This window comes from Phascolarctos cinereus, unplaced genomic scaffold (genome assembly GCF_003287225.1).
Source record: "Phascolarctos cinereus isolate Bilbo 61053 unplaced genomic scaffold, phaCin_HiC Scaffold_4;HRSCAF=312, whole genome shotgun sequence".
NCBI classification, from domain to species: domain Eukaryota; kingdom Metazoa; phylum Chordata; class Mammalia; order Diprotodontia; family Phascolarctidae; genus Phascolarctos; species Phascolarctos cinereus.
The window spans coordinates 659,343,740-659,410,661 of record NW_027555847.1 but is presented as its reverse complement, the minus strand read 5'-3'; the positions used below and the strand labels follow the sequence as shown (position 1 = coordinate 659,410,661).

Here is a 66,922-nt window from a genome sequence, read left to right as displayed (position 1 = left end):
GATTACAGCAGGGTCTCAGTTCCAGCATCTAGCCCAGTTTGCCCAGGAATAACCAGGGCAGAAATCTCAGACCAAAGAGAAGCCTGTAGTTCTGTCACAGAACCAGAAGAACTTTCCACTGGCTGAGAGGGGCAGGGTCTAGCAGCATATAGTCTTGAGTCTACCAAACCTAAGACAGAAACTTGCCAAGATCAGACCAGAAGGTAGCAATTAGACTTTGCCCTGGATCACATCATTTTGAGAGCACTGAAAGCTTTCGGATCCCCAGCCTGTCCCGAGATCCTGGAATAACACAATACTCAACACCCCAAGAAATCAGTAACATGAGCAGCCCAGACCTGCCTTCCAGAAGTGCAGCAGAGCCTAGACCTAAGATCAAGTCCAAATTCAGGAAGTGGGTGGAAAGAAAGGCAAACAAAAAAAGAACTCCAGCATAATGAGCTATTATGGCAGCAGGGAGACTCAAATCACATACACAGATGAGAATGACTCTAAAACATCTACAAACAAAGTCTCAGAAAAATACATAGCTGAGGCACAAATTCAACTGCAATTCCTGGAAGAGATAAAGCACAAGTTTTAAAACGTTTTCATGAATTATAAATTTATAATTTATTTAAAATTCTAATTTTTTGCTAGGTAAATTTTTTTTATTAACCTTTTTTCCCAAGCTTTAACTTTAGCCTTGTTCAAGTTGGGCTGCAAAGAATGAATTGTGTGTAACAATAAATGAAAAGAGCTGCAATGTCTAAGTGGCTTCAAAATATTGGAGATCTAATTCTCCATATCTATAAACAAAAAAAAAATTCTTGTGCAAAAAACTGGAAAAGAAATGAGAGCTATGGAAGAAAGAACCGGAAAAGGAATTAGCAGTTTGGCACAAAAGACACAAAACCTTGCCCAATCAATAATTAGCAATGACAAGCCAATGGCTCCATGAAACAACAAGAAATACTAGAAACAAAATTGAAAAAAAAAATAGAACAAAATGCAAGAGATCTAATAGCAAAAACAAATGACCTGGAAAAGACTGAAGGAAAAAAATTAAGAACTATTGAACTATCTGAACTCTTGTGATAAGGAAAAAAAAGCATAGATATCATATATCAAGAAATCACAAAACAATACTGCCCAGATAGTGTAGAACTAGAGAGCAATGTAGAAATAGAAAGCAGCCACTAATCACTTCCTTAAAGAAACTCCAAAAATGGAAATTCCCAGTAACATAATAGCCAAAATCCAGAATTTCAGGTCAAAGTGAAAATACTGCAAGTAGCCAGAAAGAAAGGGTTCAAGTATGAAGTGGCCACAGTCAGGATTATAGATTTAGCAGCCTCTATTCTGAAGGTGCAGAGAACTTGGAACCTCCTTAAGGCAAAGGATATGGGCTTTTAGCCAAAAATAATCTACTCAGCAAAACTGAGTATAATGCTAAGGAAAGTGGGGTATTAGGGGGCAGGGGTATTCTGGTGTATGTGTATGGAATGGACCTTTAATGAGAGGACTTCCAAGCATTCCTGATGAAAAGAACAGAGTTTCATAAAAACTTTGAAGTTCAAACATAGGAGTTAGGAGAAATATTAAAAGAAAACCATGAAGGAATAATAAGAAGAAATTACTTACATTCAAATATGGAGATGATACCTCTGTCTCTTCTGAACCTTATTATCAGGAGTCATAGAAAGAGTCTGGACCAGGCCTAAGAGTAGAGGGTCCTAAGAGTAGAATGGAAAGAAAGAGGAATAGGGCTACAATGGGGAGGGGGAGAGTGGAGGAGGAAGAAGAGAAAGGAAGTTTAGGGAAAATTATCTCACATAATCAAGGTGTGAAAGAAGACATTAATACAAAGAGGAGAGTCAGAGCTGGAGCTAACATTTGAAACCTCACTCTCATCCAACCCGATATCTATCTCCTGATAGAGAGGTGAAGGACTCAAAGAGCAGAATGAGACTTTTTTTTTTTTGACACGGACAACGTGGAAATTTGTTTTGCTTGACTATACATATTTGTAATGGAGTTTTGTTTTTCTTTTGTTCTTTTTTTTTTTCCAGTCAAAGACAAGGTTTATTAGAACATCCATCATATTGGACAGACTCCTAAGGAATATAAGTATTTGTATCCTAATTGCATGTGGGCCAGATTTTAAGAATCTGAGCCCTTGGCTAGGTTACAAGAATTTGAGTACCTTAATGGAGACAAGATGGACCTTTTATACAGAAAACCTGTGGGAAAGATTTAGGGATCCAAGGGAGAATGGAGTCTGGATAGGCTGAAGGGTGGGAAGTGACCAGGGGCAAGCAGGATTTCCTTTTGTTCTTAAGCAGGGAGGGGCAGTTTGGGTTGGGAGGATAAGAAGGTAAATTTTTGCTGAATGAAAAAAAATACAATTTTTAAACAAGAAATTAACTGTGAATTCTGGATAAAAAACATTTTACCCAGTTGTTCTTTCCTACATTTGCTTTTTTCCTCAACAAAGTCCTTTTAGTGATTACAGATCTCTTTGAAGAGCCTCTTCAATTTTCCAGGGCTTGAGGCAATAAGTACAATGCCATCCACTGACAGGAACACCAGGAGGACATCCCAAAGTACAGGGCATCCCTTCAACTTGGACTGTGCACTACATCTCCATCACAATGGCCAAAACCTTTGTGAGCATCAGTATATCTCCTAGCTTTTTTCCTCCCCCAGTATTTGGGATCAGATCATTAACCAAGGTTATTTGGTTATTTCTCTTATTAGACCTTTCAAGGAATCTTGGGTGATTTTAATGTACAGATGAGAGATCCTTTGCTCTAAAGGGGGCTAACAAGGCTCATTTTCCTCTACCAAATAAATTAAATGTTTATAACCAGCAAACAATAAGGAAAAAGCACTGGGGCATCTTAGATTTCCTACCTCTGGCAGTCAATTGTGAAAAGGTAAACAAATGATCTGCTGTTGAATATTGCTTGAGAAAGCCTGCTTGTTCCCTACTAACACTCTCATTGAGGATGCCTTTGATTCATTATTTAGATGGCTCTCATAAAGATTTTGTATCAATGGGAGACCAGGGACCTGGGTCGGTAGTTATTGATTTTCTCAGATGAGTGTGTGTGAGAATAAGGTCTTAATTTTTTTCCATGTCCTTGCTATTTCCCCCTGCTTTAGATACCTTGAATATCCAATTCTCAATATCCTCATGATTGTGCCACCTCTAGATATTTGAAGACAACAGTGGAAGGGGACAACAAACAGAAGAAAAATGGAAAAGATTTGTAAAAAATATTCTAAGCTGTTTTCTCTAGCAAGGACAATGGAAGTAACATGCTTGGACTTTAATATACTGTGTACACACACAGACATATATAACTCGGGCATGTTGATTGTAGAAGGTCTGGAATACCTCCAAGATTAAGAGGGAGGGAGTCATGGAAATTTTAGAGCAAAATTGAGAAAATCAAGCTTTATTTTCATGCTTAAAAAAAAAAAGTAACAAGACATAAAATGGTAATGGTGACAAGAACTCTGAAATGAAAATCTGGATTCAAATCCCTAACTCTGCCATTAGTGAGCCTCCATGTACTAATAACACTCAATAGGTCACCACCATCTCCAACACTTACACTACTCCTTGCTCCCCATCACCACTTTCAGACCCTCTGTCTACCACCACCAATGACCTCACCTCCTTTGAAATTCACACTGTCCAAATTTATCACCTAATCTAGATCCAGGTGGCTGTTAGCCATAGACCCTCAAGGCAATCCTGTTCCTCCCTCAATGAGTTCACTGCCTTACTCACAGTCTCTCTCCACCCCAACTCCTGCCCTCATACTAGGGACTTCCAACATATATATTAATGCTCCCTCGAATAACCTAACTTCCCAATTCCTCATTCTACTATATTCACATGACCCACTCCACCTCAATTACACATAGAGATGGTCATACTCTTGATTTTGCAATTGCCCACAAGTATCCCACTTCCATGTTCATGAACTTACCTTATCTGATCATAATCCTTTATCATTCCATCTATGGTTTTTGATTTCTAACTCTGTTCTGCATCCTCACCATGACCACCATTCTCTTTACCATTTACTTCTTTCTCAAGCCATCATCTCTGCACTTTCTACTCTCCGGTCTACCCTATCTCAACCCCTTGGTGAGTCAATTTAACTCTACTCTATCATCCTGAATCTTTTATCTCCCTCCCCCTTTATCCCATAGCCAGTTATACTTTGCTAAACACCAACCTTGCATTACCCCTACCATCTGCCTCATTCAAATGTTGATATCCTACAGGAAATCACAAAAACCAGGCTGATTGGTTCCCCTCCAAATTTGTTATCTAATCCCAACTGGACCCTCACTACAGCAAGGCAATTATCTTATTCCTCTCTTATAGATTCACTACCTAACTTTCCAGAATGGCTGTTCTAAAATGTCTCCTCTCCTCAAGCCACCCATAGCACCCCATCTTCTGTGCTAATGACCTCAACTCATACTCTGTGGAAAAAATTGAAGCCATTTGCCAAGTCTCCTCTTCTCCCTTGCCTCCTCTTCTGATATCACTCAGATGTCTTCCCCCATTCACCCCACTCCAGTCTCAGATGATGAGATGGTCTTTCTCCTTGCCAAGGTCAACACCTCTACTAGAACCCTTGATCTCATTTTTCTAAAAGATTCCCCTCCCACTATGATCCCCACTCTCCCCCTACCTACTTGCTCCTTTCCTGCTCCTATCAACATATCCCTATTGCTTCCATCCTTAAAAAACTGTCATTTGATCTTACTCTCCCCAAAACTATTATGCCATATCTCTTTCCATTCTTAGTTAAACTTCTTGAGAAAGTCAGCTACACTAAGAGATTCTACTTGTTTTCCTCTCCTCTCTTCCAAACCTTCTGCAACCTGGCTTCCAACCTCATCATTCAACTGAAACTGCCCTCTCCAAAGTCACCAATGGTCCAACTGCCAAACCTATTGACCTTTTCTTATTCCTCATTCTTCCTGAGCCCTCTGAAAGCTTTTGACATTGCAGACCACCCTGCTCTCCTGGATATTTTCTCCTCTCTAGGTTTTTGAGACATCACTCTCTCTTAGTATTCTTCTTACCTGTCTGACTTCTCCTTTCCTCTGACCTCTCCTGTTACCTTTTCATTTTCGTCACACCCACTGTGGATGTTCCTCAAGGCTTTGTCCTGGGCCCTTTTCTCTTTTCCCTCTGTACTAACGCACTGATGATCTCATTAGCTTCCATGGGTTAAATTAATATCTTTATGTAGATGATTCCCATAGCTATGTACGCAGTCTGAGTCTCTGTCCTGAGCTACAGTACGAAATCAACTACTTTTTGGACATACGGAATGGAATGTGCCATAGATGTCTCAAAATTAACTGGTCTAATACAGAACTCATGATTCCCAATCCACTCCTCTTCCCAACTTTCCTCTTATAATTGAAGGTGCCACCAGTTGCCCTAGGCCAACAACCTCAGGCTAGTCCTCAACTTGCCACTCCTGCCCACCTCTCAAAACCAATCTATCACAAAGTCTTATTCTCCTTCCCTTTACAACATCTCTCACAGACTTGCAATTCTCCCCACTCATGCAGCCATCAGTCTAGTTCTGGACCTCATCACCTCTTATCTGGACATTACGATCACCTCCAGATGGGAGTTCCCTGCCTTCAGTCTCTGTCCACTTTGCTTTAATCTGTCCTTAAATCAATCAACAAATACTTAATGAGCACCTGCTTTGTACCAGATGATGTAGATAAAACTACAAAGAACAAACAAGTCCTACTCACAGGAAGCTTAAATTCTAAGTAGGGAAAATAAGTACATGTATAAATATACAAAGTACAAACATAAAGTGAATAAATATACATACATGCAAAGTATATAATCTATGCCAGGGTGAACCTGCAGCCTCAAGGCCACAAGTGGCCCTCTAGGTCCTCAAGTGTGGCCCTTTGACTGAATCCAAACTTAGAAGTTCAGGACCTTGAGGGCCTTGAGGCCAAAGGTTCCCACCCCTCATTTATGCAAACATATATATATATATATAGAGAGAGAGAGAGAGAGAGATAGATAGATAGATAGATAGATAGATAGATAAAGTCCAAAATGAATAAATATGCAAAGTAGCTAAATGCCAAACGGTTTGGGTGAGTGGGCACTAGTAATTGGGGGAGAAACAACAAAGGCTTTCTGTAGAAGCTAGTGCTTGAACTGTGTCAAAAGAAAGGAACTTTATGATGTGGGAGATAGGAGAGAGTGAATTCCAGAGACGTGGGAGAGCTGGGAGATGGAGCATTATAAGTGAAGAAGAGAAAAGGCCAATTTCCCTGGATTAATCAAAGAAAGACTGAGGTCTGGAGAGATCAGTTGTGGCCACGTTGTGTAGGGCATTTAAAGAGCTTAGATTTTATCCTAGAGACAACTAGAAGCCACTGGAATTGACTGAGTTGGGGAATCCCGTCATTATAGCTATGCTTAAGAAAAATTACCTTGGCAACAGGATACAGCATGGATTAGAGTAGTGCAAGGGCAGGGAACCTGCAGCCTCCAGGCCACATGTGACCTTCTAGGTCCTTGGGTGCAGGAATTTGTTCTGTGAAGTTTGGATTCTATCAAAGAGCTGAACTTGAGGACCTAGAGGGTTACATGCGGCCTTGAGGCCACAGGTTCTCCACCCCTGGAGTAGTGAGATTCCAGTTAGAAGGTGGGAGGTATTGAAGAAGTGGTGGCCATGAGTGGAAAGATCTTGGTGATTTTCCTAAAGCACCCCCTACTCGATAAACTCCAATGACACCCTGTTCCCCCAGATCAAATATGACATCCTCTGTGCAGCACTTCAGGTTCTCTATAACCTAAGCCATTCCTAGCTTTCCAGGCTTCTTACACTTAACCCTTTACTGTCCTCTACATGCTCTAGGATTCAGTGACACCAACTTACTTCCTGTTCCTTACACATGACACCCCATCTTCACATGCATGCCTCTGTGCTGCTGTCTCCCATGCCTGGAATACTCTCCAACAGATAGAGTACTGGAACTGGAGTCAGGAAGACCTGAGTTCAAATTCAGCATCAGATCACTCATTAGGGATAGCCTAGAAGGGCTGCCTAGAGTGGAGGCCCCATCAAGGTTCGAAGGGGCTATGATTTTGGGGGGCAGCTAGGTGGCACAGTGGATAAAGCACTGGCCCTGAAGTCAGGAGTACCTGAGTTCGAATCCGGCCTCAGACAAAACACTTGACACTTACTAGCTATGTGACCCTGGGCAAGTCACTTAACCCCAATTGCCTTAAAAAAAAAAAAAAAGAAGGGGCTATGATTTGTATAATATGTAGCCAGGCTCAAGCATCCTTCCCTACTCGCTCCATCCATCCACCCCCTGAATCCAGACAAAGACAGATACCTCACAGCTATTCCTGAGATTTTATTACAAATTAACAGGAAGGGGAGAAGAGAGAGATACAAAGCAACAGTCCTTCCCATCACTCCCCTTCATCAACTTCCTCAACAATTTCTACAGGTCAGCAACTGTCTCCAATCCCCTCTCGTGGAAGAACCGGTGAGATTGTCGTTCTGTGGGAGCTTGGGTACGGGCAAAGTAGGACAGAAGGGAGGGGGTGCCAGAACCCCTGCCAGCAGCTGGTGGGCCTCCCGCCTCTTCCTCTGAGTCCTCCCTGCATGGGGGAGGAATGTACCATAGTGAAGGCCGATGCACAAGCCAGAGTGATTCCCACCACTCCAGCCTTCTCCCCAACCCTCTACCAATCCCTGGCCCCAAATGGCCTCTAGCCACCTGCTCCAAGGCCAAAACCCCAGGACTGGGATTCTCCCTGGGAGTAGGTGAGTGCTAAGGTCAACATGCTGCCAGCTGGCCCCTTTATTCCTCCCCCAAGGGGGCTCAGGGTCACCCACCAGCGAACAGGCACAGCACGTCCATCCAGGATGAGCTGAGCAGTACTCCAGCTAAAGCGGACAAACTGGGGAAAGCCAAAAACGGGGTCCAAGCACTGGGACAGCCACAACTTGGTCTTGGGGTCTGAGAAGAAAGGAGGGTCACAAAAGAAGGGTCATGGTTGGGCAGGTCCAAACCAGGTGGAATAAATCTTGGGATCTGGAGGACCAGGATTCCGGGGTCCAGAGTCCTCCTACAAGCTTCAATCCCCTCATCTGTGATGGTCAACCACCCCGGCTCCTGCACATATTCCACCCCCTTAATTCTGCTCTTTCTGGGTTCCCTTTCCATCTGCCTAACTATTCCTCAGTCTCCTTTATTGGACAACCATCTGGTGTCTGCTCCCTAATCAATTAATCATTGAGTCTTTTTAAAAACACCTGCTATATGCTAGCCACAGTGATTACAGAGAGAAAAAAGAAAATGAACCCTGCCCTCAAGGAGCTTACATTCTAGCCAGGGAAAAGAGCACATACCTATACCGGTATACACAACACAAAGAGGAATGATGCTAGCATTCATGTAGCATTCTAAAGACCCCAAAGTGCTTTTCACGTCATCTCTTTTGAGCCCCAACAACAACCCTGTGAAGTGGGTGCACTTACTACCTATGCCCTTTTACAAATGGGGAAACTGAGGCTCAAAGAGGTGACTTATCAGAATTACACAGCAAATAAGTATCTAAATCAGCATTTGAACTCAGGCCTTTTTGACTCCAAGTCCAGGGTTCTATCTGAAGTGCCACCTATCTGCCTTTACAGGCATATCTGAGATAGTTACCTGTACATACAATGTGATTTTCAGGGGAAGTCCTGGGAGGACACCAAGAAAGGTCTCAGAATCTAAGTTGAGACTTGAACAAAACGAGGGGCTGGGATTCTGACAGATGAAGGCTGAGGAAGAAATGCATTACAGAAATGGGGGGCAGGAGCAGCTAGGTGGCTCAGTGGATAGAGCACCAGCCCTGAAGTCAGGAGAACCGCAGTTAAAATGCGGCCTCAGACCAAATACTTGACACTTACTAGCTGTGTGACCGTGGGCAAGTCACTTAATCCTAATTGTCTAAAAAAAAAAAAGTGGGGGGAGGCCAGTGAAAATGCAGGGAGGCCGAACATGGAGTGCTGGGCACAAGAAAGAGCAGGAAGGGTGGGTCTGCCTGCACCAAAGTGGATACAGAGAGGAGAGATTTGCAAAAAGAAAGGAAAGGACATGTGAGAACAGGACTGTAAAAGCCTCTGAATGTCGAGCAGAGGAGTTTATAGTGGATCCTGGAAGTAATAGGGAGCCACTGGAGTTTAATAGGTAGAAGAGTGACTTGGTCAGATTTGTACTTTAAGAAAATCAGTTTGACAGCCATGTAAAGGACGGACTGGAGAGTGGAGAGACGAGGCAGGCAATGAGAAGTCTACTGCAATTAATCTAACAGCTCAGATGAGAGCTGATAAGGGCCTGAACTAAGGTGGTTTGGGTGTGAGTGGAGACATGGAAGTAGAAAGAAGAGATTCTGTGGAGGAAGAAACAAGATGTGAAAACTAAGTGAAACATCACACCTATCAGATTGGCTAACATGACAAAACAGAACAATGACAAATGCTGGAGAAAATGTGGGAAAATTGGAACACTAATGCATTGTTGGTGGAGTTGTGAGCTGATACAACCATTCTGGAGAGCAATTTGGAACTATGCTCAAAGGGCTATAAAACTGTGCATACTATTTGCTCTCCTTTTTTTGCGTTGCTTTTTCTTTCTCATGGTTCTCCCATTGGTTCTAATCTTCTCTACAACACAACTAATGTGAAAATGTTTAATATGAATGTATATGTAGAGCCTATATCAGATTGGACACTGTCTTGGGGAGAGGAGGGAAGGACATAAAATTTAAAACTCAAAAGCTTATGGAGGTAAAATGTTGAAAACTAAAAAATAAATTAATTAATTAAAAGGAAAAAAAGAAAACTAAGTGACTAGGGGCAGCTAGGTGGCGCAGTGGATAGATCACTAGCCCTGGAGTCAGGAGGACCTGAGTTCAACCCAGTCTCAGACCAGACACTTGACACTTACTAGCTGTGTGACCCTGGGCAAGTCACTTAACCCCAATTCCCTCACAAAACACAAAGAAACAAACAACAACAACAAAAAAACTCCTGTTTCATATCACCAACTGCTCACTGGTAAATTCTACCACCACTGTCCCCACCGCACCCCCGCCTCCCACATCTCCTCTACCCCCATCTCTAAAACTCTGTTGTTGTTTTTTAATTTAATTTAATTAAAAAAACTTCACCATCCTTCCACTAGCTCAGATTTACAGCATCAGCCTTGCTTAGCTCTCTTCCCTCTCTCCCACCCCCCACATCTAATCATTTGTACAACGGTTGAGCTTGTCTCCACAATATCTCCTATACCTATCTGGCCTCTTCTCCAGTGACATGGCCACCACCCTCATTACATTTCATCTGAACTACTGGAACAGCTTCCTAAATGGTCCTTTGGTTTCCACTATCTACCTTCTCCAGCCCACCTTCCAAACAATTGCCAAAAAGACTTCAGTGGCTCTCTAGTGACTCTAGGGTAATATATAAAGCCTGCCATTTAGAGCCACTTCACAGTTTGGATTCAGTCAAAAGGCGGCACTTGAGGACCTAAAGGGACATATGTGGCCTCGAGGCCAAAGGTTCCCCACCTCTGTCTTAGACTCTCTAGCTTCCTTTGGGACTCCTACAGGAAATCTTCCCTGATCTCACGTTACACCCTCCCAATGTAAACTCGAGGGGAAAAAAAAGAAACATTTCATTTTTGTCTTTGTCTCTCTGGCACCTAGCATGGTACAGAGAACACAGTTGAACTGTTTGATAAATGCTGGCTGAGTTGAGCTGAGCACTGGTTTGAGAATCAGAGAATCTCTGGGTTCCAATCTCATTACCCTCATTTACTCTCTGAGTAATTTCGGAGAAGTCTCTTCATTTCTCTGGGACTTGGTTTTCTTATATATAAAATGATGGCATTGGACGGACAATGTGATCTTCACGTTTATTTCCATCTCAGACTTTGTCTCATGCCCCCTCGTGGCCATATTGCACGGTGGTCCCCTCTTTAACCCAGTCTTGACTTCACAGGGGAAGGGGGTGAGGGGGTGGGGAGGAAGGCCACTGGTTTGACTTCGTCACTCACCATTGGGATAGCCAGACCCATAATCCATTTTCAGGTCCCCGAGGTCTTCCAGAAACTTCCATTTCTTCACAACGTGGTCCCGAGCAACCTGGAGGGGTAGGCTAGGCAAAGGTGAGTATTAGGCCAAGGGCAGGTTGGTACAGCTCTCTTGTGGGTATGTAGTAGGCATTTATCTAGGTCTAGGGAGTCCAGACAACAGAGTGGGAGGGGGACTGACCTTGGCACAAATGCTGGCAGCGCTGACCACAGGGAAGAGGGAGTCAGCTTTGGGTCGAACAGTCACCTCCACCTCTGGAAACCTCTCCTGAAGTTTTTGCTGGTATTTGTCAGCCGGTCCTACTGTATCCACAAACACCTGCAGAAACCAGGGGATGAAGGTCAGAGTCTGGGAAACCCCAATTGGCCCAACCTCCAACCCATAGGTGCCACTGACCTGAGTGACCCTCACACCCTGATTCAGAGCCAGCTGCACCAAGGCCATGGCAGTGTCGTGAGAAAGGGAGTTCAGGTTATACTTGGCCCTATGAGGAAACACATGGACATGCTCAGCCCCTACAGGGCCCCAGCTCTTGTTAAAGGGCAATTAAGTATCTTTGTTAAGGATACTTAAGGATTCCCACCACCGGACTTGAGCCTGGAGCGACTTTACCTTTCCAAGGCAGGGTCTTGAAACCTCATAGACCTTACAGCTGGAAAGGACTTTAGACAGCAGCCAATTACCTCACTCATTTAACAGTGAGAGAAACTGAGGCCCAGAAAGCAGGAAGGAACTTGTTCAAAGTCACACAGCTGGTAAGTGGGGGGAAAGGGGAAGCAATGTCATGGAGTGAAGAGAGTACTGGAATTGGAAACAGGAAAAGCAGGACTCAAATTCTGCCTCTGACATTTACTAGCTAGATGGCCCTGAGCAAGAAGTTAAGAGTTTTCTGAGGGTCAGCTAGATGGCCCAGTGGATAGAGCTCTAGCCTTGGAGTCCGGAGGACCTGAGTTCAAATGTGACCTCAGACATTTGACACTAGCTGTGTGACCCTGGGCAAGTCACTTAATCCTGACTGCCTCACCAAAAAAAAAAAGAGTCCTCTGAGTCCCACTTCACTCATTTGTAAAATGAGGAGGCCTCTGAAGTCTCTTCCAGCTCTAAATCTGTGACCCTATGATTCAAACTCAGGTCTTTTGGAGACTTTACTGCATTTCAAAGGCTATAGAGGAAGAAGGACTAAATTCAATGACAGTGGGCCACTTTGGAGTGGAGAGAGGACCTGTCTTACAATCAGGAAGAACTGGGTTTAAATCCCACCTCAGAAACTTCATAGATTATGTTTGACATGACTTCACAGGAATAATCTATATCAAATTGCTTGCCTTTTCAAGGATCAGGGAGGAGAAGGAGGAAGGGAGAGAATTTTGAACTCAAAATTTTAAAAAATAAATGTTAAAATTTTTTTTACAGTAATTGAGAAATATTTAATGAAATAAAATTATATTGCAGAAACTTGATAGCTGTGTGACTATGGATACATGGGCATTTAACCTCTCTGTGCCTCAGTTTCCTCATCTGAGGGTAGCCAGGTAGCACAGGGAATAGAGCACCAACCCTGAAGAGGACCTGAGTTCAAATCTGGCCTAGCTGTCACAATAGCTGTGTAACTGTTGGGCAAGCCACTTAATCCCGTTGCCTCCACACACAAAATGTGTGTAAAATGAAGGAAGTTTATACTTTATGATCCTTTCCAGCTCTGAACCAATAATCTTTAATAGTGTAGAGGCCATGTTAGGGTCAATCTAAGGAAGTACTTTCTAACAGGGCTATACAAAAGGGAAATGGGCTTGCTCAGGCAGGCTTAAGTAGGTTTTACTCTACTTGAAGTTGACAAGCAAAGGATGGGTGACCACTCCATGGAGGGGATGTTGGGTGAGGTACGTGTTGGGCTAGAAGATGATGCCCAAGATCCCTTTCCAGCTCTGAGACCCTGTGCCCCGAAATCTAGTGTTCTTGACATTACCCAGGTTGAGCAGTACAAGGGTCAAGTTGCTGCCCACCCAGGAACAGCCCTCACCGCCTCTGCATGCTGGTGGAGATGAGGTTCGGGGACAGAATGTCCAAGGCCCAGCCTACAAAGCCTCGGGCCTGATCTAGCTTCCCAAACAGTTTCTCCCTCTCCGCTTCCGATAGGGTCTTTGAGTCTGTCAGGGTGGAAAAGAGAAGAAATGCAAAGAAGGAGGCTTAGTCAAAGGCGCACAATCCTGTCCCCCACCCCACCCCACCCCACAGCCGCTGGAAAAGCCATCATTGCAGGACTCACCTGCCACCTTCAGGGCCTCCAGGTCACTCAATTTGGACAAGGGGCAAAAGCAGATGCCGTAGACCATGGGGCCTGGCGAAAGGTGAGAGCTAGAGTCAGATGCCTCTGGTCCCCAGATCTTGGATCTTGACTCCCCCAGCCCAGAGCCTACTCTCCAACCACGGCTAACCCTATAACAATCCTTTAGCCCAACTGCTCTACAACCAGGGCACACCTCTAGGCAATTTGCCACCCTTCAGAAGTGCCCATTCTGGGGCAACCCCCAGCCCTCCTGCAAACCGCTCCCAGCCTAGAGCCCACCCGTCCTACAACAGATGCATCCCACAGCCCCGATGCAATATCCCCTAGCTCGAAGCCTACCCCAGGACAACCCTCCAGCCCGGATACAATCCCCCGCCCCAGCACGCAGGCTCCAGCCCAGGCCCCAATCCCACCCAGAACAGGCCCTCGGCCGGCCTCATCGATGCCCAGGCAGCAGTCCTCGGTGCGGCACAGCTCTGGCACTGGCGAACTCAGACGGCAGCTGCCTGTGTTGTCCCGCTCAAAGTCTCCCAGATCCATGCTAGCAGCAAACCAAGCAGTCTCGGACACTTGCTGAGAGATTCCGCAACGGGCACAGGTCTAGGCGGGCTTCCCGCCCCCGGAAACTTCCGAGCCAATCCTGAACTTGCTGTACGACCCTGTAGCTTTCTGGGAGTTGTAGTTTCATTAGCAAGAGCGCCACCTAGCCACGCATCCCCAGGTCAATCATAGATTTAGTAAACGTTGTAAAAGGACTTGGAAAGGAAGAAACCTAGAATTTCAGGAGCTGAGAGGGAGCTCAAAAACCATCCGATCCAATCTCTCCTCTTAAGCACAATCTTCCTTCAAACATCATCCACCTGTATCCATCTACAATGCTTTTTGACTGACTACTGACTAACTAAAGCTCTCCACTGCCAAGAAGTAACTTACCTGCTTAACAGAAACCAAGGCATTGCCCCTATGTAAAACGTCCCAGAGGCTCCCTTTTGCTTCTGTTACATAATACCAACTCCTTTGGAATTTAAAGCCCTTCACGACCTGACATCTACTTTTCCAAGCTTTTTACACTTTGTGGACAGCCAGCCAAACTGGCTTACTTTGTTCCATCCCTCACACATGACCTATCCTATCTCCCCTGACTATACAGCTCTGAAATGCAGTCTTTCCTCACTTTCACTGAGAATCTTTAGCTTCACAATTGAGCTCAAACACCATCTCATATGTGAGATGCTGCCAGATCCCCTAACTCTGCCAGTACTTTCTACCCCCTATTAATTTTATATTAACTTTTTTCCCCCTTTTTAGGCAATTGGGGTTAAGTGACTTGCCCAGGGTCACACAGCTAGTAAGTGTCAAGTGTTTGGTCCAAGACCGGATTTGAACTCAGGTCCTCCTGACTTCAGGGCCAGTGCTCTCTCCACTGTGCCACCTAGCTGCCCCTTATTAACTTTTTAATATATATACATGTTATATATGTATAATTATCTATTATACACACGTTTCCCCTCCCATAGACTGTAAGATTCTTGAGAACAGAGACTCACTGTTGTTTGTATTTTCAGCTTCTGCTTAATAAATGTTTATTGACTGAGTAATCATTCATTAGATTGATCTAGTCCAACCTCCTCATTTTACAGGTGGAGAAACTGAGAATCAGAGAGGCAAAAGGACTTGCCCAGTGTCACAGAGCCATTATATGCAGCCAGGATTCTAACCCAGTTCTTTTGGCTCAGTCTCAGAGGCAGCTAGGTGTCCAAGTGGAGTGGATAAAGTGCTGGGATAGAGTGGATAGAGTCAGGAAGACTCATCTTTGTGAGTTCAAATCTGGCCTCAGACACTTTCTAGCTGTGTGACCCTGGGCAAGTCATTTAACTCTGTTTGCCTCAGTTTCCTCATCTGTAAAATAAGCTGGAGAAGGAAAGGGGAAAACACCCTAGTATCTTTGCCAAGAAAACCCCAAATGGGGTCACAAAGAGTTGGACATGATTGAAATGGCCCAACAACAATAGGCTAGTGTTCTTTTCTTATCAAACTTCTCTGTTCATGCCTCCAAAACACTAACAGCAGTAGGAGCTACTATTTGGACGCCTTAGCAGGAACTAAGGAAAAATCTAATCCACTAGGATCAGGTCATCTCAGCAAACACTATCTTCTCCACTTCTGCTGCCTCAGAGCACTAGGGGCCTCTCCTAGTAGACGAGGCACTGCCTCCCCAGAACTGGGTTCTGCCTGCTGAGGCCCAAGCAGGTAGGCTCCCCTCAGGTCAAGTCTTCCCTGACCCAGCAGCTCTGGCATGCAGTGGGTGTGGCTACGGATCTTCCTGGACCTGCTGGAGTGGCTTTACAGCAAGGTTTAAAATTACTTTTAATAACAATAGTAATGATAGAGATGATCTCATACTGATCTTCAAAGCATTCAAGGTGGAGTAGGCCTCAGGGGAAAAACTGAACCCCACACGCAGCAGACAGACAAGAATGATATCAACCCAGAAGTCCCCAGCACTGATGTCCCTTCCCCCTCAGGATACCCCTTTCCTAAAAGCTCAGATCTTTCTCTCTTCCTTACCCAAAATCCAACTGGGATCGTGTAAGGTACACATGAAGGGCCTCCCTGAGTTTTCTATCTTCCTTTCTCCTTCTCTGGGTTTAGGCATTTGCTTTTGGCCATGCTCACTCTGTGTCCTCAGGCCCTCTAGTCACACTGGCCCAGAGAGCAGCTAGTACAGTTGTTGTGACTGCAGGGCTGTCGCTGCACAAGGCTGTCCCTGTCCACAAACACAGGCCCTGCAGATGCCCCTACCACATCCCGCCTTCGCTCTTGAACTCCCAGGAGACACTGGCAAGTCCACGATCCCCACGGGCCCAGTGGCAATTCTTCTGGCTCTGGGGGGAAGAAAAGACTGGTCAGCCAGGGAGCTTGAGCCTTGGCAGGGTTTCCTCTCCCACCCAAAACTTCCAGGATTAAAAGGGATACTTCCCAATATGCCAAGACTCTTAATGGTTGTTGTTGAATTGAGTAATAGGACCCGGGGAGGAATCTGGGCAGATTTCATTGTGGGGATGGTATGTGTATGTGTGTGTGTGTGGTGGGGGTAGGGGTTGTAAATCTTTGTTAAGTTGGGGGGGGTGCACTGTATAAGTGCCTCTGATCTTCTTTGGCTGTAAACCTGAGCTACACTTTGCATCGTCCCCGAGCCCGCTGCACCAACGGAAGACTCCTTCAGCTCACAGATGTATAACATCTGAGGTCAAATCTGGAGGCTCTGGGGGGGTCGAGGGAATCTCAACCCCTTACCCAGTTCTCTCTCCCAAGAATCTCCGGAGCCTTGCTCTCCGAAATAATGATAGTCTGGGCCTAGGCAGGTTGGGGGCCAGACCAGAAGGAAAAGCAGTAGCAACCTCAACTGCAGTCTAGCCATCCACGGCCACTGCCCCCTCTAATTCAGTAGCCCCCTTAACCGCTGTCAGTCCCCGGTCCAAACATTCTCCCGGAGCTCCGTTATCTGAGCTGCTAGTCAGGAGGGTCAGGCGAGGGGAGGGGACAAGGGGGAGGGAAGAGGTCAGTGGCCCCCGCCCCTTCAGCTTCGGAGTATTCTGGCTTCTCGCCCCCATCCCACACCCCCTACGACGCATCAGCAGGCCCGCCTTGGCGCGTCGCGTCCGCCCCCAGGCGCGCTCCCATACGTCCCACCCAACTCCTCCTCCTCTTCTTCCCCCCGCCCCCCCCCACGGTCTGGCTTTAGGTGGTACAGGCCGCGGATAAAAGGCGCGGGCGGAGGCCACTCGCACCCTACATTTGGTTTCCCGGCTGCCGCTGTTGCGGTCTGGGAGCACGCGCTGCCTGTCTTTGTAGGCTTGGAGCCCGCCCTCCTGCAGGTACAGTACGGTGCAGTGCGGCACGGTGCGGTAAGGTACAGTAGGATGCAGCTTAACCCAGGCAGGTCCAGATCTAGGCTAGGGAAGTGGGAAACAACGGAGGCAGCCTGCGACTCCCCTTTTCCAGGCAGATTGTGTTCTATCCTGGTCCACGGTTCTCCCGGCTCTTCCCTCTGCACGGAGCAAGAAACCCCGCCCCCCTCCTCCTGATCCCTGCCTTTGTTCGTTGTGAGCGATTAGGAACTGAGCCCAGGTGAATTCTCCTTCACCAGTTCTCCACTCAGCAGGGAAACTGATCCTTGAGAGGAATCTAGGCATCTCTTTGTTCCTGCTCTAGAGGCCTAACTCAGCTTGAATCTATGTTCAGGGAGGAGGTGGAAGAGCCTGCAACCTGTGCCCGGGTGCCCAGACCTGTTTCCCTGGTGGGGTGGGGGCAGCGCGGAGGAGGCAGGAGGGCTGGGTCTGAATTGCCCCTTTCCCTCTGGGGCTAATCTAGTCTGGCCCGTGTGCCCAAGTCTCTGCGTTCGACCCATGGTGGGAGGGATGGGGGCGGGGAAGGGGGGGCTGCATGTGACCATCTTTGTCTGACCCACGTGCCCAGCCTAGCCTAGGGAAGTGTGGGGGGAGGGGAGGTGGTGCTGGGTTGCACAGCCAGGGGAAATGCGGATCAGGTGCCCTGGTTGACCCTAAGGGGAAAATCCTTTCTTCCAGTCATGTCCTCTGGAAATGCTCACATTGGAAAACCGGCCCCTGACTTCCATGCCACTGCTGTGATCGATGGGGCCTTCAAGGAGGTGAAGCTGTCGGACTATAAAGGTGAGATAATAGCTTTAGAGGTCAGAGATACTGGGACCTTCCCCTTTTCTGGAGGATGGAAGTCAGGGTGTGAGGAGATGATCCTATCACCTGCAGAGTAGTGGGGGAAGGGGCCCTAGCACCTGTCCCTCACTCCTTTTTGTTATTATTGCTCTAGGGAAGTATCTGGTCATATTTTTCTATCCACTGGACTTCACCTTTGTATGCCCTACCGAGATCATCGCCTTCAGTGATCGGGTGTCTGATTTCCATCAGCTGGGCTGCGAAGTCCTTGGAGTGTCTGTGGATTCCCAGTTCACTCACTTGGCCTGGTATGATTCTGGCTAGGAGGAGGAGGGGAAGGAACCCTGCCCTCTCTGACTTTCGGCTTCTCCCACCATCCACAGAGCACTGGAAGGGTCACTGGCTGGTGCCTCCTTTTCTTTGCTGTGGAATATCTTGTAACTACTCTTGAATTGGGACAAAGGGGTTCCCAAAGCTGGGTTGCAGGGTCTCTTTGTGGTAATTAGAACCAGAAGGGACTTAGGAAGACATTTCATTTAGCCCCAATCAGAGAGGTTAAGAACAATGGCTACTGATTCACAAAGTAGGAGAGCTGGTATTTGAACTCAAGTCTTCAGACTCTTGGTATAGTTGTTGATTGTTTCCACCATACCAGCCAGTACTTTCTGTTCCATCTGCCTCAGAAATAGAGAACATCATCCTCCTCCTCTTGCCTTACCACTCCCTCCTGGGTGTGGTAGGTTTGGGCTTTGGAAGCCCTGCCTGCAACTCCTTTATCACCTACTCTGGCCTCTTTGAGCTGCCCTTATCATCTACTGGTCAGGCCCCGGGGGGGGGGGGGGGGGGAAGGGGGGAGGATTAGGATTAGGAGAGGAGGAACACCTGAGCAAAGTTAAGAGGGCTCCTTTTTTTGGAGACAGGGAAAGATGGCCTCTCATTGGGGGAGGGGCCTCTGTGGTGGTAAATAACTTGGAAACTTGTTTCTTGCCCTCCCTAAAAAGGATCAACACCCCTCGAAAAGAGGGTGGCCTGGGTCCTTTGAAAATCCCCCTACTGGCAGATGTAACCAGAAACCTAGCTCGAGATTATGGGGTGCTGAAGGAGGATGAAGGCATTGCCTACAGGTATGGCTGGGGGACTCTCTGTAAGCATGTCCTGTTCTGTCCCTAATCTTCAACAAGTTTGGAGTCACCGTTCTGACTTCATCTTAGTTTTTGCCACCCCCACTTTTATAGTCATGAACACAGACAGGTTTTGGACTGTGTAGAAGCAGCAGGTAGTTGGAAAATTTTAAAACTAGAAGAGACCTTGGAGGTTATATTGTCAAATCTCATTCTGCAGGAGCAAAAACTGAGGCTGAGGGATGAGTGGATAAAGTCACACAAGTTCTAAGTCCAGAGCCAGGTTTCAGACTTGGTGGGGGAGGGCATAGAATATTAGGAGCCAGATACTTCCCCAAAAGAAAGTAAGTCTCAACCCTTACAGATATGGCAGAAGAATGAGTTTGGAATTAAAATCCAGTCTTTTTTCTACTGAAAAAGGTGTTGACCAGGCCTGGGTAGGTTCCAGGGTCTTACGCTAGTCCCTCTCTATTTACCCAGGGGCCTCTTTATCATTGATGCTAAGGGCCTGGTCAGGCAGATCACTGTCAATGACCTGCCTGTGGGGCGCTCAGTGGATGAGGCTTTGCGACTAGTGCAAGCATTCCAGTACACAGATGAGCATGGAGAAGGTGAGCCTTTCTATTCCCCATCCTACTCCACTCCTCCACGCCTAGTTGTGTGTGTGTGTGTTTTATACTTCCTAGGTGGCTACCCTGTGGACTGAGGATTGAACTAGTCTCCTTCTGGCTTTGGATGAAGGGCTGGGATATCTGTCTCCTGCCCCATTTCCACTTCTGTTTCCTTTTTTCCCCTCTCCCAGTATGCCCAGCAGGCTGGAAGCCTGGAGGAGACACTATCAAGCCCAATGTGGAAGACAGCAAGGAGTATTTCTCTAAGAACAACTAGGCAAGCAATGCTGCTGCTTTCTGTGCTCCGGTGGCAAACCTTCATATGGTGAAGGAGGCTTCTGCCCCTCTTGGGTAGTGGCCCTTGCCCCATATCTCCTCTTAATCTTTTCCCCCTTATAGAGGGGGCATGTATGAGAGAGGAGGAAGGGGTCTGTGTCTAATAAACTTGGGAAAATCAAACATAGCATTTTGAGTCTCTCTTGCAGCTGGTCTCTGAATTCTCTGTTCCTTAGCTTATCACACAGTTGGAATCTACAAGCTCTGTTGCACTTCTGTGGGCCTGAAACCATGCCTAGGTGCTGGAGGAAAAGGTAGTTTACAACCTGGTATCCTCATCTGAGTACCCTCATCTTTTTCCATCCATTCTAATCCCTTGGGTAGCTAACCCACGTGACTAAAGAAGGGCAGGGCCTTTAGACACCTGATTTATGCAGCTCTTACATTTTGCCACCAGAGGGTGACCTTGCCTCAAGCTCCCACAGCTGAGGAGGGAGGTTGGGGAAAACTAGCTTTGGTACAGGAGCATCAGAGAATGGCAGAGCTTGGGGAGGGAGAGTTGAGAGATGAATGTTTGTGATCTTGTGAGCCTTGGGTTATAGACTTGCAGAGAAGAAGCCGAGGAGGGTGGGGTGGACAGGGAACTGCTTGACCTGGGCAGCATATATCTGAGACCATCAGTTTGGTCTCTTTTCTGGAGTGAAAGCTTGAATTTTAGGGGATGGTTTCTTCACCAGGAGAGGGAAGAGAGGAGAATTGCCTCCAGCATATTGTTTTCCCTGAGAAAATCATACATACACACACACACACACACACACACACACACACAGTGCCCTTCCTGTCTCTCACTGTTTCTGGTACATTTGAAGGGACGGGGAATCAAGGAGATGTTGTTGGCATGTAAAGTACATGCAACAAGGAACCAGTCCAAGTCTTCCTTCAGCTGAAGAGGTAATAGAGCTGTGATTTAAAAAGTCTTCCTTGAGATCTCTGATACCCCATCTCTGAGACTGCATTTCTGAATGGTAACCCTGCCCCACCACTTTCCTGAAGTGAAGGCAGGGATTTTGGGGGGGGGGATTCCCTGGGGAGAGCGTAACCTTCCCCTAAATCTCTCTGAAACCCTAGCAGTGTGCCTACCCTAGCTTCCTATGACTGGTACCTAGGTGTGAGGAGGTGGGGGGCAGACCAAGGGACCAGGCATCAAAGGCTTGGTGGAGTGAGGATACCAAGTAGCCTGACCAGGCCAATTGCTCACAGGGCCAAGGGGAAGAGATTGCCCCCAAACCCTTCCTGAACTGTGTGCTTCCTGACTGTCTGATCATGTCTTCCCCTCTCCATGGTATAAGAGCTAGACCCCTGTCTGAGTCCAAGGGTTGGGGTGGAAGGGGGAGGGTTGATACGGCCTTGGGCACAACTCCTGGGGAAGATGGGTAGCCGCCTGTATGTCTAGTCTATTTGGTTCCCTTTTCCCCCCTTCCCCCATCCCAGGTGCTGGGCCTGCCCTGCCTGAGCCCCAGGCTGGGGGAGTGGGCGAGGCTGCAGCGGCGCCTGTCGCTGGTGGGGCACAGAGGAGCCGACAGGGCATGACCAGACCTGGACGCCCTGGCATGGGAAGCTGGCACCACCCACCACCTGGGACTAAGGCGGGTGTGGGAAGGAGTGTAGACTGGAGGCAATCACCACCCTTCCTGGTCAGCCGGGCACTGGAGAGCCCTGCCTCCCCTCCCCCAGTCCCAGGCTGGCTTCAGGGTCCTGGCAGACGAGTTAAGGCGCCAGGCTGGGGGCGGGGGAGGAGGAGAAAGACTGGACAGCTTTGCCACAGAACGTAACAGGTTCCCTGGCGCTGTGGGTCCCGGGTTTGGTCCTTGGGACACCGCGTGTAACAGCACAGACTCTGGCTTCCCAGCTCTGCATCCCGCCCATTGCCACAGAGGAGGGGGGTTTCCTGGCCTGGGCCCTGGCCGAGACTGGGCCGCCGCCCCACTTCTTGGTCTGGGAAAATCCCGGCCCCTCTTCCCGGTGCTCAGGGTCAGCCGGGCAACGTGGGAGGGGATTCCCGGAATAGGCCTGACCGCCGGCGCGTCACTGAGCAGAAACGGCCCATATATGGGCATGGCTTCCTGTGCGTCACCGGGAAAAGCCCCCTGGCGCGAGGAACCGCGCTTGCGCAGCCAAAGGCCCACTCCATCTCCCCTGTAGGGTCTTTTCTCGGCAAAAGAAAGGTTTGGGTCTAGCCTCAAAGCGAGAAAAAGCCCCAGTGACGTCACAGCCAGTCCCTCCTGGCCAGGACGGCCCAGGGCCTAAGACTACAGAAACCGAGACACTTATAGAGATTAATATGAGAGCCTAAAAACAGAGACTGACTGGAGAGCCACACAAAGACACTAGAGACTGAGAGAAAGGGACATAGAGAAAAAGGAACTAGACCGAGGCAAGAAAGAGCCAGAGATTCCTAGAACATACGTCTATTAGAAACATAAAGATGGATAGATGGATAGATGGATAGATAGATAGATAGATAGATAGATAGATAGATAGATAGATAGATAGATAGATAGATAGATAGATAGATAGATAGGAAGGAATAGGGACAGAGACGCCCATAATAGGCAGGCTCAGGAAGCAGTCATCAAAAAGTTAGGTGCCGAACCAGGTTGAAGATTCAAATTAGCCCTCCCTCTCCATTCGCATTCCCTCCCCCATCTTTTAATTAAGACGCCAGGGAGTAATAAATAATAAACAGTCTTTTTTTACTTAAATAATTTCAATAAAAAGTCAGAACAACAAAAAACACACACAAAAATGATAAAATAAACTTTAAAACCCAAGTGCTTCGGGAGACACAACCCCATGGAACCCTCGGGGCAGGCAGGGGGGACAGGCCGAGAGTATCCCTTCCGAGGGGCTCCCTCCAATCCCTTCCTCGCCACCTCTGGGGCCGAGTGCGGGCAGCGGGGCCAGCTCCGCCGCGGGATAGAACTTCTTTCTTAAATACACAAATATATTATATTCAATATGAATCGTGTCTGTTTCCAGCAGAAAAAAAAAACGTACAAAACAGGGAGTACAGAGGGTCGCCCAGAGGTGTGGGGGCCCAGGCCAAGGTAGGGCTTGTAAACTTCGCGATTTGAACTAGTGGGTGAGTGGGGAAGGAAGAGGGCGAGCCGACAGGCGCGCTGGGCGGGGCCCCTCCGTCTAGTCCAGTGCCCTCCAGGTGGCCCTGCCCTCCTCCCGCGTCTCAGAGTCTGCGGCCCGCCCATACCCGGGCAGAATCACGCGCGGCGGGGGCGTGAGGGGGAGAGTCAGTCACGCAGCCGGGTCCGTGGGCGGGCCGCGAGTGGGCTCAGAAGTTCTGCATCTTGACGGCCAGCAGAAGCTGGCAGCCGCTGTTGACGTGGCTCAGCACCTTCTGCTTGAGCTGCGCCACCTGTTCACGGAGCAGACTAGCCGTGTTCGACAGCCCAGCGTTTTCGGACTTCAGTGTCTTCACCTTGTCCTCGAGTCGAGCGATGCGCTCCAGTTTCCGTTTGCGGCACTTGGTGGCCGCCAGCCGGTTCCGCAGTCGTTTCCTTTCCACCTTGATGCGCTCCTGGTCCTCCATGTTGATGGGTGACACGGGTGGTGTCCCGTCCCTGCTGCGCGCCTCGGGCACCGTCTGTGGTTCCTCCTTAAAGGCCGCCAGCGGCCCCGCGCCTCCCGCCGCCCGGGCACTCAGCCCCACTGCTGCCGGGTGGCCCCCGGGAAAGGGCGGTCCGTGGGGGAGGTAGCTGATGGTGGCAGTAGGGTAGCCGCCCGCGGCCCCTGCTCCCGCGCCCCCACTACCTCCACTGGCGCTGTAACTGGTGAGGTTGGTGTAGACAGGAGGTGGTTCAGGACCCAGAGCTGAGGGGCCGTAAACGCTACTAGGGGGAGCTGGGGGCCCTGCCGTCCCGGAGCTGCCACTGCTGCTGCTCAGTGACACGTTGGGGGGCGTCACGTGGTTCATCTTGTGCAGGTCGTCAAGCGCTTTGACGAAGCCATCTGCGAAACCCTCCTGCTCCTCCGTCACACTGCGCGAGTAGAAGTACTGGCCCGGCGGCGTGGGCGTTGTGGTGATGAGCCCGTTGCTGTTCTGCGCTATGAGGCGCTCCAGCTCCGGAGACGCGAGCTTTAACGAGCCCGCGGGCCCAGCTGGGGCCTCGTTCTGAGGGGGAGGTGGCGGTCCCGAAAAGTAGGCGCCACTTGCGTCCTCTGGCCCGGGTCCCCGACCATGCCCTGGCGCCTTGAGGCCGCGGTAGGGGTCAGCGGCAGCTGCAAGATTGAGCGCCAGGTTCTGTTTCAGCAGCTTGTAATCATGCAGTCCCAGTGCGGCGGCACCTCCCCGGCCATAAGCTGCCGCCGGGTAGGAATCATCGTGGTAGAAAGGTTGCTCCATCTTCGTGCACATCCAGGCCCCCGCGCGCCCAGCCCGCAGCTCCCGGCGCTCCCCGCTGCGGGGAGGAGAAGACCCCTGAGGCACTCGAGCTCGGATGCCTGAATACCCGCGGGGCACGCTTTGAGAGGTTCAGGTCAGACCAGACGATTCAGGCTTCCGGAACGCACCTGGTTGCTAAACCTGAGTTCCCCCTGCTGTACCCCACTCTTCCCGGCCTCAGTCTTCAGTGACCACCTCCACCCCTTCAAGTCCCCAGAAAACAGTGGCAAGGCTCTTGTGTTAGTGGGGCAGATCTGACAGCAGGAGCCCAAGTCCTGGCCTGGTTCAGCTCCTTTGCGCCGCGCCCTGCTTGCTAGCTGGCTCGGGCGATCAAGGCTCTATGGCTGCCTGTCGTTCTCAAGCTCCCGTTCCGATCCCACAGCCTTCGGACTCCCCGCTTCTTTGCCGGCCTCGCTGCGTACCCCAGAGCCTTTATACGGCAGTGGCTGCGTAAGCGATCGCTGATTGGTTGTGCGGGAGAACCAGGCCCCCGCCTCCTCCCGCACCCCACTCTCCCCCTCCCCGCCCAGTATGCCTGGGCTCGGCGTGGGGAAGGGAGGAGGAGGCTGGCGTCACTGCCAGGAAGCGCGTGTCCTTGTAAACAGCGGCGGCGGGACAGGGCCGGGCAAGGACAGGACTGGGCTGGGACTGTACTGGGATGGGCCAGGGAGACAGGGAAACTGGGGGCCGAAGTAGGGGGTTGGAGGGCGGGCGGCAGAGAGACAAGGCCTGGAAGATAGAGCAGGGAAGAGGGGGACCCGGTATACTCAGGTCTGAGATATGAGATAGGGGATTCTAAGACCAAGCCGGGGATCGGGGGCGATGAAGCCCTGAATCGAGAAGCTGCTATGACAAGTCCCCGCGGGAATTCACAGATCCCTCTACTAAGAAGACTCGGACACCTTGAGCCGCCCCACTGCCGACTACACTCTCCCCCCACCACACACATACACAGTGTCTGTAATCTACTCAGACCCAGTCTGACCCTCACAGTCCAAAGACCCTTCCATCCTCGTAGTGTATTAGAAGTGTACCTGAGGACCTAGAACTGGGAAGCAGGTGGGTGGGAAGGTGTGGCAAGGGTTATCGGTGAATCGGGACCTCCAGCGCCTCTTCACTCCTCCTAGCCCCCAACCCCAGTCTGTTTGCTCCCCTGGCAGGAGGTCTGACAGGGAAGGGCGGGACGCCTGGGTTCTTCTCCCAGTCTATGAGGAGCTGGCACACCCACGGAATCACAGATTAGCAGAGCTAAAAGGTATCTTAGAAATAATCATTGAGTTCAGCTCCCTTGTTCTACGGCAGGAGGAAACCAAGGAGGAAGGTCCAAAGGCAGTAAGAAGCAGAGACCGGTTTAGAGCCCAGGTTTTCCGACTCCAAGCCTAAGGCCCTTTTTCATCTCACTTCCTCCCCCTTGAGATCTGGGTTGGTATCCGGGACGACTCCCCAGGGTGGCTCCAACTCCTGACTCTCTTCCCGGGAAACCTGGTTAAGAAAGAGCTAACTGACGGAAATGTGGCAACGGGTCTAAAGGACTGGGACTCGACAGGAGCTAAGGGAGCAGGTATGCGTCCTGCCTCTGGAACTGCTCCCCCAAAACAGGGGCAGGGATAGAACCACCTTTTTTCCCCAACAGAAACAGGTCTTGGCCTGCCTCTGGAAGTCAGTGAGACCTTCCCAAAGTTGCACTCCTCTGGGTATTTCTAAGATGTCCAAGAGTCTGGTGGGGATGGAGGGATGCAGGAAGTCTGGACTTTGGGGGGGATGGAGTTTGCTACTTCGAGTTTTTGTCTTCATCCCTAGTCTCTTGTAAAATTGGCTGGCTTGAGGGAGAAGGGGGAGGCCAGAAGGGATGGTAGAGTTTAATTCACCTGGAAGACTGCTCACCTCCACCAAGCCTCAAGCAGGTCTCAGAAGCCAAGGATGGAAATGGTGCCAGAGGCGTGGGAAGACGGACCCTAAATGTCCTCTGTGGTCAGAGGATCCCTTTGAGGGGGTTTCCAATAGAGCCATGATTGGGGTGATATAATACCATAGAGAAGGAGATGGGGGCGGGGTGGTGGAGCTCTTGCCATCGTCTCTATGGTAACACAAGGGGGCTCTAGGATATTGTCTGCCCCTGGCTCCCAGGGAAGAGGAGGAAGGGGCACAGTCTGCTCTGCGAGCTGAATAGAGCCTGAGGTACTCCTGTCTCTCCAGATTCCTGACCTTCCTGCAGGCCTATAAACCTCTGCCCCATCAAGTACCCTTATTCTTCCTGTTCCTCCAGATCTCCTCTCCAGTCCCCTGAGACTTTTCCATCTTAGAACTCTTCAGCTTCTGAACCTTTGTCTCCCAAATACCCCACTGCAGCATCTTGAGCACCCGCTCCCAGGACCCCGACCTTGGAATCCCTGCCCCATAGTGCCCTGTAGATCTTTCCTCTGAGTCGCTTCCCTTCGGCCCCCTCTGCCCCTCGCTGGGTCAGATTCCATCCCCTCCCCACCTTTCCCCCAGTGTCCTAAATCCTTGCCCGCCAGATTCAAACTCCAATTCCCTGTACTTCAAGCTCCGGCTCTCAAACTCTGGACCTCAGCCCCGACGGTCCTCCAGAATCCTGTCCCCCTCCCCCCATTCAGACTCTCTGGCCCCGCCTTCCCAGTTTCAGCCCTAAATCCAAATAAGGTCACAGGAAGGGGCGGGGCCCGGAGCCTGGAGACCCGGTTCCTGCCAGGTCCTAAGGAGGGGCCAAGTCGGGCCCCTCTCCGGCTAGTTCCAACCAGCCCCGGCCACCGCCCCCGGACAGCACCCCCCCTCACCCGCCCCTAGGCCTCCAGGCTTGTCCTGCCCCACCCCGCCCAACCCAGCCTGGTCCTATCCCCTTGCCCCGGGGCAGGATCCCAGGAGAGCCCAGCCAGGCTTGGGCCAGACTTCACCCGATCCTGGGGCGGAGGCTGGGTGAGTGGGAAGGGAGCAAAGAAGCCAAGAGGACAAAGTCCGGGGCGCTGGCGTGGCGGAGGAGCCCAGGGCCCAAGGTGGGAAGGAGGGACAAAGAGTGACAGTTCCCATTTCACAGGACAGATGGGATTATTGGATAGGACTGGGATGGTGAGGCATCATGTCAGACCAGAGGTGGGACTTCCCAGCTGCCAGGGTGTGTGTCAGGAACAAAAAGAAAATCTCACTTCCCTTCCAGAGAGGCCCAGACCTGGAACCGGGAGATGGCTGAGGTGACTTTGGAGGGAGCTGTCCAGCCCCCACTGTTACCCAGGGAGTACTTCTGCAAGGAGAGAAGCCTTGAATCAGATTCAGGACATGGACATTTGCGTTTTAGCCCCATTTCTGCCACTTACTAGTGTAAGACTGACTCCTTCCTCTCTCAGGGTCTTGGTTCCCCCATCTATAAAGTAAAGGGTCTGGACAAGATGATCACTTTACAACCCTGACACTTTAAACAAAGATAAAGATATGACTTCTGCATCGAGCAAATGAATTTCCTTCTGTGGGTCTAAGTTTCCTCATTTGTAAAGAGCTGGGTTAGATAATCTATTTCTGATTACATACAAAAACAGAAAAGTGAGGAAAGTGAGGAGTAGAGAGAGACATAGAAAGCTAGAGAGAAAGAGACATGGAAAGTAAGAGACAGAGAGAGAGAGAGAGAGAGAGAGAGAGAGAGAGAGAGAGAGAGAGAGAGAGAGAGATGCACGGAGGGACAGGGATGGAGAAAGATGGAGCTAGATGGAGCACATAGAAACAGAAAGACAGATGGAAAGAGAAACAGTGAGAGGTAGAGATGCAGGCAGACAGAAGAACCAAAGGAAGAGGGTTGCTTATGTGTGAAGTAAGAAAATGAAAGAGGAGAAAGAGAAACTGAGACTAAGTGAGCCAGATAGCTATACATACAGAGTTGAAGACAGGGTTAAAAAAATTATAATGAAGAAGCTAGAAAAGATGACAGGGACCCTATCCTCAACTCTGCACCCACAACCTCTCTGTCTGGCTTAGGTATCTGCCTATCCTCAGGATTACCCCTACGTTTGCTTCTTTTTCCTCAACCTGGCCCCCAGCCCAATGCCTCAAGTTCCTGCCTCCTTTGCCTCCCCCCCCCAACTCTCCCCAACTTGGTCCCTTTCTCCATTCCCTCTCTCATCCTGGTCTCTATCTTCTGGGATATATCCCAGGCTGTGACTGGCCAGCCAGGAGGGATGGGGTGAGTATGAGGGTGGGGGGGGAGGGAGCTGGGCTCTGTCTGGCCGGCACTTTGCCAGTCTCCCTGTCTCCCGCCCATGCTAATGACTCCCTGACTGACACCTGGCAAGACCACTGGCCTGGGGGAGGCCAGGGCCTCTGCAGGGGCTTTCCCATGATAGAGAGAAGGGAGGAGATGGGGGTGGAGGGAAGCAACAGAGGATGGGTAAGATGACTGCTGGGGGAGGGGTACAGACTCTCATTCACTGCCTACCCCAGATCCCCCTTCTTCATGCAACATCCACCCACTGCTCCCAGGAGTTCACATCCCCCAAGCCAGGGCCAGGGGTGGGCAGGGACCCAGAGGCTTTGGTGACTCAGCTCCCATAGCAAGCCTTGGTCAGCTAAAAAGATAGATATCAGGTTGAAGGGATGGGAAACAGGGAAAAAGGACTTAAAGAGACTGAGATCTAAATACAGAAGTAGACATAGGCATTATAAAGATAGGAAGAGAGAGGGAGAGGGAGAGAGAAAGAAACAGACAGAGAGAAAGGGAGGGAGAAAAGGGAAAGGGAAGGAAGGAGGAGAGAGGGGGAGAGACAGAGACAGAGATTCTTGTTTTGGGGATAGAACTAGAGGTAGAGAGAGTTAGACAATAGTTGCAGAAATACAGATGCCAACAGAGACAGGAAAGGAACTGAGAAACAGCTTTGTAGCCACTCTGTTCTGCTCAAAAATTCAATGCAGCATATCAAAGAAATAGAAATATACAGAAACATAAAGACAGAAAAATATACAGAAAAAGAGAACTGGAGAGAGATGCAAATCCACAGATCTTTTCATGTCTAGAGATATTTATTTATAAAGAATTATCAAAAGTTTAAAAACATGGGAAATAGACTAATAGGCAGGTCAGGGCAAAGAGAGGTGGCAGAGAAAAAGGGATGAAATGATGCAGAAATGATTCTTGATGAAGAAGGAAGGGAATGGAGGAGGGTGGCTAACCATTGTATTGAAAAGAAATGGATTGGAATAGAGATGGGAGTATGTATATTGTTGTGGGGATGGGATAAAAGCCTATACATCTTGAAGACTAGAAGAATGGGAGGTCATCCCTGTTTCTCTGTCCCCACCCCCTAGTTCCTTGAGAGGGCTAGTCGGGCAGGTTCCAGGCTCAGGACAGCCTCCATGACAGCCTCACCCTTGTGGCCTATGTTTCTTGGGCACCACCTCCCCCCCAGCCGCCCTGCTGGCGCCAAAGTCTCCAGCAGCCAGGTAGGCGTGGACAAAAGATTCCCCCTAACTCCCCCCACCCCGTGCCTGGCACCATAAGCACTGCCCAAGTCCCAGGGAGGTGGGCACCATCTATAGGCATCTGGTTGGACTCTGGCCCTCTCAGAAAGAGGAAGTCCTTGAGGCTGGGGTGACTTCCCTCCAGGACAGTACTCTTTGGGGCTTTTGGACAGCGTGCCCTGCAACCTAACTTCTCCTTCTTATAAATAGCCTGGTAAACCTTTCCCCCATCTTGTCCCTCCAAAAATCTCTAGCTAATCAGCAGCCCCTTGTTCCCCCTGGGAAACTGAGGTCTGGGGAGGGGAGAGTCCCCCGTTCAGTCAACAAGCAAACCAGCTGGTGGTAGAACCCAGAGGTCAGGCTTCCTAGCTCCAGGAAGTAAGTGCTGGGGAGGGGGCAGGGCAGGAGAGGAAGTAGAGAAAGAGGAAGAGGTCAAATTCAATGGGGAGTTGGGGAGGGTTAGGCCCCTCCTTCCCTGCCTGCCCTGGAAGCTCGGAGTGGGATGAAAGTAGCTGGCTAGATTTGGAGCCAAATGTCTTGAGTTCAAGTGCTAGTTCTGTTATGCACTCTCCATGTGACTATGGGCAATGTAGTGAGCTGCAAGTTTCCTCATCTATCAATTTAGAGAGCGCAATTAGGAAGTATTTTTAGTCCCTCTGGCTCTAAACCCTGTGAAACCTATGAGAAAGCAAAAAGTAATATTGGCTGAGTTCAAGGGGGAGTTTGAGGAGACCTAACTATCTTCAGCCTTAACCCTGGCTTTTCTCACCCTCCAAATCCTCCTCTATGGGCTAAGAAAGGGATGGAGAGGGTGGTTAAAGAGGAAGGAGAAATTGAGAGGCAGTGTGATGTAGTGAAAACAACCCTGGATCTCAAATTAGGAGACCTGAGTCTTAATCTTGAATCTGCTACTACTAACTGGGTGACTTACCTTGGGTAAGTCCTTTTCCTTTTCTGGGCTTCAGTTTCTATTCAACAAAATGAAGGGGTTTAACTAGATAAATTCTGAGGTCCCTTCCAGCTTTAAATCAGATTAAGCTCATGAAGAAGAAAAGAGGAAGGGTTGAGATTGAGGAAAGAATTTGAAGGAATTCATCTACTTCCCAGCTCCCAAGTTCCCTGGAGTAGTTAAAGTCAGCCTCTAGCCAAACCTATTCTGTGTGCCTGGGGTTCAATGTAGGAAGCAAAGCCCAGAGCTTTTACTTGGGTGGGGCAGGCCAATCTCCTACCCCACTCCCCAATTCCAGGGCTCCCAATCTTTCCTGGAAGTAGGAAGTACTGGGCTTACCCTCTTCCCTCTGACTCATCACTATAGGAGATGTGAGGGAGGGGGCCAATGCCAGATGTGGAAGAACCATGATTCCCATAAAACCAATACCCATCCTCCCCTCAGTGGGATATACAGCAGTATTAAGGTCTAAGTAGTTAGTAGGGAATATGTTCTAGCAAGATCCTAGATGTGAAACCCCACAAAATGAGTGGAGACTCAGAGTCCTCCAGGGGAACAAGGACAGACAGACAGGTGGAAGGGCAAATAGACTGAGAAAGCTACTAACAGATCCCTTCTGTCCCCCCCCCCCCACTGCCTGAAATGCTTATGGAGAAGGAGGGAGGGAGCAGTTTCAATTGGTTTGAGACAGGAAACATCAGTGTTGCTGTCAGGATGGGGAGGGGGGTACCCGAGAAGCAGGAAGGTCAGAACTAGTCTAGTGGTTGTTTCTAGGTTGTATATTTGAGTATGTTCTGTGGTGTATGTATCATATCAGTGTCTGTGTCCTCCCTGGGTTGTATATGTGTTTAGTTGTGTACTGTTCTCCCAGGGTTCTGTACTGAGTTTTGTTCTCAGAAGGCATTTGAATATCTCAGTTGGGGTACAGTGTCTAGGGTAGGCATGTGTGTGTGTGTGTGTGTGTGTGTGTATGCATCCCTCACCTGTATGTGTTTATATTGCATGTTTGTGTATGTATGAGTGGGTTATGTTTGTGTCTTGGATAAGTATAGGTTTTGTGTGTGTCTGTGTGTCCCTCCAGCTGTGTGTCAGGGTTTTGGTGACCCTGTTTTCACTCTCTGATGACCCAAGCTGATGTCTCCCAGAGGGGGTGGGTTGGGATGAAGGGAGAGCCGGGAATCTCCAGTCCACAGGATGTTCCCGAGACACTAGACCAGACTTGGGCTTCATCCTTCAGTTCCTCCTCCTTTTACCCCTCCCCCAACAGCTCTGCTGGCTAGCCTGCAAGCCTCTCCACAGGGACCCAGGCATTCGGGGCCCTCAGCTCCTGGGGGCGGGGCTGTGTCAGGGCTGGGGAATGAGGGTGGCAGGGAGGAGGCCCCCAACGGGCCAGACGGGTTCCTCCTCATTCCTCCCACCGCCTCTCACTTCCTGGGTGCACAGCAGGAGGTGGGGATGGGGGAAGGGGAGGGGTGTGGTGGTAGGGTGTGGAGAACCAGGTCTCAGGGTCAGACCTGGGGGCGTTAGGACTAGACCTTGTGGCCTGGGGTAAAGAGGAATGGATCCTGGCCCTTTAGGGCCAGATCTTGAGGAGACCCACTCCTCAGGACCTTAGAATATGACCTGGAAGAGGGAATGTGGGGCCTCAGGACAGGAAATGGCCAAGGGTAGGGGCAGTTTTCTCTGACAAGGAGCAAAGAAAGTGGATCTTAAGGTCTCAAAGACAGACAAGTGAGGATGTAGAGCCATCAGGGGAAGCCCTTAGGACCAAATCTGAAGAATGGTAGCTACATGTTAAGCTCTTGGAGGGGAATCCTGAGCCTAGATTCCAGACCTGAGGGTTGAGGGGAAAGGAAGTGGGGAGATCAGGTCTAAGAACTTCCAGCAACTAGTCCTGTTCGGCTATCAAGAGCTCTCCAGGTCAGACCAGAGATCCACTGGACAGGGAATGGCATTCAGACTGAGAATGGTGGCTTAAGGAGAGGGGCAGGAGCACACTAGAAGAGGCTGAGCTAAGAGTTTGATGCCTGTGTCCTCTTGGGGTCTGAGGGGGGAGGGGGGAAGATGTTTTGAGTCAGAGCCTAGGCTGGGTGTGCAGCTGATAACTTTAGCTCTGAAGTTAGGACTGGAATGAATAGGACAACAGGTTTTTTTTTTTTAACTGTTTCTCTACCAGCTTTCTCTGCAAAAACTTCCTGTCTGATGGGGAGATGGGACCTAGCTCCTTTAGGCAGCCAGATTTGTTCCCCAATAGTTTTTGCATACATGACTTTGGCATGTATATCACATGATGCTGATCATGTAGGCTGTGATAGACTTGCCATACTGGGTGGCCCTTGGTCTTCTGTGTTGACTCTCAGACCCAGAGACATGTATGTGGGCACAGCAAAAGCATGTTTACTTGTGCTGGTGCTGAGCCCATGAATTGGGGCCACAGGGTGAGAGGCCAAGGCCTCCCCAGGCCTGAGTGAGTTACCTCCCTACACACACACACACACACACACACACACGAACCCATACTGGCCCTTCCCAGATTCTGTGGGAAGAGTGGGGCCAAAACAGCCACCTGGGTCCTGATTTCCAGTCCTCAGCTGGAAAGACGTGAGTTAAACATCTTAGCTTCCATCAATAGTTCTAGGCTGGGAATCAAAAGTCCCTTCTTCAGTCTGTGTTCCAGCTGCTTCCCACCCCACTCCACCCCCACCACCTACAGGATGGAGTGGTTGAACTGGAAAGCTTCCCACTGTCCTGCACTTTGGTGCTCATACTCCCTGGTCTCTCTTAGAATTGAGCTGTAGTGGTGGAGACTGAGACCCTTAGGGGATCCCCCCCCACACTATCAAGAGAGCTGCGAGGAGATGATTCATAGGGTGGAGCCCCCCGGTGCGCTGGGGACCCTAGGGTCTGAGTCACAGCCAGGGAGGGAAGGGCACTGAACCCTCTCACCCCAGGCCAGTCAGGGCGGGTCAGGAAAAGAGTCCCCCCGACCCACCCACTCCCCTCTCCAAGCCTGTGCAGGCATAGGAAGCTCTGGAAGGTGGGGGGGGAGTAAAAAAGGCCGGAAGTCGCGGTTCCCATGGAGATAGGGGTGCAGCTGGTGGCCCCGTTGTCCCAGCCTGGGGAAGCCCCAGCCTGGTTTCAGCCCGGCAGGAAGGGGTTAACAGCCACCCTTCTCTCCCGGTTTCACAAGTCTGAAAAGCCCCTCAGAGGGGGGAGGAGGGAAGGAGAAGAGGTGGCGGGGGCAGGTGTGGGATGGGGCTCGCACGCAGTTAGGGGATCAGGGAGGGGCAACCATGAGCCCTAATTTCCCAGATCCCCTTACCACTGCCCCTCCCGCAGCGCCCTGGGGACCCATACACACGTTTTCCCCAGACGCGCACAAGCACAGATGCACTCAGTCCCTTCCCATCCCCATCCACCGGATTCCCACTCCCCTAGAGAACGCATTCTTCGTCACGCACGCACGCACACAGATCCCTTCCCCACCCTCATCACGCACGCGGCCCCCTCCCATTTCCGTCACGCACACAGATTCCGCCCCTTTACCGTCACGCTGGCAGAGCCTTCCCCGTCACGCACTGAGAGCCCCTGCTCATCTGAGGCACTCAAATATCTCCTTTCCAGTGCTTAAACCCAGCTCATTCCCAGTCTTAGTTTTGCATACAAGTTCCTCTGCATCCTTCTTAAGTACACCGACCCCTCCCTGTCCACACCAAGTATACAGCCCCCCTTTGCCAGCCCTCACTGTCAGTCATCTCACACACAGGCCCCCCTAGCTTGTCAGCACCATCTTGATCCTCATTTGGTACATGGCCCTCTCCCCATCTCTTCACTAGCCAAAGCTCCTCCCTGGGTCAGTCCCCAACTGCCCCCCAAAATAGGAAGATGAAAAAGAGACTCAAAAAAGTACAGAGATTGAAAAAGACAGAGAAATGGAGACAAGCAGGCACAACACCCACTCTGATGGCATACTTCTTACCCCACTCCCTTTTTTTGGGGGGGGGGATGAACTGTGGGCCCTCACCTAGTGCCTTGGGCTCCCAGGTCCCTGACCACAGGTGTTCTTCCTGCCCTCTACTCAGTAGCCCCTCTCCTCCCTAATCCCCTCTGTATTTGTTCATAATAACATCATAAATTTCTCTAGTTTTAAGGTTTATAATGCACTTTCTTTACAAGTCTGTGAGGGGAAAATAACAGGGTAAGGATTTTTATCCCCCCTTTATGGATGCAGAAACTAAGGCTCAAATACAAATAAATGTATTACCTACCCCCTCCAAATCTTCAAAGTCTTCAATTTAGGTAGGGAATTTTAACCTTGAATCTGTGAACTTGCCCTCCCCCCAACACACACATATTGATAAAAATATTTCAATATAATTTTTTTTCAATCCTGTATATTTCATGCATCTAAAACAGAAGGGGCCCATAGGCTTCACCAAGACTTCCAAACGGCTCCATAACACACAAAAAATGTTGAGAACCCCTAATTTAGACTCTAGAGTGTCACAGGCTCCTACCCAATACAGGGAGCCTGGGAACAGACAAAAGACCCTTGAAGACAAGGGCCTATAGGCACACTTGGGTTCACAGGTGAGAGATATTTAAGGTGGGGGTAGGGGAAACAGGCTAGGTATAGTCTAGCTGTAGCTCCATTCTGTGGAGAAGGGTCACCTCCAAGTCTTGTGTGTGTGTGTGTGTGTGTGTGTGTGTGTGTGTGTGTGTGTGTGTGTGTGTAAGGGGGGGGGAAGAGGTCACCATACCCAGTGGTTTTTCTGTCTAGATGTCTGGGGGTGGGCATCGGGGGAGGGAGAGTCTGGATACTGCTGTTTGTGGAGGAGGAGAGAAGGTCTGGATCCAGCTATGGCAGGCAGGGTTGTGGGCTGAGATTGGAAGGGGGGGGTGGGGAAGAGTAGTGAGTCAAGCTGGTTTCCCAGCAGCTCCAGTTCCCTCCCTTGGCCCCTGCACTTTCCGGGAAACTCCTCAGGCCCCAGGGAGATTTGGATGGAGCTAGGCCCAGTCCGGGTTACCCCCCACACACACATCTGGAGCCCAGGACCCTCCCTTCCCCCAAATGTGGGATCTGGGACTTCCCTTCCCATCCCCATTCCTTTTTCCCAGGCAGTGAAAAGCTCAAAAACATGGGAGTTTCTGGCCAGTCTGTGGGGCCCATGAGGCTCAAGGCATTATAGACAATTACTGACTGGTGGTGTAAGGGGAAAGCATGGCTGTGGCCTAGACACAGTTCTCAGGTCAAAGGGTAGGAGAGGGTGTGTGTGTGTGTGTTGGTGTATGGAAAGGATGTGGAGGGAGTTTGTGGATGTCTGACTCTTACCATCTATCTCTTGGTTCTGTTTTTTGTTTTTAATCTTTGCCACTGTGTATCTCGTCTCTTTGTGCTCTATCTCTCCCTTCTCTCTCTCTTCTCTTAGTTGGTAGGGACCTCAAGGGTCATATTATCTAACCTCTCCTAATACTACACCTAGATTCTGCTAAGAGAATTTCGGCAGTCAATTCAGGTTTATGTTGGGAATTCCTTGAGATCCCTCTATCTCAGTCTTGCTGCACCAGTCTCTTCTCCCCTCCACCCCCACTCCGCAGTGCCACCATAGTACCCGACACAGGAAGTGCCTCGGGCCGCAGCTCCAAATTCAGCCTAGCCCTGAGCTGGGACGATCATTGCTTGGGGGAGGAGGGAACTAGCCATAGTAAATGGAAGTCCAGTCTCCGAGATGTGAGCGCCCTCTTGTGGACCATTGTAGATACGCAGCCCTGGTGGTAAGCGCCTCCTCGTGGGCCACTGTAGATCCACAGCCCTGGAGATGTGAGCGCCCTCTTGTGGGCCACTGTAGAGACGCAGCCGCCGGGCGTAAGCGCCTCCTGGTGGACCACTGTAGACATGCAGCCCCAGGTGTGAAAGCACCTCCTTGTGGGCCACTGTAAAAAGGCAAACCTGGGGACGTAAGTGCCTCTTTGTGGTCCGCAGTAGACACGCGGGCCCGTTTTTATACGACTTGCGGCCCGATGGACCCACAGGTGGTTCCAGGTAGACACTCCCTCCCACTCCACCACCCACTGCCTTTGCGGCTTTATGGAAAAAGCCCATAAAGGGTGTGAACACCCCTTTTGGAACTCCATAAACACTCAGTCCCTAGGTCGTGGTTGTAGTGAGGTAGGAGAAAGGCCAAGATGAATGACCTCGAAGAGGCAAGAAAGGACGGGTGGCCCATCCCAAATCGGTCACGCTGCCCCGGCTCCAAGATGGCGGAGCAGGGAGGCAGGGAGGGGCGGGGCTTAGTTGGGCCTCGTGCTGGTCCGGCCGTAGGCAGCGCATGGGGGCGGGGCCAAGCCTAGCTTTCAGGGGCGGGGCCAGGCCGGGCTGGGGGGGCGGGGCAGTGGCGCTCTAGGCCCGCCGAGCGGCTGCGCCTCTCGCTGGTGGCGGACCGGCGGCCGTGGCGGCGGCAGCGGCGGCCTGACCTGCTTGACCGGAGCCGGAGCTGCAGCCAGGGCCGGAACCGGAACCATGAGCGTGGACAAGGCTGAACTGTGCGGGTCTCTGCTCACCTGGGTAAGGGGCGGGGCGGTGAGGAACAGGTGTAGGACCCTCCTCCCCCTAGCTCCCAAAAGACCCTCCCCCATAATCCCCCACAACTTCCCCCCAGACACCCTCCCCCCCGCGTAGCCCTCCACCATTTGCCCAGAGAGACCCTCCCCCAGAGACCCCCACATACCCCCAACTTCCCCTCAGAGACCCTTCCCCACATACCCCCCAGACTCTTCCCCCGGAAGGTACCCTTTTCCATGTAATCACCCCTGAGAGACCCTCACCCAGAGACCCTCCCCTACATGCCCCACAAACCTCCGGAAGATATCCTTCCCCATGTAACCCCCAGACCCTCTCCCCAGAGACCCCCACATACCCCCAACCTACCCTCAGAGACCTTTCCCCACATACCCCTCAGACTTCCCAGATACCCTTTTCCATGTAACCACCCCCGAGAGACCCTGCACCCGAGACCCTCCCCCACACACCCCACAAACCCTTTGAAGATCCTCAGAGATCTTCCCCCCATAGAGACCCTCCTTTCACATAACCCCTAGACTTTCCTCTCCACATACCCCCAAGAGAACCTCCCTTCAGAGACCCTCCCCTCACATTTCCCCCCTAGAGATCCTTCCCCCACATACCTCACCCAAGGATCCTTCTTCATATAGCCCCTCAGAAAAGCAGAGGTTTACAAATACCTCCAGAGGTCCTTCCCTTATATATCTCCCACAGAGATCCTCCTCCAGAGACCACCCTACCTCCACAAAGACCCTCCCTCTCCAGAGCTCGTCTCTCAGAGACATTTTCTTTCCACATGGGCACTTCTTAGAGAAATTCTCCCACTTTCCCTCCTAGAATATTCCTAAAGCCACAGAGACCCTATTCATAAAGATACTCACATCCAACCCCCTTTTTTTTTTTATCCCTAAGACCCAGCCCTGTGACGGAGACCTGTCTATTCCCAGCCCAAGACCCATTTAGCAAACTAACTGAATACCCATGATCCCCGTGCTCCTCGGTGGGGATGATGCCACCATGAAAACAGATCAAGTTTTAAGGGCTCTTACATCTCTAAGGGGGTGAGGAGGGAGAGAGATATGGCACATATACAAATTGATGAGAAGGAGGCAGAAGGTTGTAATAAAGATTCAGAGGAGGTGCCCCCAGCCTAAAGGGGAGAGAGCACTGCTGGACTTTCCCTGGGAGTGGCCAGACTCCACCCTACCTGAGCTTCAGGAAGGGTGGTGGCACATAAGTGAAGGGCCTGGTTGGCATTGCCCTGTCACGTGGTGTGAGAGGTTCAGACAGGGCAAGATAGAGGGACAGCTTGGCTTGGCCCAAGCGCATGATGAAGAGCTGGTTGATCTGTTCTGTCACATGAGCAGAGAGTAACCTGGGAGACTCCACCTTTCACGGTGTGCAGAGGAGGTGGGATCCCACAGGTGAGAGGCCCCGCCTCTCAGTGGGAGGAGAGAGAAAGAGTAAACCAGCAGATTGCACACCTGGGAGCTGGGAGCTGGGAGCTCAGGACTGGTCTCCTCAGCTGTCTGCAGTTGCAGCTGAAGGGACCTTGAAGTTCTGACCTACTGTATTTCCGTTTCCCCCAGCTGCAGACTTTCAGGGTGGCCCAGCCCTGTTCTTCCCCCCAGGACCTAAGCAGCGGACTGGCAGTGGCCCATGTGCTACATCAGATGTGAGTTGAGGGGACCCTAGGACACTCCTAGTCTTCCTCAGAAAACCCAGACCATTCCCAAGCCTCCTTAGCCCCCTCATCCCATCAGACTCCAGCCCCACCAAGACTCCCTTAGCTTTTCTACCCTCATTAGATAGCATGTGTATGTCTACAGTCCATGCCACTCCTTTCTCCACACTGGGATTCCCTCTAACCCAGCTTCCCTAGCATCCTCCCTTTCTCCAGTCTGTCACCCCCAATTTCTCCCCAGAGACCCTTCCTGGTTCAATGAAACCTGGCTCCTTCGGATCAGAGATGATTCTGACCACAACTGGCGGCTAAAGGTGACTAGGCATGAGACAGATGATCTGGGGCATTTCAACACAGACTGCATGGGGAATAGACACACAGATGAAAGCTATAGGATGGATACCAAGAAAGATAATTTGACCAGTTCACAATAGAAGGGTGGTGGCGTGTCTATACAGGTGATCCCAGGACCAGTGAATGATGGTTGTGCTGGACAGAAAGCATTGGCCTGCCAAAAATTAAAGGAGGGGGGCCCAGAAAGATGACAGGGCTGGTCACTGGGTGATGCAATAGGTAGAATATTAGATGTGGACTGAGGAAGACTTGAATCTTGCCACATACATTTACTAGCTGTGTGACCTTGGGCTAGTCACTTGAAGTGTCAGCCTTGGTTTCTTTCTCTGTAAAAAGGGGGCTGATAGGGGCAGCTAGGCGGTTCAGTGGTTAGAGCACCAGCCCTGAAGTCAGGAGGACCTGACCAAAACGCTTGACACTTATTAGCTGTGTGACCCTGGGAGAGTCACTTAACCCCAATTGCCTAAAAAGAAAATAAAAGGGGGCTGATAATAGCATCTACCACCCAGGGTTGCTGTGAGAGTCAAATGAGACCACATCTGTTAAGGGGTTTGCTCAGCTTATTACAGCACTATATAAGTGGTAGCCATCAGAATGTAGAGAATATCTCAGAAGAAATTGGGGAGTGACGGAACAGATCCATGAAGGTCCTAAAGTGAGCATGGTGGTAGGTGGCTGACCAGATGAGGAAGGGAACCAAACGGTGGTGGGATGGACAGATGACCAGGGATGGGGATGGGAGTCAGGAATGTGTGGAATGTTATAGTAAAATGATGAGGCAAAGCAGATGATCTGTGGCCCAGGCAAAGACAGACACATGATCAGTGTAATGTAGACAAATGATGGGATGGATTTGTGACATATGTCTGGGGAATGAGCAAATGGCCCAGACCCACACAGATGATGGGAGAGGTCAAAAGGATGTCAGGGAAGAGAAACAGACAAATGATGAATGGATGGATGATGATGTCTAGGGAGGGCCAGGGGGCTGGATAGATATTAACTTGGTGAACAAGTGATAAGGGTGGGGGCCAGACAGATAACTAGGAGCTGGGGAGGTAGTAACACTTGGGTCGGTAGGGAGGTTGGGAGAATACGTGCAGCAGCCTGGGCTGCAAATAAGTGTTTGGGTCTTCAAGTGCCATTTTTCTGCGCAGGTCAGCAATTTGAAGAAAGTATTGCAGGGTCTCGTGGAGTATTCCCAGGATGTGAGTGACCATGGGTGGGTGGTGGAGGAGGAGTCCGTGGCTGGCACAGTCTGGAGAGGGGACCATGGAGGTGGGGGTTTGTGGGACTCCCTAGGCTCCTGATGCCACACAATCCCACTCCCTCCCAGATCCTGGGACACCAGGTATCTGACCAACACTTGCCAGATGTGAACTTGATTGGGGAATTCTCTGATCCAGCTGAGCTAGGGAAGCTGCTGCAGCTGGTGCTGAGCTGTGCTATTAGCTGTGAGAAGAAACAAGGTGAGGCTGGGACTTCAGGTAGAAGACCTCAGGAGGGGGAACCTGGTGGATGGGACTTTGGAAGAGGAGCCTGGTGTTTGGGGCTTGGGGGGGTAGTACTGAAAATGGGGAGCCCAGACCACCACTCCCAGGGGCTAGTGGGAATGGAAGGATGGTCTTAGCAGTGGAACCCCTGATCCACAGAACATATCCAGAGGATCATGACCTTGGAGGAATCCGTGCAGCATGTGGTCATGACCGCCATTCAGGAGGTGAGGCCTGGGTGGGGCAGGGAATGGGGGCATGAGACCTCCCCCTTTTGCTGCTCCAGGGCTAAGGGGAAGAGGGAAGAACATCCCTTCCACCCCACCCCCTGCCTGCTGCCCGAGAAGTCTTAGGGATTGTTTCCCTGGCTCATCTGTTTCCCTTTTGTTCCCCCCATCCCAGCTCATGAGCAAAGATCCTGCAGACCCCATGACGGCAGAGACCTATGGGAATTTCGACAGCCAGGTATGGGATAGGGGAGGGAGACTCTTCTGTCCTTTCTTAGATCAGAGGCCCAAGTCCCTGCTCTTCCTGCTCCTGAGTCATCCATTCTGACCCACCCTGCCTTGCTCACAGTCCAGAAGATACTACTTCTTGAGTGAAGAGCCAGAGGAAGCCGACCAGCTTCGGCAGCGCTGCCATGACCTGGAGCAGCAGGTGGGAGCTAGCTTCTCTTGGACTCCCAGCTCAGATCAGCCAGGGAGTGGGAGGAGGGAGGGAAAAAGGGAGCCCATTGCCAACATGGACGGGCCCGTGACAGACTCATGCGGTGGCACCTCGCATCCATCTCTTGTCTGTTCTGTTCCCTTTCTTTGATCCCAGCTGACCCTTCTAGTAGAGGAGAAACAGAGCCTGGTACAGGAGAATCGAGCCCTGAGGGACAGGGGGGCACAACTGGAGGGACCAGAGGCTGCTGGACTCACCTCCAAGAGGCTTTTGCTTCTCCAGTCACAGCTAGAACAACTACAGGAGGAAAACTTCAGGTGTGCGGGCCTGAGCACCAGGATTATAGGAGTGGGGCATCCCCCTGGGCCCCCAGGGGATGGGGTCACCAGCCCGATTGCCTATGGTCTCAGGGGCTACAGGGGTGTGTAGGTCCTGGGAAGGAGCCTGGGAAGGGGCTGTGTCAGTCAGTAAACCTTAAGTGCCTCTTACATGTCAGGGGCTGTACTAAGTGCCGGAGATACAAAGGAAGGCCAAAGGTAGCCCCTGCCCCTGTCACAGTCTGATAGGGAGAGAACATGCAAATGCCTCTCTACAAATGAGCCACAGGATAGATTGGAGATAATCAGCAGAGCAAATAACTGGCATTGAAGCGGTATAGGGTTGGGCACTGAACTTTGTCGTCCCCCACCGCCACCATGTGTCCACTTCTCTGCCCACAGACTTGAGAGCTTGAAGGAGGATGAGCGTCTGCGCTGCATGGAGCTGGAGAGAGAGGTGGCTGAGCTCCAGCAGCGGAACCATGCACTAACCAGCCTGGCCCAGGAGGCCCAGACCCTAAAGGATGAAATGGATGAGCTCAGGTAGGTAGCACCAACTCAGGGCCCAATCCTAAACCAGGTGGATTCCCGTTTCCCACCCATCTGACTTCTGACTGGGAATAGCCCCTGAAAACCAACAACCAGGGCTGGCTCCTAACTTTCCCAAGCCCCTGGCCCCTGGGGCTCCAAGCTGAACCATGGCCCCTAGGCAATCATCAGAACGAGCAAGCCGGCTAGAGGCCACACTGAGTGGGTGCCAGCGTCGCCTCGGGGAGCTGGGGGAGCTTCGGCGGCAGGTGCGACTGCTGGAGGAACGAAATGCCGGCCACGCAGAGCGGACGAGGCAGCTAGAGGATGAGCTACGGCGGGCAGGGACCCTCAGAGCCCAGCTGGAGGGCCATCGGAGACAGGTGGAGGATGGGCAGACGGGGACTGGAGCTGGTTCCAGAGGGATCAGGTAATGTCTGGGGCCTGGGCCCAGCTCATTCATTTTCCCCCTAATCCTACTGTCCCACACCCCTTCCAGGTACAAGAATTACAGAGTCAGCGGCAGGAGGAGGCCTTGAAGGCTGAGAAATGGCTGTTTGAGTGCCGGACACTGGAAGAGAAATACGAGGCTGTGGTCAAAGAGAAAGAGGTGGGTGACCCTCCAGTGGGCCTGAGCCCAGGGCCATTTCCCAAGCTGGGAAACAAAGGATGCCCTAGATTTGGAGTCAGGAAACCTGGTGTTGAATGCTAGCCCTGCCACTCACTGCCTGTGTTGGCCTTGAGTGCCTTGTCCCTTTTCTGAGCCTCGGTTTGCTCCTCAGAGATCTCTCCCAACTTTGTAATACTCATCAGTGTTTTCAGTATGTGGGGCCAAACCCTAGAGCTGACCCTGGCTCCTTGTCCCTCCCCTCCCCCCACCTCCAGCGGCTCATTGAGGAGCGAGATTCTCTCCGGGAGGCACACGAGGAGCTGTGTTGTGTCCAGGTGCAGCAGAGGGGGCTCATCCAGGCAGGTAAGTGGTCCCCGAGGTGGTGTTGGGCTAGGGGCTTGGGGCTGATGGAGTGCCCACTTGACCTTGTCCCTGTCTCCTCAGATGTCCAGCTGCAGCAAATGTCATCACCTATGGAGAATCTGGCCGCGGAGATCCTTCCAGCCGAGCTCAGGTTCCTTTCCCTGTACCAGTCTTTGTGATAGATCCCCCTTTGGCCTCTGGTGGCTGGGCCCTTGGTCCTCGGGCCATTCACAGCCTTGTGTCTCTTCTGCATTCCCTTCTGTTTCAGCCCAATACCACCAGACTCCTTCCTGTCCATCCAAATCTTCCCCCTCTCGCAAGCTCCTGGCCTTCCTTCACTGTCCCAAGCCCCAGGGATCTCTTCCTCCTTTCGATGGGGGTGGGCTGAAAGACAGGACCACATCTGACTACTCTTTGGGGCCTGGCCCTACAGGGAAACGATCCTTCGCCTGCAGCGGGAAAACAGACGTCTGTGCCAGCAGGAAGCAGCTGACCGTGGCCGCACTGAGGAGCTTCAGGGGCAGCTGGAGGAGGCCAACCGTGCTAGGCACAGGCTGGAGACCCAGCACAGGTGGGGGCGCCGAGACTGAAGACCGAGCGAGGTGAGGCCTAGCCAGGGCTGGGACACCCTGAGTCCTGTGTCTCCTCACCCCCAGGCTGAATCAGCAACAGTTGGCAGAGCTTCGGGCACAAGTAGAAGAATTACAGAAGGCATTACAGGAACAGGGGGGCAAAGCTGAGGATGTGAGTGGTCTGGGCCCCGGCACCACTTCCGCACAGCCATGCCTGAGACCTGTCAGCCCCCATTCACGAGGGGGGAAGGGGAGGTGGGGGGGAGTATCCCCAGGCTGGTGTCGCTACAACCCAGCCTGCCCTCACCTCATCCCTCGTCTCTCTTCTAATCTTCTTTCTCTCCACCTGCTGCCTGTCGGCTCTCTAGGCTATTGTAAGTAGGAGGTGGGGGTAGAGAGGGTTGTGGTGCTGGGCAGAGAAGACAGAGCAAGTAGCCCAGCTTCACCCCTTCTCCTTGTCTCTGTCCTCAGTCTTCGCTACTGAAGAGGAAGCTGGAGGAGCATCTGTAAGTTCCAGGGCTTGAAGGGACCAGCCAAGGGGAGAGGCCCCTGGTGGCCGTTACCGTGGGACAGAAGTAGAGCAGGGAGATGGGAGAGATGATGCTGGGGAGAAGATTGGAGGGAACCCGTTGAGGGGCCTCAGATGCCAAGCAAAGAGATCTGGGTCTGGAGCTCAGGAGAGAGGTTAGGGTTGGAGAGCTGGGTCTGGTAGGCGGATAGGCAGCAAGGTGGTATAGTGGATAGAGCGCTGGACCTGGAGTTAGGAAAATCTGAGTTCAAATCTGATCTTAAACACTTAGTAATTGTGTGACCTTGGGCAAGTCATTTGACTTCTATTTGCCTCAGTTTCCTCCATTGTGAAATGGGGATCATAATAGCATCTATCTCTCTAGGTTGTTGCAAGGCTCAAATGAGATAATATTTATAAAGTTCTTAGCATAATGTTTGACACATGACAGGCACTGTATAAATGGTGGCCATCTTCAGAGGCTAGCTAGGCTGGGGTGGAGAGAGTGGGAGACCAGAAAGGCTGCTGGTAGGGCAAGGACCATCGTCCTGGTGGGGCCAGGCATGATCCCTCGGGCCTGTGGCTAGGGAGAAGCTGCATGAGGCACACTCAGAGCTGCAGAGAAAACGGGAGTACATCGATGAGTTGCAGCCACCGGCCGACAGCAGCAGTAAGATGCCCTCTGAGGGGTGGGGAGAGGGGCATGGGCTGGGTGGCGTGGTGGAGCCCTGAGCTCCTGGGTTCCTGCAGCAGCGAGGCGAATTGAGGAGCTACAGAGGAGCCTGCAGAAGAAGGAGGCCGACATGCGAGCCATGGAGGAGCGCTACCGGCGGTACATGGAAAAGGCTCGGACGGTGAGGACCCCAGGAGTGGCGAGGCCTCACCCCTGCCCCACTTACAATCACAGGCCCAGAGCTAGAAGTGCCCTTAGCCTATCACCCTTAGTTTATAAAGGAAGAAACCAAAGGCCAGTGGGGGAAGTGATGTGCCCTGGCAGATCCAGAGTTCAAGCCCAAGACTTAACAAAATGCAGAGATCTGAGCTTTCATAGCACTGCCCTGCCTCTCCCCCAAGTCTGTCCCACCTAGGCTGGGCTCCCTGGGACTGCCCACAGTGTCTTTTCTCACCCTCCCTCCCAAGGTCATCCAGACACTGGAGCCCAAGCAGCGGCCGCCAGGGCCTCCTCCCCTGGAGATTCAAGCCCTGAGAACCCAACTCCAGGAGAAGGACCTAAGGATCCGACACCTTGAGGTGGTTTTCTTGCTGGACCTGGCTGACGTTACCCTCCTCTCCTGGGGTAGGGGGTGGAGGTGGGGGTGCTTGATCACTGAGTCTGGAAATGGGCAGGAAGCAAGGCCTTGACATTTCCCAACCAAACCTCTCCCTCAGACTGACTTTGAGAAGAGCCGGAGTCAGCGGGAGCAGGAGGAAAAGCTGATCATCAGTGCCTGGTACAACATGGTAAGTGGGCACCCATTCCGTCCATGCCCTGCTGCTTCCTCTCCTCTCCCCAGAACTCCCATCTCTGGACCTCCTTCCTCAAGTGACCCCTAATTTCTCGTCTTTCTGCGCTCACCTTTTCCCCAGGGCATGGCCTTGCAGCAACGAGCTGCAGGGGAGGATCGACAGCCAGGCCCAGCTTATGCCCAGTCCTTCCTGGCTCAGCAGCGACTGGCCACCAACACACGCCGGGGACCCTTGGCTCGAGCGCAGGCTGGCCCTAGCCGATCTGAAGACAAGCACTGACTGCCAAACCCTCACTACTCCATTCTTCTGGGCAGCATAGGGTTAAACCTGGGCTGTTCCCTTCTCCATGCACACACTACACGGAGTTGCCCTTATTGCACACACCCAACTCCAGGGCAAGGGAATTCTAGCCCTGACCTCTGATCTCTGACCTCAACCCTTTTCCTTCACCCAAGTTTTGTTTTTTAAGATGTTTTCCCAAGGGTCCGTCCCATTTTTAACCTCTGGTTCTCAGGGCAAAGAGGAGTTGGATTTCTGTGTTTCCAGTACTGCCAGGCTGGGCCCCACCTTCTCTTTTTAAAAATGTGATTCGGGAGAGGAATAAATCTTCTAAGTCTGAGATGAGGAATTAAATAAAGCATTCAATCCTAAATCCACCAGACTGGCTTCTTCCATGTGTCAGTCGACGTGCAGCTAAGGGAGGCATTCCTGGGCTCCCAGGGCAGGTTCCAATAAGCTCATTCTCCCTGAGGTGGAAGCGTCGAGGGGGAGAGGGAGAAGGAGACCTCCAGGGTTGGAGGTAGAGTGTAGATTAGAGTCCTATGTCCTTTGGATCCTAGGACTCAGAAGTGTCAAGAACTTCACTGATAAAAGAAATACTCTGAGGCTGAAGTGACTTGACTTAGATCACAAAGGTATTCAGTAGCATAGCTAGGATTCAGGGCCCAGGTGCTGCTTCTGGGTCCTGAGAGGGGGAGTTTTCAGGCATTGCCCTGGGACATGGGGTAGGGGGTTTGAGGGGTGGCTCTTATAGGTAAGACCATTAGTGGCATCATTTTCATCCTACTCTAGATGATATCTCTTGGGCTGTAGAAGCTGCACTTTGTGTTGGGGTAGGGGAGGGGTGACCGTGAAAGTGTCTTGGTCCAATAGTCCCATCTCTCCAGTGGCTGGCCATCCATCTGACCAGTGCTTAGCATGCTGGTCAGTCAGTGAGCAACAAGTCTCAGGCCAAGCTCTCCTCCTCTTCTCCAATTGGGCTAGGCAGCCAGGGAGGCAATGGTGCAGGATTAGGGGTTGGGCCTCGAGCCATGGGTACCACTACCACAGAGGGAGGGGGTTCCACAGAGGAAGAAGCAGGAGCAGCAGGTGGGGTGGGCTCTGTGTCAGAGGGTGGGTCCAGGAGGGGACCTGTGGCTGAGTCATCTTGGCCACAGTCTGGACAAGGACAGCCAGCTGTGGTTGAAGCCTCTGAAACACAGCTATTCTTCCTTCGAAGCAAGGACAGTCGTCGGCCCAAGATTGCGGAAGGACCTGGGCCAGAGCCACCTGCCAGTAGTCGGTGCAAGAAGTCTCCTGGTACTGAGGGACCTTCCCCCAGTTGCCCCTCCATGCCCTCCAGTCGCTGAAACTGCATGTCCTCTTTAGCCAGCCTACAAGGACCAGGGTTAGGGGGTAAATGGTGACCAACAGATGTCTCAGAATAGCTCATATCATCTCTGGCTGCTTTCTCTCCATCCGGATCTTCAAACTACCCAAATCCTTTGATCTTTTCCTTAAGCATCCTCCCCCACCCATTTCCCCAAGAAGAATCTCAGAAATGGAAGGAGCTTAGGAGTCACCTAGTCCAAGTCTCTCATCTTACGAGGGAGGAACTAAAACCTAGAAAGGGGTAGGGAATTGTTCAGGATCTCACTAGCAACAGGAAGAGCCAGAAGTGGAATCTGGATGTTCTGATTCCCAGGATACACCCCACCTACCCCAACCCACCTACCCCACCCCAGCTCACGTGATATCAAAGGTGGAACCCTGGAAGGAGGGCTGGTGCCTCATGAAAGCGGTGGCTGCTGTGTAGGGTGCCCGGGCATCCGCAGCATCCCAGTACAAATCCTTCTCTAACAGTGGCAGGTCATCATACATCTCATCCACCGCCAGCATTGACACCTGGAGTGGGAGTAACAGGATGTGGCTACAGGGTCAGGGAGGGTGCCATTGAGGAAGAGGATTTTCTTTTTTCTTTTTTTTTTGTGAGGCAATTGGAGTTAAGTGACTTGCCCAGGGTCACACAGCTAAGTAAGTGTCAAGTGTCTGGTCTGAGACCAGATTTGAAATCAGGTCCTTCTGACTCTGAGGCTGGTGCTCTATCCACTGTGCCACCTAGCTGGCCCAAGGAAGAGGATTTTCTAGGAGGGATGGTCAAAGCTGTCCTGGGAGAAGGTGGGAGTTAAGGAGAATCTTGATGAAGAGGCTATCAGATAGAAGAGATGAGAGGGAATGGGGCCTCACCTGGAAATTCCTGTCAATCAAAAAGTTGGTCTCAAAGTCATCATCGTCCTCCCCAAAGGGGTTTATGAGCTGCTCAGCCACCTATGGAGTGAAGGGTGGGCACTGGAAATGAGGACTCTTCCACAGAGAGATCTGCCCAATGCCCTTGGATTCCTGTGTTTTGTCCTGACGCCTTCCCTCCCACTCCCACCCCCAGCCACTTCCCTGAGACCTTGGTCCCTCCCAAGCCTTTCCCTATATTCTCTGTCTTGTAGGTTTTACCTTGAGCCAGCCAACGTAGAAGAAGAACTGAAGCAGGGTGAAGACTGGAATGCACAGGTCCATGTTATGATTCTCGTATCCCTTGGTTGGGTCCAGGAACTGGCGCCCAATAAGACAAGCCAGGAAGAAGCTGTATACTGCAATTGTCACCACCTAGAGGCAGGGTCAGGACAGTGGAGGATCGCAGGTCAGTGAGGCAGGTGGGGGAGGGAGCACTGCTAACCCTTGGAAGAGTCGTCCCATTGCTCTTAGTCGTCCTCTCCAACTCTATTGTTACATTCCCAGTCCCTGAGAGCCTGGTCAATATCCCAATAAGTGAGAAGGGAAACTGAGTCACAGTGGGTACCTGAGTGTAGACAAGGGGCACGCTGATCCAGTCATAATGAAACAACATCCCACATTTGGCCCGGAACTCATCCAGTTTCTGTGATAGAGAGCATGGAGTCAGGGAGCAGTAAGAGGGTCCCTTAAGGAACCATGTCTAGAAAAACCTAGAGTTAACGATGGGGATGGGGCTGGGCAAAGCGTCCCTTGGGTGAATGGCAACGCCTCTCTCCCAGAATGGGGTGGGGGGATGTGTGACCCAGTTCTTAGTTCCTGCTGCCCTTACCTCCATAAGCAGCTTGAAAGTGCTGCTGTCTCGGATCCGACCCTCTTTGCGGGCTTGGGCAGCAAGGTTGGCGAACCAGATACAGGGTATCCAATATTTGTTGTAGGATGAATTCAGGCTCTCATATTTTTTCCGCTCTTCACGAGTCATAAACCCTGGAAGACCAGAAGGTCACCTCCAAGCCAGGCTGCTAGGTTCCCCATCCCCCTCCTCCTCTTCTGCAAAATGAATGGGAAAACACTCCTCCCCCAGGGTCAAGGCCTCAGTGTCCCTAGACAGAAGCTCACCAGCCTCTACCACATGGTCCATGGTGGGGAAACGTTTGAAGACAGCCGTACTGACAGAGCGAAGGATGAGCACGGCAGACAGGACTGCATATCGCATGAGTGTGCGCCGGTATAGTCGGCCCCGCTCGTCCCGGCCATGTACCGAGCCGGATATTGCACACATGAGGGCATCAGGCAGAGGCATACACGTGTATTGGCTCCACCATCGATTCACCACCAGTGTGACATAAAACCCTGTGTAGGTGGAAAGAATGAAGTTAAAGTTCAGCTGGGTCACAGTTGGGAGTGGGTTATAAGGGTATGAAGTCAAAGCTACTAGGGACAGGAGAGAAATATGATATAGGGGCAGGGGTGGTGGGAAAAGTCAGGTATTTCAAAGATTCAAGGTCTATACAGAGCGCAGGTTGGACTCTTGAGGTATCCAGGAGCATTTTCAAAAGATAACTCATGCCATCCCACCCTGCTTTGCTAGACTAGCCCCTTACTCTAGCCTCACTTTAAAATTGTGATCCTCTACCCTTGAGTCCTTTGCTCCCCTGCTCTATGGCCACATGTTCCTTTCCAAACTCTCGCCCTAGATTACTCCTGCCATCCGACCGATCCGACCGATCCACTCCTGCGAGGGTGTTCTGTAATCTCAGTTGGGTCCTTTCACTCTTCTCTGATGCACTCTATTCTTCCCTAACAACTCTCTCTTCAAGTCACCTGCCCTACCACCACTCCCTCTTGCTGCCTCTCCCTGCCTCATACTTTACTGAAAAAACTGGTGCTTATCCATCCAAGCTATACACTTCAAATCACCATTCTCAAAGGAGGAGGTGGACCTTTTCCTTACAAAGGACAAAGCCTCTCCTTGTATCCTTAATCCTATCCACTCCCATCTATCGCAGGGAGTTTGTCTCTTCAGTCAGCTCCTCTCCCTAATTTTCAATCTCTTTATCCATTGCTTGCTCTGCTGCCTAGAAACATGCCCGGCTCTCTCCTATCTTAAAAACCAAATCAAACCCCAAAACCTTCACTTGATCCTACCATTCTTTCAGGCTAAAGTCTTATCTCTCTCCTCCCTTTCACAACCTCCACTTTCTCTCTTCTCATTCTATTAACCCTTTACAATCCACCTTACTGCTTTCTTCAAAGTTACCAAGGATCTTGTTAATTGCCAAATCCGATGGTTTTTTTTTTTTATCAATCTTCATCCTCCTGCGGCCTTTGACACCGATGATCACTCTTTGACACTCCCTAGGTTTTCAGGACACCCCCTTCTCCTATTTCTCCACTTACCTATCTGACCAATCTTTCTCAATCTCCCTTTCTGGATTCTCAACCAGATCATGTCTTCTCACCCTAAATGTTCAATAGGGTTCTGCCTGGGCCCTCTTCCTACACCTGGTAATCTCATCGACTTGAATGGATTTAATGATCATCTTTGTGCTGCTGATTCTCAGATCTACCTTTCCTGTCCTAAGCTCTGTGCTGACCTTCAATCTCCCATCTCCAATTCTTTCAGACATTTTGAAATAGACATCCGGTAGCATCTTAAGCTCAATATGTTCAAAATAGAACTCATTACCTTTCCCCCTGGGCCCCCACTCCTCCGACCTTCCCTATTACTGTTGACAGCAACACCATCTTCCCAGCCCCCCAGGCTTGAAACCGAGGTGTCACCCTTGATTCCTCCTGTCTCTCCTATCTCACCCTATCTCATCTCCCTCTGCCCTCTGATACTGCCCCCACTCTGGTGAAAGCCTTCATCCCCTCACACGTGGACTATTGCAAAAGCTTGCAGATGGGTCTCCCACCCTCAAGTCTCTCCCCACTCCAGTCCATCCTCCACTCAGCTTCCCAAATCTCAGGTCTGACCTTGTCACCGTTTTATTCAATAAACTCCAGTGCCTGGCTCCCTAATACCTCCAGGATCAAATAGAAAATGTTCAGTTTGACATCCAAAGCCTTTCATAAGCTACCCCCCTCCTACCTTTCCAATCTTCTTATACTTTCCTGCCCATCATATGTTCTTCTATCCAGTGACACTGGCCTTCCGGTGGTTCCACAAACAAGACTCCAAGCATTTTCTTTTCCTGCCCCCCATGCCTGGAATGCTCTCCCTAACCTCCAGGCTTTCTTTAAGTCCCAACTAAAATCCCACCTTTTGCAGGAAGCCTTCCCTAACTTCCCAATTCCAGGGTCTTCCCTCTCAATTATTTATCCTATATAGCTTGTCTGTACATATTTGACTGCTTGTTGTCTCCCCCATTGGATTGTGGGTTCCTTGAGGGCAAGGACTGTCTTTTGCCACTTTTTATATTCCTAGTTCTTAGAATAGTGTCTGACACACAGTAGACTTTTAATTAATGTTTATTGACTGACAGCCAAGCTCCTAGGGAAAAAAAAAGGTATCTATGCACTGCTGCGTCCCACTTACTTCTCAATTAAACCCTTTTAACTGCCATATTCAATGACCTTTTCTCAGTCCTTATCTCTCTTGACCTCTCTCCACAGTTTGAAAGTATTGACCACCCTTTCCAGACCAGGGATCTTTTCTGTTATGTTAGATTGTTTTTTAACTAATTGAGGAAATGCTAAATTTCCATTAAATGTTAGTGAAAATAAAAATATAATTTTTTGTTCCCCTTCCAAGCTCATGGATCCCCTGAAATCTCTCCTCAGGTTAAGAGTGCCCACCTTGAATTTTCCTGACACTGCTCTCTCCTGGTTCTTTTCTTACCTTTCTGGCCACTTCTGAGTCTCCTCTGCCTTATGTCTGGGTGTAAACTACCCCAGAGCTCTGTCCTGGACCCTTTGCTTACTCTACACTATCTTGATGAGCTCATCAACGACCATCTCTGTGCAAATGTCTCTTTGATCTACATAATCTACCTGTCTCTCTATTAAACTCTAGTCCCATGTGTTCCACAGCATCTTGAACTTAACAATTCCACAAGAAAACTAATTTTCAAACCCCCATGTCCTCCCTTCCGTTTCTGCTGAGCACACCACTATTGTTCCTGGCACACAGGTGCCCAAATTTAGAGTCATCCTAGATTTGTCACTCTTCCTCATCTCTTCTATCCAATCAGTTGTCAAATCTTATCGATTCTGCCTCCACCATATATCCCCAGCTCTCTACTTATACATCCACTGTCCTCATCATCCCTTGCCTGACTGCAATAGCTTCCCAATTACGAATGGTATCATGCCTCCTCTCCTCTCCAATTTATCCTCTTGCCAAATGGATATTCCTAATGGGTTCCCCACCACCACCACCACACACCCCACTGCTTCCCTCTTGCCTCTGGGATAAAATACAAATTCCTCTGTTTGGAATTTAAAACCCTTCACAATCTGGTTCCAGGCTCCTTTTCCAGGTATGTTTCATCTTGCTTTCCTTCAAGCACTTTGCAGTCCAGGTAAACTGACCTATTTGTTGTTCTTTTGGACAAGATACTCCATTTCCATCTCTGGGACTTTGCACTGGTTGTCTGTCGTACCTATAATGTCCTCTCAGAGAATCCCTAGCCCTCTTCAAAGCTCAGCCTAAGTGGCTTCTTGATCACTTCAGACTCTAGTATTCACCTTCCCCCTCCCATTATTTTTGTATCTACTTTATATTTTTTCCCCTATTTATTTTGATGTGTACATATTCCTCCCTTCCTCCAGTAAAATGTAAGCTCCTGAGGCAGGTAGGTGGCCCAGTGGATACAGCACCAGCCTTGGATTCAGGAGGACCTGAGTTCAAGTCTGGCCTCAGACACATAACACTTACTAGCTGTGTGACCCTGGGCAAGTCACTTAACCGCATTGCCTAGCCAAAAAAAAAAGAAAAAAGAAAAGAAAAAAGAAAAAAAATGTAAGCTCCTTCAAGGCAGGGGTTATTTCATTTTGATATTTGTGCCTTGCACAGAGTATGCACTCGATAAATTCTTGTTGACGGAATGAATCTTGGGTCTGAGTTCTGAAAGGGGTTAGTTTCAGGGTTAGAGGGAGGTTCCTTGTCTGGGCTAAGGAGGGATTCAGCATAAAGATCAGGATGAGGTTGAGGGCTCCAGACTATAGAACGTGAAGGTTCCAAGAGGACCCATGGCCTCTAATAAGACAAGTTGGAGGGGGGGAGGGGGCTGAGAGAGGTCTAGGCCTAGGAATAGGGGCTTTTTGAGTTCCAGGGATAGAGGGTGCCTGGGCTGAGGTGTAAAGAAACCTGACAGTTGGTCTTGAGGTGGGGGTTGAGATTAGAGGTAGTGAGTTCATACCCAGGACAAAAGAGACAGGGATGAGGTTGGCGTACTGGTCACAGTATATGACTAGCTTCTCGAAGTACGGTCTCTGATTGTCAGTCAGGATAAAGCTGGGTGGGGTGGAGCAGGGAAAGTTAGAGGCAGATCTATCCCTGACGACCACCTTCCCTCTCAAGTGACCCTCTCTTGTCACCTGAAGCCTTCATCTCTCAGAAAGTTTCTACCTCCACTCCACTCCCCCACCCTACCCCTACCCCTATCCCAGACCCTTGTCCCAAGGCCGGGCCTCACCGGTAGATGGCGCTCAGTGCCAAGTACCCCCCAAGGAAGACCAGCACCTCTCGATAGAGTAGTTTGTAAATGCTTCCCCGCCAAAGCAGCAGCAGCTTGGAGAACCCCCCGAAGCGAGCATTTGCTACGCGAGCTGTGTATGTCACTGTCATTCTGGGGTTCGGACTGGGACTGAGGGCCGAGAGAAAGGGCTGGTGAGGGCCACTCTGCTGAATAGGTCACTCGGGTCCCTGGACTCCCTGCCTTGAGTTTCTCCTCCCCCAGTGCTCCCCGCCACAGTCAGGATTGCTTTCCTTGCTCTTCCAGCACACCACGGGTCGCTCCGCAATCCCACCTGAGCCAAGGAGGAAGACAGTAATCACCCGACCCTGGCGAGGGCCTTCCCGAACCGCACGCCCCCCCGTCCCTTGGGTGCACCTCCCTCGGACCCCGACATTTTCTGTGTCCCTGGGACTGGTCCTCGGCGTCAAGGTCTCCGTATCCCGTCCTCATTCCCTGCTCCCGGGCTTCCAACCCACAGTGAAACTGGCCTCCTTGAAGTTCCTCACACTAGACATTCCATCTCTCGATTTGGGGCACTTTCTGCTGTTTCCCATGATTGGAACTCTCTCCGCCTCATCTCCTTCTCCTCATTTTCCTGTTTTCCTTCAGGTCTCAGCTAAAATCCTGTCTTCTGCAAGATGGCCTTTCCCGCCGCCCTTCCCCCCCCATTTAGTACCTTCCTTCAGTTGATTTTCTCCAGTTTTTCTTTCATATATCTTGTTTGCACATAGCTGCTTACATACTGTCTCCCTCCATTTGACTGCAAGCTACTTGAGAACAGGAGTTTTACTTTTCTTTGTATCCCAGTGCTTAACCTAATGCCTGGCTTAATAACAAAGGCTTGTTGACTTACTGACTAGGGTCCCATCCCCAGAACTTGGACTTTCTATGCCCAGCCCCTGGCAAAAACCTCCTAGGTCCCCAGGACCTATTTTCTCTCCCCAGTCTTCTCGACGTCTAGGTCTTCCTACTTTGTCTTCGTTCTTCAATCCAGGTATCTCGCCCCTTCGGTTCCCGAGCCCCATCTCTCCTGGATTCCTGTTTTCAAAACACCTAGTCCCCGTTTGGCGACCCCACCTTCTTAGTCATTCACGGACTGCCAGGAGTCGCTGAAAGGTAGTGCAGCCAGGAAAAAGTCCAGGGCAAGAGAACTGGGTTTCAGAACTGACCCGCCCCAAACTTGCCTATGGAGAGAGCGCGATGCAGCGGAGAGTCCAGAATTTGGAGTCAGAGGACTTGAGTTCTAATTCTGAGTCTGCCACTTACTTAACCTGCATGACATTGAGCAAGTCATTTATCTTCTGTGCGACTCAATTTACTCTTCTTTAAAGAAAGCGGATTGGACTAGATCATTTCAAAAGTCCCTTCAGTTCTCAATCATTGATCCCAGGTCGTTCTGACCCTCACTGAAGCCTGTTTCCCCGGTCTTACGGGGCGAGAGAAGAGATAGTTACTTGATATCCAAAACTCTAGTCCGCCTAACCTATAGGATACTAGCCTCAAGTGAAGCGTCCCGGAATCCCCAACTCCCAGCGTCCCTCTTCCCTCCTGTTCTGAAGCCCTCGAGTCTGCCCCCCAGCTCACCAGTAGTAGGAACAAGAGCAGCAGAGACTTGGGCTAGGAGTCAGAAGCGCAGGAGGAACAGGGGCTGTGCCCCAGGCTCGGGGCTGGGGAGTGTGAGGGGGGCTCCTCCCCGTACCACCGGCCCCGCCCTTCCCCGCCCCTTTGGCTACTGGGGGAGGGGAAGGACACACACACACACGCACACACACTCACTCATTTACCCACCAAGGATACTACCTTCCTCCCCTTTCTCTTCCACTCCCCACCCCCAGCCCTGCGGTCCCAGGACTCGGACCCTCCATAACCCCATCCGTCTGCCTCTCCTTGTTGTGACGTCACTAGTAGTCTTTACTTTTGGCATTCTTTTGGAGACGCCTCCTAGTTCCCCCACCCCTCCCCAGCCCTCACCTCAGTCCATCCTTGGCGCCTCGTTTGCAACTAAGTTCTAAAGGGTGGTGCGGCAGGCAATTCTTTGGACAGACCCCCGACTCGTGTCCCAGCTGTGGCAGGAGTCCTGGAAACAATTAGCTCCCCCCCCTTTTGCTCCCATCCCTCCTTTTTGGATTAGGTCACCCAAGGAGAGGAGGGGGCCGAAGCTCGGCTCACAGCTACAGCTGCGTTCCAGTTCCTACCCACACGAGGACAGAAAATCACCCAATGCAGTAGGTAACTACGCTCGCGTACATATACACACACATACACAATTAGTCACACACGAAAAACACAGACACCGCGGCGAGCTCCCCCCTTGGAGCCAGGACCTTAACCTTAATCCTAATTGCTCATGTCCTGAGTGAAACGCAGTTTTGCTTTTTTCCAGTACTCTTCCCTCCCCCCAAACTAGTCCTTAATCAGGTCCCCCCACGATCCCTTGGTTTTTCCATCAATAAACATGGGTGGGAAACAATTGTTTCCAGGTACACTGGGCGAGATTTCTCGTAGCAGGGATTTCAGAATAGTTTATGTACTAAGGCACACAGTCAACAAACGAGGTGTACTGGATAGCCGGCCTCGAAGCCTTGAAGACGTAGTTTCAAGTCTCGGTCCTGCCTGAGCCACACCAGCAGCAGGACCCTGGGCAAGTCACGGAGGCAAAGCAGAATTTAGGTTACAGGTAAGATGCTGACCTACATTAGGAGAGCGTTTTCTCACTGGAAAGCTCCTTGTAACAATGAAATCTCAAGACCCGTCCCTGTCCTTATCCTATCAGTGAGATTTACAGAAGGGCAGCCTAGCTTTGACCCTAGGCCATGATGGCATCATGCACAGCATCTCCTCCCTCAGGTGAGCCGAGCTGGAGTTCAGCTTTGAGCCAGGATGGACGAGACGTCCTGTTCTGGAATCAGGGTGTGCTGCCCTATCTTGAAATCACTAGGGTGTGCATGAGGGGGAAGGCACCGCCCACGACATGTGGTGGGGGGCACTTGAGGATCCAGAATGAGCCGGCTAGGGCTCCTTGTAAAGTGGCTGAGCACCCGCAAGGAGCAGGCTGGTCTATAAACGCTTCTGCCTCCCACTGTCCAGCTGCTGCAGAGCTCTCGGGGTGGAGCGCTGCTGGGTGGGGGTGTGTGGCTTAGATGCTCCACCAGCTGCACTTCGGGGAATAAAAGAGGGAGGAGCCCTTTAAGAAAGGCTGTTCCCCTTCTCCCCACCTGAACTGACCAACTGGCCAAGCATTGGTCACCCCTGCTGGGGCAGACAGAGTGTTCCAGACAGTAGCACAGACCCCCTCTTTCGCCTCCCCACCCCCTCACTCAAAACTGTCAAAACTGCTAGGTTCGTCTGAGGTCTATCACAAGGCTTTAACCTTATGTCCCAAGTCAATAACCTTCTCTTGGCCTCAGTTTCTGTTAAATGAAGATAAAAGGCTTGCAGAAAAGTCATGCACAATGCACACAACTTTATGGGATACTAAACCCTGGTTCAACTCCTCTACGTCCTCTTTGATGATAACCACTCATCACCAGGGTCCAGTAGGCTCAAGGAAGCAATTGCTAACCACAGCAAAGGTACCCCAGCTGAAGTGTTCCTTCCACTAGGGATCTCAGGACTTCTGGATTCTGGGTGTCTAACTTCCACTCCCCCAGTTGGGAAGCAGGCAGAGTGTGAGGGCACAAGCCCAGGCTGTTTAGGGTCCTCACCCACTGATTCCTCTGTCTAAGCACTACTTCTGGACTTCCTAGGGTTGAGCCTCCTGGAGGCTGCTCTCCTTCTTTGAGGGGTAGGGACCCTAAAGGATTAGACTGGTCTCCGGTCATGGAGGGTTCTTTTTCCTGTGTGAGATTGAGACATCAAACCTGTCTCGGGCAGTGCTCGGCCCTGGAGCAGAGGCTGCTCAGCTCAGGTGTAGATACATAGCTGGGGAGGTACATCTCCAGACTTGGGTTTCAAGGCAGAGGGGGGTGAAGGGCATACCACAGCTGCTAATCCCCTGGCTGAGACCAGGGCCCAATCTCCCCTTCCAAGAAAGGTGGGGCCAACCCTCACCTCAGGCAACTGTTAATTCCCTAACCAAACTGCTGGCACTGCCTGGCCCCCAGCAGGGCCAGCTAATCCTGCTCCTGTGCCCTGTGGTGCTCAGCTATCCCTCTGCTTATAGCATAGGGAAACGGCCACCCCATTCCCATGCCCCTTGACCCTTCTCATGTTGAGGTTGGAAGGAAGGAGAGAGGGAGAGAGAGAGAGATTGAGAGAGAGTGAGAGTGAGTGTGTGTATGGGGTTGGGCTTGGGGGGAGGCAGCATCAAAACTTGGTTCCTAGCCAAAGGTGCTGGAGGAGAGGGGAGGGGTTCGGCTCTTCTGATTTTCGATTCCCAGGGACAAGGCAGGTCCTCTGCCAGGGAGGGGCTGGGAACATTCTGGGCCACCCTGCCCAGCTAAGGGGCTGAGGCCCAATTTTTCCCACTGTCTGTCATCTCTCTGTCCCTTCCTTTCCATTCCCACAGTTACCACTTTTGTTCCTTCTCATTTTGAACTTCTTCAACAATCAATGACAATTTCTCCCCATCTCCATTGTTAAGCCCACCTGTTCTCTACAGGCCTTCACTCTTAAAAGAGGTGTCTTGGGATTCACAGCATGCCTTCCTCACAAAAGCCCTTCTGGGGTACTACTGGGACAGGGAGCACAGTGGGCTGACTGCTAAGAGTGGTGGCCTGGGAACCAGAAGCACCTGGGTTCAGATTCTGCCATGTAGCCTCCTGGACTGTACAATGCGTGTAACATCACAGGGGTGCCGGCAATCAGATGGTGTCTGTAAAGTGCCCAGTTTGCAAACGAGGAAACCAAGGCTTGAGAAGACTGTTCCCTGTTACCTGTCAGTCACAGAGCCAGCAAATAGGTGGCATTCAGATTTGGGCCCACTCTGAAACGCTAAGATTCTACCCCTCCAACTGTGTCTCCTACACTTCCTCGTCCATAGTGGGACAACCTCCAGTAATCTGTGCCCATTTACCTGAACCTCTGTCTCTACTGCCTCCCTCTACCCCAACCAATCAACCCAGCCATGGTTATGACAGATCATATTTATTGGGGATGGGGGAGAGAAATTATTGGACCAGAGAAGGGGCAGGGAGGGAACATGGTTACCCAGAGTCAGTGACTGGGTACCAGGCAGCAGGGTCATGAGGGGACAGATAGCAGCCTGGAACCCCTGACACAGAGGCAGGCTGCAGGGCACAGCCTAACTGAATTTGTATTTCTCCCCACAACCTCCCGCCCACCTGGCCCTACTCAGCTCAGCTCCCTGTTCCCCTAGGAGAAAGAAATAAATACCTTCCTTTCCCTGCCCCTACCCTCCTTTCCTCCCCCAAGCCAGCAGCTTCCCCTGTGGGGCACGAGGAACATCTGTGCAAACTGCCCCAGGGGCAGAGGAGCGTTCCAAGGAAATGCATGGCAGGAGGAGCCAGGGCCAAGGGTGGGCAAGCGGCCTCTCTAGGCTATTGAGCGCTGGGTGGTTTGTAGGGCTCCAACAGGAGGCTGGAGAAGGTGTTGACCTTGTCGGCCCCTCGAACTTCATGGGGCAGCAGCGGCAGCTTCACAATGTGGAAGTCTTCATAGAGGTCCTCCATCTGAGGGGGCCACATGGCGAGGTCAGAGCTCAACCCTGGGGAGGTCAGGGGTCAGCCCCTGGGTAAGTGAGGGTGGCGAAGGGCAGGGGGAGGGGGTCCCAGGTCAGTGACTGGGAGTGAAAGGGGTGGAGGGTGGGAGGCGGGAGGGGCATTTGGGCAGACCCACCTGGTCGAGGTATTTGGACTGTATCTTGTGCCGGGCCTCGCACATCTTGCAGGGCTTCTCAGGCTCAGGGAACACCAGCTGGTTGACAATTATGTTATGGGTGTCTATCTTGCACTTGGCCAGCTCCTGGATGAGCCTTTCAGTCTCATACAGGGACAGGAATTCAGCAATGCAAACACAAATGAAGGTTGTCTGTTCCTGGGGTTGGGGTGGGGAAGAGAAAAACAAAGTCTGTTATTTCCACAAAATGGACTGCTGAATGTTTTTTGTTTTTGGGTTTTTTTCCGCCAGGATCAAAATTTTACACACACACACACACACACACACACCCCTTCCCCCTAATTACATGTAAAAATAAATTTTAACATTTGGTTTTTGAAATTCTGAGTTCCAAATTCTCTTCCACCTTTCTTTCCCTCCTCACTCCTCAGGGACTCCTGAATTTTAAGACTTTTCAAACTGCCCAAGCCCCAACCCAGTATTATGCGCACAGTCAACGCTTAAGGATGAGGATAGGGACAGGGACTGGGGATGGGACTTCATGGCTATATCGGGAAGTGCAGAATAAAGATGAATATGCTATTAGAGATGGACAGGCCCATGGAGAGCATCCAGTCAAGACAACCACAGATTCAGGGGGGTACTCCCAACCTCTCACTGGTTTGTGATTGGCCCAAGATCACAAAGTGGTTGGGAAGGGCCAGGACTAACCCACAGTATCCACACTCCCGCTACTGCCTCTTTAATAACAGGCTGCCCCGGGGCCATAAGGCCTTCCCCCTTCATCTCACTCTCTTCCTTTGGGACCAACCCAAGTGCCACTTCCTTCAGGAGGCTTTCCCTGAGCCAACAACTCAAAGGATTTCTCCCTCTCGAATGGCCCCACCATATTTGTTTATGTGCACATCGAGTCCCCTTTATTACTAGACGGTACACAGTTTGAGGGCAGGGATAGTGCACTTCTCATCTTTCTTTCTCTAGCACGGTAAATGATTAATACGCCATTTGCTGAACTGAGCAGATCACAGGCTCCTCGGGGGCCTCAGGGGCCAGCTGGGAGGTCCAGGCCCAAGGTCACCCAGGTACTAAGGAGCAGAAGCAGGGCTGGAATCTGGGTCCTTGGACTCCAGAACCCAGGTTCTTTCCTTTGGATCCTGCTGCCTCCCTCAATCAGATCTAAGCCACATGCATTTCACAGTGATGGCCAGGTGCTGCTAAAGGTATCTCAGGGCTCCTCTGGGGCGCGGGCCTTTGCTTTCCTTACCGGATCCTTGAACTGCTCACTGACTGACCGGATGACAGGCAAGGTTTCCTCAAGCTTGGAGGCCAGCTGGTCAGCATTCATGTCACCCAGGCCCAGCATGTTGCACATCTAGGACACCGTGGGGGGAGGAGAGGTCACTGCCACCTTGCCACCTCCCCAGACCCACCACTCACCTGCCACCTGCCTCCCCTCCCCCTCAGCCCTGTGCCCATCCTGAGGCCAGCTGATTCCCCCACCCCCACCCTCTCCACCACCCTGCCTCCACCGAAAATGAGTGCCCTTCCTGCCTGTGAGATGAAGGGGCTGATCTGGTTCTTGATCTGCATGAGGCGACCCAGGCCCCTTTCGACGATGGTGGGGAAATTGAGCAACCGAAGTGTGTGACCAGTGGGGGCCGTGTCAAACACGACAACTGAGAAGTTCATCCCTTTCACCAGCCTGTCGGAGAGGAGCCAAGCCAGGTGAGGCAGAGCTAGGCGCCGAGCCTGGTCCCCGCTGATGCCCCGGTTCCCTCCGGGCTGGCCCTGCAGCTCACCTCATGACCTCTGCGTAGCTCATGGCCTCGTCGATGCCGGGGAAGGCACTCATGGCCTCCTGCATCATTTTCTTTCCCATGCTCAACATGTTGTCTTCCTCAAAGAACTCATCAGGAAGCTCTGCCACACCCAGGCTGGGGTCAATCTCCTGCAGAAGACCCGAGGAATGATAAAAAAAAAAAGCACTTTTGTTTAGTCAACATTTGACACACATTATCTCATTGGGCTCTCAGATGGGGCAAGAGTCTGGAGGCAAAGGCCTGGTCCTCTCATTGTGGCTCCACCTATCCGCATGTAGCTGTGGATGTCACCTCATGGGACAAGTCATCACTTTGGCCCTGTGTGTTCTCCTCTGAGGACTAAATAGCCTCTAAGATCCCAGCCAGCTTTAGAGCTAGGATCCTGTGAAGAAACCTCTAAGGGAGATGCTATTATCCCCATTTTAGAGACGCAGACAGTGAGACTCAATGAGGAAGTGACTGGCCTCAGGTCACCTCTGCCTCCCAAGCCAATAGGTCTTCTTCTGCTTGGTAGTGCCTACTCAGGCCTAGAACAAGGGAGCCAGGGACATAGGAAAACCACTTCAGGGCAGGGGGCCAGAGAATTGGACAAGGCCCTCCACTCCCTATATTAGCTAGGAGGAGATAAGGTACTCAGGCCTTCTAAAAAAGGGAAGGGAGAATTTAGGTCTGGGGCAGGAGTGTCAAACATGGCATGTGGCCTACAACATTCCCAAGTGTGGCCCAAACCAGAATGAAAAGTAATTTGGAAATGTTTAACAAAATAAAAGTATAAGAAAACATAGATAATATTACATTTTAAAACTAAGTTAGTATGCAGTCCACAGGAATCCTTATGTACAGTTCAGTGGCCCCCTTTTTTATTTGAATTTGACACCACTGAGCCAGCATGGAGCTGGCTCAAAGTCCATATAGAAAGAACCATGTGGCCCAAACTTGGCTTTCCCAGTGGCAGGAAGGGGTTAGGGACTGAAGCTTCTTCATACAGGAAAGGGCTCCTGAGGGTCTGAAAGAGTAAGGTGAAGGTGAGAGAAGAAATAAATATGGCAGAGGGAATCTAGGACCCTGACGTCAGTCTATGGAGATTCAGATTATCTGGTGGGTTGGGCAGATATCAGCCTCAGGAGGTGGGACATGAGGTTTGGGGGTGGGGGGCAGTTAAGGGGGGGAAGCTGGGGTTGGGTGTGGTAGAAATGGAGTCTGGACATCAGAATAGGGGAGGGGCAGAAGCAGAGATACCGGGATAAAGGAGGGGGCTGAACTAAATTATCTCTCCAGTCCCTTCCAACTCTGAAAGTTTAAGAATTCTGGTTTATCATTTACCACCTGTGTGACCTTAAACAAATCACCAAACATTTCAATTCCTTAATACGAAAAATGGAGCTAACAATAAAAACACTGGACCTGGAGTCAGCTACCTGCCTTAGAACCTTGGCTCTGTTATTTGAGCATAATCTCGGTCATCATAAATCATTCTAGCCTCAGTTTCCTTATCTGTAAAATGAAAAGTGTTTGATTCTGAGCTTCCTTCCAGCTCAAAAACCTTCAATTCTGTCCCATGGAACCCAGAGTCTTTCTTACTGCTCTGCAGTCTCTTGGTTACTGGCATCGTGAAACAAGCTGGCTGGAGAGAGAACCAGCCCTCTGGCCTCATGAAGCCTAGAGTCCAGCCCAAAGCAGGTGAGGAGAGAGGGAGGGGTGACCTGAGCCCCTGGGCCTCACCTCCACAGAGCTCTGCACTGTTACAAAGCTCCTTCAGTTCTCAAAAGAGCCCAGGAAGAGAGGCTGGGTAGGGCACCAGGGACATGGAGACACTAATGAAGGTCCCACCTCCGAAATCCCAGACCAAAGGGGAATCTATGCAGGGTGGGGCTGCTGCAGTCTTTTGAGCAGGGGAGAGATGTGATCAAGGCTAGATTTGAGAAGGTCAATCTGGTAGTTTTGTGCTGGATAGGCAAGGGAAGGGAGAGATCAGTTAGGACACTCCTGCAGTAGTACAGGCAAGACACAATGAGGGCCTGAGTTAGGGGTGAGGGCCTGGGGTAAGGTGCTAGCTACATAAGGAAAGGTCATTTCAGGACAAAGAATCAACAGTGGAAGGTGATGGTGGAGAATCAGAGAATACAGGGAGGTTTCCAATCTGGCAGTAAGAGGCTCAGTTTATTTGGGGAGACAACAGTCAGTTGGGCTTTAGAGGACCTGAGTTCCTACTCTTTTGCCTCCCCTCCCCCTCCTGAGTCAGCACCAGGACAAACAGCATTTTCTCCCGTAAGTCACAGAACATCAGAGCTATGAGTGCTCTGTACAATGACCTGAGAGAGGAAGGGTCACCCAGACAGTCCATGGCACAGGGGGATCAGACACCAAGGCTCCTGTCACCCAGTATTTTTCCCCCTGAATTGTAACTTCAATGTCTATAAGGCAGACAAGCCCTTTCACAGCAACCCCAAGGACTCTCCAGCACTCACCATAGCAAAGAGGTTGTCATAGCCCTTCACTTTGGTGGGAACTTTGGAGAACTTCTGGTCAAAGGCATCAGAGATGTTGTGGGCTGGGTCCGTGGAGATGATGAGGACACTTTCTCTCCCCTTGGACAGCTGTACTGCTAGGCTGCAGCTGGGCAGAGTAAGAGCCAGGGGAGCCAGCTGGAGGGGGCAGGGGGGGCAGAGCTCCACCCCCCTCTCCCAGCTCTGGTCCCAAACAGGCTAGAGAAAAATTGGCTCCAGAAGGAAATCAAAGAACTGGAGAGTACTTGGAGACATACAAGTGGCAAGGTACGTGGAGCAGAGATATGTGGAACGCAGAGGAAAGGAATACAGATCCTACCCCAGGGTATCTATTCCAGTCCAGGAAAGGGCCTGTGGCTCTAGGAAGCATGTGGGACTCGGAGAACAGAATGTGTGGAGCTCAAGGAAAGGATGTATGGCACCCAGATGCCAGGAGTACAGATCCTCCAGCTAGGATAAAGTGTGACTCCAGGAGAATGAATGTGAGATCTGGAGAAAGTGTGTAAGGGAGGGACGGGAAGGAGGCTATTTTTCTCATGCATACATGCACATGTATGATTCTAGGAAAAGAAGCATGGCCCTGGGAAAAAAGCATGTGGGACTAGGAGTAAAGGGGTTATGCTTAAGAAAGGTTAGGTGGACCTCGGGGAAAGAAGGTGAGACACCCAGAGGGAGAAGACGTGTGGGAGAACCTAGTGAGAGGAAGTGCAGAACCCCAAGGCAGGGAACGGTGGTCCCCAGGAGAGGGTGCTCAGGACCTAATGGGGAAGAGCATGCTGGTTCCCGAGGGAGGATGCTCAGGACCTGAGGGGAAGAGCATGTTAGACCCCAAGCAGGAGGGCGTGCTGGTCCCCGGGAGAGGAAACGTGGCATCTGGAGTGAGGATGCCTGGTCCCAGAGAGAAGCTGCACCCTGGGGCCGTCAGTAGGGGCACGGGGAATGCAGGAGCGCCGGGCTGCGCCAGACCTTGGGAGGGAAGCTGGACTAGGGCCAGCGGCTGGCTGGGTGCTCTACTCCAGCTCCCCGCCCCCTTTCTCATTCTTCCTGGAGTCTAGCCCTTGCACCCTGCGAAGCCCCCCACCCCTGTGGGAGAGGGAGTGGTATGACCCATTCATTCGTGACCTCCCTCCTCCACCCACGGGTTGGTATGACTCTACCCTTTCCCACCACCTGCCGCTTCCCCCGTCCCCCTATGGCGGTGGTACAGCCCACCGGTCTCCGTCCCCGTGGCCCCATCCCCTAGCGCAATGGTACTTCCCACCCGCCCCCACCTGCAAGTGGTCTTGCCCACACCGCCTTTGCCCCCGACGAAGATCCACTTGAGGCTGCGCTGCTCGATGATGTTGCTGAGTGTAGGCTCCAGGGGCTCCACATCGGGTGCATCCTCGAACTCCTCTGACTCCAGCCCCCACCCGGCCACCCCAGCCGCCATCTTGGAACCGGCTCACGTGACCCGACGGCTGCACAAACTACGGGCGTCTTCTTCGGAGTGGGGGGATTATTGATGTAGCGTTGTTGTTGCGACGTCGCCTCCCGGGAATAAAGGATGATAATGCCAGATTTGTGGATTTAATAAATTGTAGAAAACGCAAAATTCGATTTAAGATTACGTGCGCTCCTACTGTTCTCTAGAAGGGTCCTCGATCAGGTTGTTTCTTCCCCCTGGCTTTTCCCAACAATGGTACTACCCATCCCTTCCCTCCTTAGCGGATTGGGGCCCATGCCTAGAGTCTCCCGTTTGATTGGCTAGAACCACCGAACGTTCCTCCTCCAACCGCCAACAGCCTACTTTAGAAGCCAACCTCGCCTTAGCAACCAGGCAAACTCATCCACGCCGCTATCGGTGGGGGCGGGCCTTTGCCTTCCCTCGCCTCAGCTATAGGCTAAATCCATTGTCCATCTGGAGAAGAGCTCTGGGCCCACCTTCCCTCTCTTATGATTGGCTACTCTTCTTAAGGACTCTTGTTCTGTTGAGAAGTACACGCACGGGGAGCAAAGGTCATTGCCGAGCCTTGGAGGAGCTCTGCGTGGCAGTAAAGAGAGATGTTTTCTGTGATGCTTTCGGAGAACAGCATGGCAGGCCTAGAAACCTTTGGACATATTGGACATATTGGGGAAATAGGATTAGAGAGACTGGTCTAAGTTCCCATGGGTAGTTAGTAGTGGAGCGCAGGACTGGAACCCAGACCCTCCACTTCCTAGCGCTGTTGTGTCTTTCCTCCAGCTCCCCTAGAAACAGGCTCCCCTGTGAGGGACCCAGGACAAGTACTCCACTCATTTTACAGATGAGGAAAACTGACTTTCCAAAGATCACACGGCAACTAAATGGTAAAGGGTGGACTCCTGGGAGAGCCATCTCTCTAGGGCGTCCAGGCCAGCCCCCGACATAATCAGGAAATAATTACCTCCGATACGTCCCACCCAGATCGTCC

The 66,922-nt window shown here is 51.2% G+C and overlaps 6 protein-coding genes and 1 long non-coding RNA gene across 9 annotated transcripts; 3 read left to right on the top strand and 4 right to left on the bottom strand.

The window, feature by feature from the left end:
* Positions 1–7,405: 7,405 nt before the first annotated feature.
* On the bottom strand, positions 7,406–16,114 carry RNASEH2A (ribonuclease H2 subunit A). Its single transcript, XM_020995235.2, has 9 exons — positions 16,017–16,114; positions 13,862–14,117; positions 13,428–13,499; positions 13,182–13,308; positions 11,558–11,645; positions 11,342–11,479; positions 11,125–11,212; positions 7,914–8,037; positions 7,406–7,675 (listed from the first exon to the last, which is right to left on the bottom strand). Exons 2-9 carry the CDS (start codon positions 13,986–13,988, stop codon positions 7,516–7,518), a joined length of 924 nt encoding a protein of 307 aa, XP_020850894.1. The 5' UTR covers positions 13,989–14,117; positions 16,017–16,114; the 3' UTR covers positions 7,406–7,515.
* Positions 16,115–17,169: 1,055 nt separating this feature from the next.
* Positions 17,170–20,336, top strand: PRDX2 (peroxiredoxin 2). Its single transcript, XM_020995236.2, has 6 exons — positions 17,170–17,326; positions 18,038–18,142; positions 18,300–18,453; positions 19,147–19,269; positions 19,747–19,877; positions 20,069–20,336. The coding sequence occupies exons 2-6, from the start codon at positions 18,040–18,042 to the stop codon at positions 20,152–20,154; spliced, it is 597 nt and encodes a 198-aa protein (XP_020850895.1). The 5' UTR covers positions 17,170–17,326; positions 18,038–18,039; the 3' UTR covers positions 20,155–20,336.
* Positions 20,337–22,889: 2,553 nt separating this feature from the next.
* JUNB (JunB proto-oncogene, AP-1 transcription factor subunit) lies at positions 22,890–25,029 on the bottom strand. Its single transcript, XM_020995246.2, has one exon. The coding sequence runs from the start codon at positions 24,580–24,582 to the stop codon at positions 23,500–23,502; it is 1,083 nt and encodes a 360-aa protein (XP_020850905.1). The 5' UTR covers positions 24,583–25,029; the 3' UTR covers positions 22,890–23,499.
* Positions 25,030–26,180: 1,151 nt separating this feature from the next.
* LOC110214359 (uncharacterized) lies at positions 26,181–28,078 on the top strand. Its single transcript, XR_002326260.2, has 2 exons — positions 26,181–27,620; positions 27,782–28,078. It is a non-coding gene; the product is annotated as an uncharacterized LOC110214359 (long non-coding RNA).
* A 9,331-nt stretch (positions 28,079–37,409) lies between these two features.
* HOOK2 (hook microtubule tethering protein 2) lies at positions 37,410–46,795 on the top strand. Of its 2 annotated transcripts, none has more exons than XM_020995364.2 (22): positions 37,410–37,580; positions 39,167–39,252; positions 39,503–39,575; positions 40,773–40,823; positions 40,952–41,084; positions 41,268–41,335; positions 41,511–41,573; positions 41,685–41,765; positions 41,931–42,091; positions 42,494–42,634; positions 42,801–43,002; positions 43,119–43,229; positions 43,505–43,592; positions 43,674–43,743; positions 44,026–44,163; positions 44,249–44,336; positions 44,636–44,670; positions 45,260–45,342; positions 45,426–45,526; positions 45,813–45,923; positions 46,062–46,133; positions 46,260–46,795. In XM_020995364.2, exons 1-22 carry the CDS (start codon positions 37,536–37,538, stop codon positions 46,416–46,418), a joined length of 2,160 nt encoding a protein of 719 aa, XP_020851023.1. In that variant the 5' UTR covers positions 37,410–37,535; the 3' UTR covers positions 46,419–46,795. The 2 variants fall into 2 exon arrangements, with proteins under 2 accessions (XP_020851023.1, XP_020851022.1); XM_020995363.2 differs by having other exon boundaries at positions 45,423–45,526.
* Positions 46,796–47,031: 236 nt separating this feature from the next.
* On the bottom strand, positions 47,032–54,642 carry BEST2 (bestrophin 2). The gene is made up of 9 exons (XM_020995269.2): positions 54,326–54,642; positions 54,050–54,144; positions 49,803–50,036; positions 49,516–49,670; positions 49,252–49,329; positions 48,906–49,058; positions 48,645–48,725; positions 48,148–48,302; positions 47,032–47,791 (listed from the first exon to the last, which is right to left on the bottom strand). Exons 1-9 carry the CDS (start codon positions 54,475–54,477, stop codon positions 47,365–47,367), a joined length of 1,530 nt encoding a protein of 509 aa, XP_020850928.1. The 5' UTR covers positions 54,478–54,642; the 3' UTR covers positions 47,032–47,364.
* Positions 54,643–59,436: 4,794 nt separating this feature from the next.
* Positions 59,437–66,145, bottom strand: GET3 (guided entry of tail-anchored proteins factor 3, ATPase). 2 transcript variants are annotated; one of them, XM_020995306.2, is made up of 7 exons: positions 65,762–66,135; positions 64,452–64,599; positions 61,963–62,111; positions 61,715–61,865; positions 61,428–61,535; positions 60,164–60,361; positions 59,437–59,997 (listed from the first exon to the last, which is right to left on the bottom strand). In XM_020995306.2, exons 1-7 carry the CDS (start codon positions 65,920–65,922, stop codon positions 59,866–59,868), a joined length of 1,047 nt encoding a protein of 348 aa, XP_020850965.1. In that variant the 5' UTR covers positions 65,923–66,135; the 3' UTR covers positions 59,437–59,865. The 2 variants fall into 2 exon arrangements, with proteins under 2 accessions (XP_020850965.1, XP_020850966.1); XM_020995307.2 differs by having other exon boundaries at positions 59,944–60,032; positions 65,762–66,145.
* Positions 66,146–66,922: the final 777 nt, after the last annotated feature.

What these genes read in the sequence shown, in the direction of transcription:
- HOOK2 (XM_020995363.2), top strand. Translation starts at nt 37,536, where the DNA reads ATGAGCGTGGACAAGGCTGAACTGTGCGGGTCTCTGCTCACCTGG. An exon ending in GCCATGACCTGGAGCAGCAG is followed by an intron (nt 41,766 to 41,930) that starts GTGGGAGCTAGC and finishes CTTTGATCCCAG; the next exon opens with CTGACCCTTCTAGTAGAGGA. An exon ending in CTGTGGTCAAAGAGAAAGAG is followed by an intron (nt 43,230 to 43,504) that starts GTGGGTGACCCT and finishes CCCCACCTCCAG; the next exon opens with CGGCTCATTGAGGAGCGAGA.
- BEST2 (XM_020995269.2), bottom strand. Translation starts at nt 54,477, where the DNA reads ATGACAGTGACATACACAGCTCGCGTAGCAAATGCTCGCTTCGGGGGG. An exon ending in TGCCCCTTGTCTACACTCAG is followed by an intron (nt 49,059 to 49,251) that starts GTACCCACTGTG and finishes CCCTGCCTCTAG; the next exon opens with GTGGTGACAATTGCAGTATA. An exon ending in GGTTCCACCTTTGATATCAC is followed by an intron (nt 47,792 to 48,147) that starts GTGAGCTGGGGT and finishes TGGTCCTTGTAG; the next exon opens with GCTGGCTAAAGAGGACATGC.
- RNASEH2A (XM_020995235.2), bottom strand. Translation starts at nt 13,988, where the DNA reads ATGGATCTGGGAGACTTTGAGCGGGACAACACAGGCAGCTGCCGTCTG. An exon ending in CTGCCAGCATTTGTGCCAAG is followed by an intron (nt 11,213 to 11,341) that starts GTCAGTCCCCCT and finishes CTACCCCTCCAG; the next exon opens with GTTGCTCGGGACCACGTTGT. An exon ending in TGGGTCTGGCTATCCCAATG is followed by an intron (nt 8,038 to 11,124) that starts GTGAGTGACGAA and finishes CTTTCTTCTCAG; the next exon opens with ACCCCAAGACCAAGTTGTGG.
- GET3 (XM_020995306.2), bottom strand. Translation starts at nt 65,922, where the DNA reads ATGGCGGCTGGGGTGGCCGGGTGGGGGCTGGAGTCAGAGGAGTTCGAG. An exon ending in ATGACAACCTCTTTGCTATG is followed by an intron (nt 62,112 to 64,451) that starts GTGAGTGCTGGA and finishes GGTCTTCTGCAG; the next exon opens with GAGATTGACCCCAGCCTGGG. An exon ending in AGCTACGCAGAGGTCATGAG is followed by an intron (nt 61,866 to 61,962) that starts GTGAGCTGCAGG and finishes CCTCTCCGACAG; the next exon opens with GCTGGTGAAAGGGATGAACT.
- JUNB (XM_020995246.2), bottom strand. Translation starts at nt 24,582, where the DNA reads ATGTGCACGAAGATGGAGCAACCTTTCTACCACGATGATTCCTACCCG.
- PRDX2 (XM_020995236.2), top strand. Translation starts at nt 18,040, where the DNA reads ATGTCCTCTGGAAATGCTCACATTGGAAAACCGGCCCCTGACTTCCAT. An exon ending in CAGTTCACTCACTTGGCCTG is followed by an intron (nt 18,454 to 19,146) that starts GTATGATTCTGG and finishes CTCCCTAAAAAG; the next exon opens with GATCAACACCCCTCGAAAAG. An exon ending in GATGAAGGCATTGCCTACAG is followed by an intron (nt 19,270 to 19,746) that starts GTATGGCTGGGG and finishes CTATTTACCCAG; the next exon opens with GGGCCTCTTTATCATTGATG.